This window comes from Pinus tabuliformis, chromosome 3_1 (genome assembly GCF_031772625.1).
Source record: "Pinus tabuliformis cultivar Carrire ecotype Pingquan chromosome 3_1, CPIR1, whole genome shotgun sequence".
NCBI lineage: Eukaryota > Viridiplantae > Streptophyta > Pinopsida > Pinales > Pinaceae > Pinus > Pinus tabuliformis.
The window spans coordinates 256488815-256560903 of NC_142301.1; the positions used below are offsets into that span (position 1 = coordinate 256488815).

At 35.5% G+C, this 72089-nt stretch overlaps 4 protein-coding genes and 1 pseudogene across 5 annotated transcripts; all 5 read left to right on the plus strand.

Moving 5' to 3' along the window:
• The first annotated feature begins 8717 nt into the window (after window positions 1-8717).
• Window positions 8718-9928, plus strand: LOC149186770 (putative LRR receptor-like serine/threonine-protein kinase At5g48740). The gene is made up of 2 exons (XM_089412686.1): window positions 8718-8991; window positions 9153-9928. Exons 1-2 carry the CDS (start codon window positions 8916-8918, stop codon window positions 9686-9688), a joined length of 612 nt encoding a protein of 203 aa, XP_089268812.1. The 5' UTR covers window positions 8718-8915; the 3' UTR covers window positions 9689-9928.
• Window positions 9774-11178, plus strand: LOC149186771 (putative leucine-rich repeat receptor-like protein kinase At2g19210). Its single transcript, XM_089409449.1, has 5 exons — window positions 9774-9796; window positions 10051-10529; window positions 10625-10751; window positions 10845-10908; window positions 11026-11178. Exons 1-5 carry the CDS (start codon window positions 9774-9776, stop codon window positions 11176-11178), a joined length of 846 nt encoding a protein of 281 aa, XP_089265575.1.
• On the plus strand, window positions 10944-12759 carry LOC149186772 (putative LRR receptor-like serine/threonine-protein kinase At5g48740). The gene is made up of 5 exons (XM_089411119.1): window positions 10944-11421; window positions 11525-11593; window positions 11752-11941; window positions 12043-12175; window positions 12334-12759. The coding sequence occupies exons 1-5, from the start codon at window positions 11388-11390 to the stop codon at window positions 12703-12705; spliced, it is 798 nt and encodes a 265-aa protein (XP_089267245.1). The 5' UTR covers window positions 10944-11387; the 3' UTR covers window positions 12706-12759.
• Window positions 12760-23550: 10791 nt separating this feature from the next.
• On the plus strand, window positions 23551-24241 carry LOC149186773 (putative leucine-rich repeat receptor-like protein kinase At2g19210). Its single transcript, XM_089409450.1, has 3 exons — window positions 23551-23857; window positions 23953-24079; window positions 24166-24241. Exons 1-3 carry the CDS (start codon window positions 23551-23553, stop codon window positions 24239-24241), a joined length of 510 nt encoding a protein of 169 aa, XP_089265576.1.
• Window positions 24242-25672: 1431 nt separating this feature from the next.
• LOC149186774 (putative LRR receptor-like serine/threonine-protein kinase At5g48740) lies at window positions 25673-33142 on the plus strand (annotated as a pseudogene). Its single transcript, XR_016256152.1, has 7 exons — window positions 25673-25860; window positions 25965-26173; window positions 26281-26407; window positions 26511-26579; window positions 26737-26929; window positions 32331-32463; window positions 32641-33142. The product of XR_016256152.1 is annotated as a putative LRR receptor-like serine/threonine-protein kinase At5g48740 (transcript).
• Window positions 33143-72089: the final 38947 nt, after the last annotated feature.

Consider the following 72089-nt stretch of genomic DNA (forward strand, 5'->3'; position numbering starts at 1 on the left):
CCTTTATGAGAGAATGCAATCTCATATCCTTAATCTCCATGGAAACTTCAATTTATTGTCATTCTTTTTCAAAACCTGTAATCATATAAAAATTATTAGTTTTTAAAACAATGGGATTTCTAGCATCATTTGATTCATTTTTCATCAAACCTTCCTCATGCTTCTTTGAAATTTCCATATAATTACAAAACTCTGAATGAGTCTCCTATTAGAACCATCTCCAATGAATGATCCTTGAATTGGCTCACAAAAGTGAACTCCTCCTTATATCATGAACCTTTACTTAGACTCAAATCCCCTCAACTTCTCATTCATTAACTAGGCATTCATCCTTTGCCTCAGTTTCACGTGCAAAAATTCCACTTAAATCTCTTCTACAAAGTCCACCTATACCTTTGGTTGTCTCCACATTCTTATAGTATTTCCATCCTCACATCTAGTTGTACTTTCATATAACTATTTCTCTATCAAATATATCATGATTTGATTCCTATGGGTTCCCTTTAATACTTTATTATGACCATTCGTAGTCATACTTTTCCTTTTTCTATGAGATTTCTCTTGTCACTGTGGTATGTAGTTAATCCTTTGTAACAAGCCTTCTCCATTACTTGTTACTCAATACCTCACTAAGCTTTCTCCTTAGCTCAACCTTTCAGTATTCTTAGGTTCTATCTGTCAGAAACTCCTTCTTCCAAGCACTCGTTTCTCTTCTAGTTTCTCCACTTATCTATATCACCTATTCGAGAACCTTTCCTTTTCTCTTTTTACAACTTTTAGCTAAAATAGGTCCTTTGCCATAGTCTCCAAGAATATCACTTGTTCGTTGTTGCAGTCCCCTTGTTGTAATAATTTCCACCACTACTAACTATAATTAACGAATCTGTTTCGCAAGTTGACTAAAAATTAAAATATCAAATTACCTCTTGTTTCAGCTCTTTCAAACTTGCATACTATAGATACAATTTCTCCAATCCTTTTGTTGATTATGCTATTGCATTCTTCCATTGTTCTTCCACATCCAAAGAACATGCTTTCCTCATAAATTAGATTTCCTTTCAAAGAAATCCAATGTTCTTTCCCCAAAACCGTAACCTGCAAATATTAATTTCTTATTCAAATCAAATTAATCATATAAAAACATTTCACCAATCAAATTTTACCAAACTTGAACTCATGCAAGTTTTGAAAGCTTTGTCTCTTCACTTCTTCCACCATAATTTTTCTCTCAATTTTTTTTATCTACAAATTAGCATTTAATGATGTCAATCAATAATAGAGATCTTCATTATCAGAATGCATTTGATCTGTATTGGTTCACCTCACCAAAGTTCTACCCAACTTCTCCTATTGGAACTGTTTTTTTTGATTGAAAATCTACTATTGCATATTTCATTGTCCTTTAACTATAAAAAAAAACAAGCTTCTACTCACAAAGTAGTAAAATCCTTCCATGTCCTCAAAAAACTTATGTTTTATTTATTGACCTTGTTTTTATAGCTTAATCCATGTAGTCATTGTTCCTCTATCACAATATAAATTGCAAAGTAAAACAAATTTACTTCGTCATATTCTACAAACCTAAGATGCTATAGGCTCTTAATATCCTCCAAGGAGTGTATCTCTACTCTTAATTCCTTTGCCAAAGAGCACGCCTACTTTAATACCACTTAATCCAGGGAAAATCCACTTTCCCTACATCTTCAACTTCTCTACTTTTGGGATGTCAATGCACTACTTACATCAAGGTGTCCATACACTTTTTCATCACTAAATCATGAATTTCCTCTAATCCTCACACAATATCTATGCCTTGGCATGATAGATCAATACACTAATCCATAATTAGTTTTAGATTTTACACAGATGTTGAAACTCTTATAATTCTAGATTTTTCATAGACTAGACTTCTTCCATTCATAGAGAGACAATTCGTGAACACATTATATATATATATATATATATATATATATATATATATATATGAAACTATATTTTATTAAATCAAATATGTACATATAAATACACTCAGGAAACTCTTGTTTCTCTTCATTCACCTCTATGGACCAAATCTACATTCATTGGCCATCATCTCTTTTCCTCACACTTTCTTTTTTATTTCCCATAGGCTTACAATAGATAGAATTTAGAAACATCATAGATTTTTCTAGATCCTAAAATCAGTTCATAAATCACCCATAAACCAATCCATATATAATATTTTTCTAAATCCTAAGATCGTTCAATCTATCCTTAGAAACACGCCATAAATATATTATTATTTCTATGATCATTAATGAAAATAAAACTATTTACAATAAGGAATTATAATTCCTTCTCCATGTCCAAACCCCCTTTGAAGCTTTATCTCCAAAAATATTTGATTGTTTTGGGAGCGAGAATGCTCATGCATCAAAAATAGAGGAAGCACAACTCAATAGTTTGAGGTTTTCCTTGAGTAGTTGACCCACACTATGAAGGCGTTTCTTGTGATGCATCTAGGTATTCACTAGAGAAAATGAAGAAATATATTAATCCATGAAGAAAAATCTAAACCACTAGCTGCAAGGGCACTAAAGGATGGTTTTGAAAGGTTTTTCATGTAGTCAATTCATGTTATGTTGTAAAGGGGCCAATTGTAACCCTAGTCACCAAATTCAAGTTATGATTAATTCATGGAGCTCAAGTCATGAAGGAGTTCAAACTGCAAACATGGAGCCACTCTTTTGGTGGTAACTAATATACTAATATTCTTTAGTTTGTGGAAACATGTATAACCCCCTTTTTTAATTTTGTGGAGTTGTACAATTTTATATTTCAAAATCAATCTAGTGGAGATCACAGTCTACAAATTTTTTTGTGAAGATATATATGTATGTATATAGTTTCTAAATTGACATAAATAAATATTTTGGAGGGAGCCTGTGTGTAGATATTAATGGCGAATATGATGAACGCTCAATTTGAGCTAGATACGTTTAATGGTAAAAATATTTTTGAATTATCGAAACTAAAAATGTAAGATTTTTTAGTACATTAATGATTACATAAGGAATTATATGGGAAGAGGAAGAAACTTGCAAATATTACTTATAAAGAATGGGAAGGATTTGATGCCAAAGCTCTTAGCACCATTTGGTTATGTCTTGCAAATGATGTCTTATTTAATATCATTGCAGAAGTAACAAGAAAAGGAATATGGACCATGATAGAAAGCATTTATATGATGAATTCCTTGAAAAATTGAGTGTAATTAAAGAGACAATTTTACAGTATAAAAATGAAGAAGGTGCAAAAATGGAAGATCGTTTGAATTTATCTAATAATATTGTGTTAGTTGAATAATATGGATGTTAATATTAATTACAAAGACAAGGTACTTATATTTTTGTTTTCATTTCCTAAATCATGGGATCATTTCATCACTTCCACTAGATTTAGTTCAACTAATAATCTTGAATATGATTATTTCATTTGGGTGTTGTTGTCTCAGGAGATGTATATGAAATCTATATTGAAACTTCCACACCATAAGCAATGATCACTATAGATTAGAGAAAAAGGAGAAAAGTGAAGATGTTCATCCAAATCAAATTCAAAAGGAAATAATAGTAAATTCAAATGTTGGTACTGTAGGAAGTTAAGGCATCTCAAGACTATTTTTAGAAGAGGTAATGATCCAAGGGAGATTTTAAAAAATAGGAAAATCCTGTTGAATGATTTCCATGTTTGATTGATGAAGTTTTATTTATTTTTCATGTCCCTCAATACCATGAAGAATCATTATCATATTATAATTCTTCTCATCACATGTCTCCACATAGAGTTGATTTTATTCATATCAAGTTGTTGATGACGAATTTTTTATTATGGGAAAGAATGTTTCTTGTATGACTATTGGGACTGGAAGCATCAAAATTAAAATGTTTGATGGTATCATAAGGACATTAAGAAAATTTAGACATGTGCCCAAATTAAAGAAGAATTTAATTTCTTTGAGGGCTTTGGATTATAGAGCTCACATGTTTACAGGTCAAGGTGCGACACTAAAGTTTCCCATGGGCACTGTGATGGTTATGAAGGAAACAATTATTCAATTCCTTTAGCAGTTGGTAGGAAGTACACAAATAAATGAACCATTGACGGTATAGAAGGAGGTGAATGAATCTACTCATTTGTGTCATAAACAACTTGGTCATATGAGTGAGAAATGGTTATAGGTATTAAAAAATTACAATTTATTTCTATATTTAAAATAATTGAATTTGAATTTCTATAATCATTGTATATTTGGAAAGTAGTCTAGACATAAGTTTAAAGTAGGTGGTAATATTAGTAAATATATTCTTGATTATATCCATTCATATGTTTTGGGGCCTCCCCTTATAGTTTTGTTTTGGAGGATCATCATATAATTTGTAACAACTATAAATGATTTCTCTAGAAAAGTGTAGGTCTATGTCATGAAAAGAAACGTTTATGTGTTTAATACATTTAAACAATTTAGTGTTATTGTATAAAATAAAACTATAAGTACAATCAAGTGCCTAGAAACAATATTGGAGGTTAGTCCATGTATTTATAATTTGAAAAATATTACAAAGAAGCTAGGATAAGAAACACAAAACCATTGTATATACTCCTTAACAAATTGGTGTTGTAAATCACGTGAATAAGACTCTTATAGAAATAGCAAGGAGTAGTCAATACTAACTGTTATCTTGTTAATCAATCACCATCAATCTTAATAGATTGCAATAATTCATCCTTATGATTATTAAAATTAAAAGATATTTGTTGTGAAACATATGCTCTTTCTCCTAAAAATTAGTGTTGTAAGTTAGACTCTATATTGAAGAAAGATTTCTTTGTTGGTTATGATGATGAAACTAAGGGATATGTATTGTGGGATTCTACTATCCACAAAAACCATAACTAGAAGAAATATAATATTTGATGAATCCCCTCTCATTGAATAAGTTGATGTAGAACTTGATTTGAAACTATTAGGAACATGTACCACTAAATCAACACATTCAAGTTGAGATTCAACCATCTACACAAAATAAGAATAAGCTTCTAAGGATAAATAATTTATGATGTTGAAGATCTTTAGGAATATGTGGAAATTCCCCAACCAACACCGAGAAGATCTACATGGGAGTGAAATCCTCCTAAAATGTATTTTGATTTGGTTTCATTTATTGTTTCGGTTACTGAAAATAGGGAACCTTCTTCTTATTATGAAGTAAAAAATAATATCAATAATGATAAATGGAAGATGGAAATGAAAGAAGAGATAGATTCCTTAGATAAAAGTAAAACATGGTACTTGACAGAACTTCCCGAAGACGGAAAAATTGTTGGGTATAAGTGGACTGTACAAGTTGAAGAAAGATGTTGATGGTAATGTTGAAAGGTACAAAGCCATACTTGTCACAATGGGGTACTTTTAGATATAATATGCTGATTTGCATGAGATTTCTTTACTAGTTGTTAAACATGTTTATTTTTGTATTGTATTGATGCTAGTTGCTTTACTTGATTTATAGCTAGAGAAACTAGATATTAAAATAATTTGTAACATCTATAGATGATTTCTTTAGAAAAGCATAGGTCTGTCATGAAAAGAAACATTTATGTGTTTAATACATTTAAACAATTTAGTGTTATGGTAGAAAAGAAAACTATAAGTACAATCAAGTGTTTAGAAACAATAATAGAGGTTAGTCCACGTATTTAGAATTTGAAAAATATTACAAAGAAGCTAGGATAAAAAACACAAAACCATTGTATGTACTCCTTAACAAACTAGTGTTGCAAAACACATGAATAAGACTCTTATAGAAATAGCAAGGAGTAGTCAATACTAGTTGTTATCTTGTGAATCAATCACCATCAATCTTAATAGATTGCAATAAGTTATCCTTATGATTATTAAAATTCAAAAAATAATTGTTGTGAAACTTAAGCTCTTTCTCCTAAAAATTAGTGTTGTAAGTTAGACTCTAGATTGAAGAAAGATGTCTTTGTTGGTTATGATGATGCAACTAAGGGATATATATTGTGGGATTCTACTATCCACAAAACTCATCATTAGAAGAAATATAATATTTGATGAATCCCCTCTCTTTAAAGTAGTTAATGCAGAACTTGATTTGAAACTATTAGGAAAATGTACCACTAAATCAACACATTCAAGTTGAGATTCAACCATCTACACAAAATAAGAATAAGCTTCTGAGGATAAATAATTTATGATGTTGAAGATCTTTAGGAATATGTGGAAATTCCCCAACCAACACCGAGAAGATCTACATGGGAGTGAAATCCTCCTAAAATGTATTTCTATTTGGTTTCATTTATTGTTTCGGTTACTAAGATAGGGAACCTTCTTATTATTATGAAGTAAAAAAAATATCAATAATGATAAATCGAAGATTGAAATGCAATAAGAGATAGATTCCTTAGAGAAAATTAAAACATGGTACTTGGCAGAACTTCCCGAAGACGGAAAAATTGTTGGGTATAAGTGGGTACAAGTTGAAGAAAGATGTTGATGGAAATGTTGAAAGGTACAAAGCCATATTTGTCACAATGGGGTACTTTTAGATAGAATATGTTGATTTGCATGAGATCCCTTCACTAGTTGTTAAACATGTTTATGTTTGTATTGTATTGATGCTAGTTGCTTTACTTGATTTATAGCTAGAGCAACTAGATATTAAACTAACATTTTTACACGAAGATTTAGATGAGGAGATATACATGGAACAAATAGAAGGATTTGTTAAACATCACAAAAAAAGACAATTTGCAAGCTCAAGAAGACATTGTATGGCTTAAAGTAGTCTCCTAGGCAATTATATAAGAAGTTTGATTCCTTTATGATGAGCTAGAATCATATTAGAAGTGAGTATGAGGACTATGTTAATTTGAAAAGTTTGAATGGTATATTCATTATCTTGGTGATTGGGACAAGAGGAGGTCTAATTCACGTTATATCTTTACTCTTGCAGGAGAATATATTAGTTGGATTTCAAATCTTCAAGAAAAAATTACCTTATCCACTACTAAGGTAAAATATATTTTTGTCTAACATGTTTGCAAAGAGCCAAGTTGGTTGAAGAGTCTTCTAGATGAGTTTAAAATAATAGAGAACAATGTCACCATATCCTGTGATAGTTAAAGTTTAATGATGTTGGTTTATGAAATTGGTGGGAGTTTGTATAAGGAATGTAAGAGATTTATATAGCTAGCATAGATCCATCTTAAATACAGATATAACATGAGCCGAGAGGGATCCAATTTCTTCAATTGCAATTTTTTATGAGCAGACATTATTTAAATGTTTTGTGTAGTTATTTAATTTTTTCAGATATTTTAAAATTTTTATTTTGGCCGACATGAGAAAAATTTCAATTTCGATGACGGATGGATAGGGTTACACATCATATTGAGCTGTAGAATGAGCCTCTGAGCTCAACTAGAGAGATTAAAGTGAGTTGTAAACCTAATTTTCTTTTTGATAAATAAAATACCTTACTTTACCTCATAAATATTTCCTTAATTCCTTGACACACTATAAAGATTTTGCAATATAAAATTCATATTTTGTTCATCATCTTTATTTAATCATTTTTATTTTATTATGGATGGTACATACCAAGAAAACAAAATCTAAAAAAAGGATAAAAATAAACTCATATGAAAATAAAAAGTTTATTATTGCTTTCCAAAAGACTCAACGCGTTGAATTTTGGGAGACTATCACAAATGATTCCATAACATTCTTTGTAATATTTTACACTAACACCCTTTAGAAATTTTGCACCGTGATTTTTAAATCACAAAGATGAAAGGTAAAAACCTTTCACTCCAAGTGTATTTATATATTTCCAAAACCAACTAGATTTGGAATATAATGAGTTAAAAAAAACCAATGAAATGGTAATGGAAATGTTATAGCGAATAGGGTAATAATTTCCTTGCTAAAATCAACCATGTGTTACAAGTTCCATAATATAATTGAATATAAAAACAAATAAATCAATAATATAAAAAATCCAAGATGAATTACCCGGCAAGCACATTGGAGATGCTTTTTCACTCATGGAGGAAGAGGGTCAAGCAAGAGGGCGGAGTAGGAGAGGATTCACACAAATTCTTTGGGAAGAAACGGAGTAGGTCCCCAACATTGAAAGAATAGGACAGAGGTGTCATTAGGATTACTATAATAGCTCATTATTAATTACTTTAATCTTTTGAATAGAAATTAAAATAAATATTTAAAAACATAAAAACATATCTAAATTAAATTAAAATTAAAATTAGTTAAATTTAAATTAAAATTAGTTAAGTTGGTATTTATATTAGAATAAAATTTTTAGAATTTTAATTTAATAATTAATAATTATTTTTATAAAATATTTTAATAACAATCATTAAATGTATCTTAAAAATAATTATACCATACTAAAATAAAGATAAATCTCTAAGATAAGATGATTAAAAAAAAACATTTTCATCAATATGTTAATTTTTTACCATATTTAATTAATTTTTATAATATTTATTATATCTACAATGATTTAAAATATTTAATACCCTATAAATTAACGGTACGCGTAAGCTTCTAAAGTAGAACAAACTCTGACAGGGAACCACAAGAATATTAGAATTTTAACATTAAATTAAAATAACATTTGAAACATTGAAAGTGTGTATTGAAAATTAGGGAAAGATGATCCCACCATCCGTATTTCCTCGTGAAACACAGTAATCATGTCTGCAAGAAAACAGAATAGATCCCGTCTACTGACTGAATAGTTGCATGTTTCTATTTGTATTTCAACTCCCAGAGAAGCATGGATCTAGTGTATGTCTGAATCCTTCCAAGCATAACGAGGGAAAAAATGGGCTACTGCATATGGGTCTTTTGGCTGCCTATGAGCCTCCTGTTATTGTTTGTCCATGTTATTGCTCAGCCAGGTATTGCTGAACATTAGAACATCTAATGCCCAATATTCTCTTCTTTCCCTTTTGTTTACTTTGATTCCTGTCACTGGAGCTCAAATCGCTTCTGCAGTGCTATTTTTATTCTTTTGCACAACAAAAATTATTTAGTTATTTATTTAAATTTTGGATACCAGGATTTCTTAGCATTGATTGCGGAGGTAAAGGGAATCACACTGCCGAAAACAACATCACATGGTCCAGTGACGCTGATTACATAGACGTAGGTGAGATAGCAGACATAGGGAATGCCTCTGAAGAAGCGGAGGGTTCCTACTTCCATACTCTCAGGTTTTTCCCAAAACCTCTGAAAAAGTCTTGCTATCACTTGCCTGTGACCCCAACTGTGCCTTACTTGTTAAGAACATGGTTTGCCATCGGTAATTACACTGGATTCAAACAATCGCCAAGCTTCGCAATCTCTATTGAGACTTTGGGTATGTTGTTTTCCGATAACATAACAGCCGATACAGTGTATGAAGAAATAATCTTTGTTAGTTCCGGCGATGTGGTGTATGTTTGCTTGATCAGAACCTTAGAGAGTGACGATCCCTTTATCACTGCTATTGAGTTGAGGGCCCTCAGAGAAGGCATGTATAGACAGGCAAAGCCAGGAACATTGTTGCTCTCATACTATAGAATTGATTTTGCTGGAACATCGACGGTTAGGTAAATATTTTAAGCTTTTTCATCCTTCCACTCCACTTCGTGGTATTACCAGCTATAAATTTATGTATTTTTTGACGTAGATGTTGAAAATGGTGAAATACCGTGTTCCAAGGTGCGTTAAGAGTTCATCTTTCAAAAAAAAAAATTGAAAGTATATCCCAGCTCAGCTGTCGCTTTTGGTTGGTTTTTGTGTTTTTCTTTCTACGTTTTCTTATGATAAAGTTAGGGAAACCTTTCGCAGCGATCATAAAAGACCCCAGAGTAACTTTGATGTGTCAAGGCCAATTTTGATGCAGTTGTCATGTTTTACAGTTATACTTTTTTTTAATGATTGAACTGAATATCTTTGTATGGTGAGCTAAGCAGGTATCCTGAAGACAACTTTGATCGCATCTGGTCATCAGAGTTTGGGTTCAATAGTCGTGATATAGGTGGTGCACGGAATGTAAGTTCGGAAGAGCCCATTTCAACAAGAAATACCGACAACCTTCCCCCAAGTGCTGTAATGCAAACTGCCTTTGTTTTAAACAGCTCAGTGATGCCGATTGGGGGTGGATGGCCGAATGGGAAGAAATCAGTACTGTTTCTGTATTTGGCAGAGATTGTAAAGCTAAATATGTCTGAATGGAGATCTTTCTACGTCATGATAAACGGGGAAAATAGGTCTGGAATCATTACTATGGTGGATATGTACTCTACCCTACAGCTAACATTTCTATCTAATGAAACAGATCACATCCGATTTCATCTCCAGCAAGCCAGTAACTCCACCAGTAGTCCTATAATCAACGCCTACGAGTCTTACATACTAGTTGGTACCCAACCCTCAACGTATTCACAAGATAGTAAGTGCGCCGACTAAACATTCCCGTACTGAAATGACTAAAGTCCCTCTAACCGATATATGTTTCAACGTCTAACAGTAGATATTAAATTGCAGTTGAACATCTTGACGCGATCAAAAGCAGGTTTGGCATAAAAGATTGGATTTCAGATCCTTGTTATTTGATCCCCTGGGAAGGAATTCGCTGTGATAACAGATCGTCGAGAATAAGAATATCGGAATTGTAAGTTTAATCCTTTCATCTGTACCCAGTTTATGACTTTTAGTTGCCTGCGAATTAGTAAGAGTGAGTTTATGATAATCATCCTGTTGTCAGAAATTTGGCTGGAAGGAATTTTACAGGAGCGGTACCTGCAGATATTGGACACTTGACCGCATTAGTTAACGTGTAAGCAGTATTATATTTTTTTAAAGTTGAAGGACTCGTCGTGACTGTAAAATACCCATACCCATTGCAATTGAAAAATGTCTTCATGTCCACTTTCGTAATTGCACAGAGTAGGACCTTTACTGAGGAAGAGATTATGGCATCGACACAGAACTTCAGTCGGAAGATTGGGCAAGGGGGGTTTGGATCGGTTTTCTTTGGTAAATTACCCGGAGGAAAAGAGATAGCGGTGAAAGTGCTCTCACTATTCTCCAGACAATGAATTGATGAGTACAAGAATGAGGTGATTCTGGGCTTCGTCAATATATGCATCTGTCTTGTTTTTTGGCTGCACTTATATGTAAAATTCGTGTATAAGCCATTTTACTTGATTGGCAGATTGATCTACTCTCCAGAATTCATCATAAGAACTTGGTGTCTTTACTGGGATACTGTAACGAATCGAGAGAGGTGATATTGATCTACGATCACATGTCTGGAGGGTCACTAAGGGACCGCCTTTATGGTAAATATTTCGCTTATTAATTTTGTTTCATTCAGTTTCCTCATGTATGTTGCAATACTATATATAGCAAAAGGCATATTTGAAATTAAAATTTAATTTGTAGGTCCTAGCGCTGCACTTTCAACACTAAATTGGAAAACAAGGCTCAAAATAGCTTTGGATGCAGCGCATGGTAACTCTTCTCCAAAGTACTTTCATAGGCTATATATTTTTGTGATCTAAAAACCCCTAGTCAAATATATTTTGATCCAAAAAATCGTTCATTTTCATGAACTATGTACTCTTGATCGGCATTTTTCTCATGTTATACACATGCTATCTTTTATGAAGGATTGGAGTACCTGCACGTAGGTTGCACCCCAAAGATAATTCACAGGGATATTAAGACCTCCAACATCCTTCTAGACATTTTTATGACCGGAAAACTAGCCGACTTTGGTCTGTCAAAGATGACAGCTGACGGGGAGGCTTCACATGTGACCACTATGGTGAAAGGAACGCCAGGATACCTCGATCCAGTGTATAATATCCCACACATAACTTGTACTTTGTTTGCAATATTAATCCTTTTAATGCAACATAACTTGTACTTTTTAATGTTTGTTTGGGATGTTTCTGCAGCTATTTTCGCACCCAAATGTTGACTGAGAAGAGTGATATATATAGTTTTGGAGTGGTGTTGTTAGAGATCATATGCAGCAGACCACCCATAATTGCAAGTCAATCTGAAGAGCGACTTAACCTCGTTCACTGGGTAAGAAATGGTATTATAATCTATCATTATAAACTGGAAACAGCAACCTATTGGCAAGATAATTGATGGCATTTTATGATATTCAGATACATTTCCGTACAGTTTTAATTTATGATAATCCAATGGAATTTATTTAATATATCTGGACGGATTTATAGGTGACACCGTATGTGTATGTGGAGTTGGATGAAAATCCCGGCAAATCAATAAGTGGGGAAATTGAAGAAATCGTAGACAAGGGAATGGGTGGAAACTACGACATTGAAGCAATTGCTGATTTTGCCAAACTAGCCCTTCGATGTGTTGATGCTAACCCATCTTTTAGGCCTACCGCCAGTGAAGTTGTTGCAGAGATAAAAGAGATTATCGCACATGAGAATAAGAATAATGCTCTCCCAATTTCAGAGGAAATTGGTATCGAACATGGAGATTTGCAGGCCGGTCCCGTTCCTTTACATGCAGAGTGTAGTAAACCCAATGATATGGTGTGGCGTGACAACAGCTGCAACATCAGTCAAGCAGGAAGATGAGTGGAAATGTATTATATCAATTCCATGATGTAGATGTAGATTTATATAAAGGAATCATGTATGTCATAATGAAAGCAATATGCTTCTTTATTAAAGTTGCTTTAACGAATTGACAATGGCCTTTAATTACTAATAATTGTGCACTTTATATTTCTACTATTGTGTTGAATAGATCTGTGGAATGAAATGGATTGTGGAAGATGCTCAACGTATAAGTCAATCATTTTAATTTCGTGCACTATGGATCTTTACTTTTATCATGAATAGATACGTGGAATGACTTGGTCCATGAATCATTTTCTAATTAGATATAGTTAAAAATAATTCATGAGGGTTAATATATTTTTTAATTTGTAAAAATTAATGATGAATTGGTCAAAAATATTATATTGGGTTAATTTTGAGTTTCAAAATTCATTCCAAAGTGTCTATAGGGATGGAATTGGATGGAGAATAAGTAGTCTCGAGATGATTTGATTTGTTTATTGAAAATGATTAAAAATTGGTTAAAGTTATTAATATTTTTGTTTAAAAATAATTAATATATTAAATTCATTAATTTTGATTAGTTGTTTTAGTGTGAAATTCTATTCTAGGTGATTGAAACTCAGTTTAAGTTGAGAAATAGATAGGATGAAAGTTGGGCAAAGTGCAATGGCTAGGATTTGTGTAGGCTTTTAGATCGTTGCATACATCATCGAGCTCTGGTTCATTTCTGTGGAATATGATGGCAGAGTCTTTGGAGAGTTTTGACAAAGCTTGGTGATTACAATCGTGGGATCTTTGCAGTCTAAATTTTCTCTAAAATCGCCATCGAGTTATGGATCTTACCTGTGGTTTTTTACGACAGGGTAAGCCATGATCTCTATCTACAACAGGATTTCACAGAATTGGAGGCATCATGTCACATATACACCCAACCACAGGTAAATGCATTCGAATTGGGTCCAAGGTTTTATGCCTAACGTCATGCACTTACTCTTCTTATTGAAGCTCAGGCACTGATTCGCTTTTGCTTATGGATAGCTGATGGATCAAATAGAAAAAGTTTGAAACAAATATGCCCTAGATCTACGTTGTGGGCCCTTATATGTTTAGATCAGAGCCATGATCTATTGTGTGTGTTATATTCTTTCCATGACTAGCTACACATGTTGTACGTTGCACCGGATATAACAGGGGACTCACAGGGGGGCAAAGGCCCCCCTGTATGGGGTGCGGGGCAACACCCCAGGATTTTTTTTGTATGCAGACCTAAGGATGGGGGGTGAACCCAAAGATTGTGGGTGGACCTCCCCATGGTTTTGTGCATGGGTTTTGCACATGATTTTAGGCATGATGATTTTCTTCCCATGATATTTTGTAGATCTGGTCAAGGGAACTGCAATATATATGAAACTAAGGGATATATATTGTGGGATTCTACTATCCACAAAAATCATTGCTAGAAGAAATATAATATTTGATGAATCCCCTCTCATTAAAGAAGTTAATATAGAACTTGATTTGAAACTATTAGGAACGTGTACCACTAAATCAACACATTCAACTTGAGATTCAACCATCTACACAAAATAAGAATAAACTTCTGAGGATAAATAATTTATGATGTTGAAGATCTTTAGGAATATGTGGAAATTCCCCAACCAACACCAAGAAGATCTACATGGGAGAGAAATCCTCCTAAAATGTATTTCTATTTAGTTTCATTTATTGTTTCGGTTACTAAAAATAGGAAACCTTCTTGTTATTATGAAGTAAAAAATAATATCAATAATGATAAATGGAAGATGGAAATGAAATAAGAGATAGATTCCTTAGAGAAAAGTAAAACATGGTACTTGGCAGAACTTCCTCAAGACGGAAAAATTATTGGGTATAAGTGGGTACAAGTTGAAGAAAGATGCTTATGGTAATGTTGAAAGGTACAAAGCCATATTTTTCACAATGGGGTATTTTTAGATAGAATATGTTGATTTGCATGAGATCTCTTCACTAGTTTTTAAACGTGTTTATGTTTGTATTGTATTGATGCTAGTTTCTTTACTTGATTTATAGCTAGAGAAACTAGATATTAAACTAACATTTTTACATGGAGATTTAGATGAGGAGATATACATGGAAAAAATAGAAGGAGTTGTTAAACATTAAAAAAAAGAAGATAATTTGCAAGCTCAAGAAGACATTGTATGGCTTAAACCAGTCTCCTAGGAAATTGTATAAGAAGTTTGATTCCTTCATGATGAGCTAGAATCATACTAGAAGTGAGTATGAGGATTATGTTAATTTAAAAAGTTTGAATGGTATATTCATTATCTTGGTGATTGGGACAAGAGGAGGTCTAATTGACATTATATCTTTACTCTTCCAGGAGAATATATTAGTTGGACTTCAAATCTTCAAGAAAAATTTATCTTATCCACTACTAAGGTAAAATATATTTTTGTCTAACATGTTTGCAAAGAGCCAAGTTGGTTGAAGAGTCTTCTAGATGAGTTTAAAATAATAGAGAACAATGTCACCATATCCTGTGATAGTTAAAGTATTATCCATTTGACTACAAATCTAAATTGTCATAGTAAGACTAAGCATATTTATATTAACCACCATTTTGTAAGATATCTTATTAATAGAGGTGAAGTAGATCTTCAAGAGGTCCACACTTAAAAAAAATGTATAACCATGTTTACAATTCGAGTGTTAGATATCATTTTTTAGGATTCAATTGTGTTAACCCCCAATACTTAATTAGTGTTGTTAGAAAAGCTACTATGGTGTTTGGTTTCTCTTGGCTTACAGAAGAGGTGATGGAAGGGCCTCAGAAAATACATAATATAAATTGTTGTCAAGGTGGAGATTGCTAGAATTTGTGACAACAACAATTAAAATAGACTATAAGAAATAAATTTTTTTGTAAGTATATATTTGGTGGTTTGTTTAATGATGCTGGTTTATGAAATTGCTGGGAGTTTGTATAACAAATGTAAGATATCTATATAACCAACATAGATCCATCTTAAATACAGGTCTAACATGAGCTGAGAGGGATCCAATTTCCTCAATTGCAATTTTTTATGAGAAAAAATGATTTAAATGTTTTGTATAGTTATTTAATTTTTTTCAGATATTTTAAAATTTTTATTTTCACCGACATCAGCAAAATTTCAACTTCTATGACAGACGGACACGGTTACACATCATACTGAGTTTTAGAATGAGCCTCGAAGCACAACTAGAGAGATTAAAGTGAGTTGTAAACCTAATTTTCTTTTTGATAGATAAAATACCTTACAATTTCGTTAATTCCTTGACACACTATAAAGATTTTGCAATGGAAAATTCATATTTTGTAGCTTATTCCTCATCTTTATTTAATCATTTTTATAAAGATTTTGCAATGGAAAATTCATATTTTGTAACTTATTCCTCATCTTTATTTAATCATTTTTATTTTATTATGGGTTGTACATACAAAGAAAACAAAATCTAAAGAAGGGATAAAAATAAACTCATATGAAAGTTAAAAGTTTATTATTGCTTTCGAAAAGACTCAACACGTTGAATCACGTTGAATTTTGGGAGACTATCACAAATGATTCCATAACATTCTTTGTAATATCTTACACTAACACCCTTTACAAATTTTGCACCATGATTTTTAAATCACAAAGATGAAAGGTAAAAACCTTTCACTCCAAGTGTATTTATATATTTACAAAACCAACTAGGTTTGGAATATAATGACTTAAAAAAACCAATGAAATGGTAATGGGAATGTTATAGCGAATAGGGTGGTAATTTCCTTGCTAAAATCAACCATATGTTACAAGTTCCATAATGTAATTGAATAAACACATTGGAGATGCTTTTTCACTCATGGAGGAAGAGGGTCAAGCAAGAGGGCGGAGTAGGAGAGGATTCACACAAATTCTTGGGAAGAAACGGAGTAGGTCCCCAACATTGAAAGAATAGGACAGAGGTGTCATTAGGATTACTATAAGCTATTATTACTTCGTAAAAATTGTATTGCACCATTATTCATTATTAATTACTTTAATCTTTTGAATAGAAATTAAAATAAATATTTAAATAGGTAAGAAATTATCAAAATCAAATTAAAATTAAAATTAGTTAAGTTGATATTTACATTGGAATAATTTTTTTTGAATTTTAATTTAATTATTAATAATTATTTTTATAAAATATTTAGAATATTTAAATAACTATCATTAAATGTATCTTAAAAATAATTATACCATATTAAAATAAAAATAAATCTTTAAAATTAAAAAAAAACAAAAAACAAAAAGCAAAAACAAACATTTTCATCTATATATTAATCTTTTACAATATTTAATTAATTTTTATTTAATTAATGATTTAGAATATTTAATATCCTATAAATTAACGGTACGCGTAACAGAACAAACTCTGAGGACCATTTGTTCACAGGGAACCACAAGAATATTAGAATTTTAACATTAAATTAAAATAACTTTTGAAACATTGAAAGTGTCTATTGAAAATTAGTGAAAGATGATCCCACCATCAGTATTTCCTCGTGAAACACAGTAATCATGTCTGCAAGAAAACAGAATAGATCCCATCTACTGACTGAATAGTTGCATGTTTCTATTTGTATTTCAACTCCCAGAGAAGCATGGATCTAGTGTATGTCTGAATCCTTCTAATCATAACGAGGGAAAAAATGGGCTACTGCATATGGGTCTTTTGGCTGCCTATGAGCCTCCTGTTATTGTTTGTCAACGTTATTGCTCAGCCAGGTATCGCTGAACATTTTAGAACATCTAATGCCCAATATTCTCTTCTTTCCCTTTTGTTTACTTTGATTCCTGTCACTGGAGCTCAAATCGCTTATTTACTTTGATTCCTGTCACTGGAGCTCAAATCGCTTATGCAATGCTATTTTTATTCTTTTGCTCAACAAAAATTATTTAGTTATTTATTTAAATTTTGGATACCAAGATTTCTTAGCATTGATTGCGGAGGTAAAGGGAATCACACTGCCGAAAACAACATCACATGGTCCAGTGACGCTGATTACATAGACGTTGGTGAGATAGCAGACATAGGGAACGCCTCTCAAGAAGCATATGGTTCATACTTGCATACTCTCAGGTTTTTCCCAAAACCTCTGAAAAAGTCTTGCTATCACTTGCCTGTGACCCCCAGTGTGCCTTACTTGTTAAGAACATGGTTTGCCATCGGTAATTACACTGGATTCAAACAATCGCCAAGCTTCCAACTCTCGATTGAGACTTTGGGTATGTTGTTTTCCGGTAACATAACACCCTCATATGATGATCCATGGTATGAAGAAGTAATCTTTGTTAGTTCCGACGATGTGGTGTATGTTTGCTTGATCAGAACCTCAGAGAGTGACGATCCCTTTATCACTTCTATTGAGTTGAGGGCCCTCAGAGAAGGCATGTATAGACAGGCAAAGCCAGGAAAATTGTTGCTCAAAGAGAGAAGAATAGATTTTGCTGGAATATCAACGGTTAGGTAAATATTTTAAGCCTTTTTATCCTTCCATTTCACTTCGTGGTATTACCAGCTATAAATTTATGTATTTTTTGACGTAGTTGTTGAAAATGGTGAAATACTGTGTTCCATGGTGCGTTAAGAGTTCATCTTTCAAAAATATAAATTGAAAGTATAAAGTTAGGGAAACATTTCGCACCGATCATAAAAGAGCTCAGAGCAACTTTGATGTGTCAAGGCCAATTTTGATGCAGTTGTCATGTTTTGCAGTTATACTTTTTTTAATGATTGAACTGAATATCTTTGTATGGTGAACTAAGCAGGTATCCTGAAGACAACTTTGATCGCATCTAGACGTCAGATTTCATGTTCGATAGTCATGATATAGGTGGTGCACGGAATGTAAGTTCGGAAGAGCCCATTTCAACAAAAAAAAAAAATACCCAAAACCTTCCCCCTGTTGGGAATAATGTTTAATTAGTTATGTAAATTGTTGACAAAGTAGGCAGCAGATTTTGTGTTGTCTGTAAAATTAAAGCAGCAGATTGTTAGGATGGTCAGTGCTGGAAGTTGCTGTAAATTCGTTGTAATGCCAGTAGATTGATTGAAGAGTTGATTGACAAATATTTTAGTAATAGTTTTACTATTTAAGAATGTAGTTTATAGTTGAATTTAATATATGATATTTGCACCATTTCTTAGCTCACACAGTCACTATGTTTTTTTTAATTGTTTTATCTTTTATATGTTTTTTTCTTCATAGCACTGTTTTTCTCATTTGGCTGGAAATAAGTCATTTCATATTCTACAAGTGGTATCAGAGTAGGTAAAATAATTTTGGGTTAAAGTTGTATTGTTGGAATTTCGCCAAAGTTAATCATGTCGAATTCTAACCAGATGCTAGTTCCAGAATTTGATGGTAACGATTATGATTATTGGTGCATTAAGATGCTAACCTTTTTGATTGGAAAAGATTTGTGGGAGATTGTTGAATCAGGATATGAAGAGCCAACTGATTGGAATGCTCTTAAAGCCAATGAAAGAACAGCAAGAAAGGAAGCAAGGAAGAAGAATGCTCAAGCTTTGTTTCACATTCAGATAGCTCTTGATAAGAGCTTATTTCCAAGAATATCTGGAGCAAAAACTGTCGAAGCTGCATGGGAGACTCTACAAGAAGCTTACCAAGGTAGTGATCAAGTTAAGGTGGTCAAGCTTCAGACATTGAGGCGAGATTTCGAGAATTCGAAGATGCAAGAAGCTGAAAGTATCAGTGACTATTGTGTGAGAGTCAAAGATGTGGTCAATAAAATGGCTACACTTGGAGAAGCTGTAAGTAATGAAGTTTTAATTAAAAAAGTATTGAGATCTTTAACACATAGATGGAATCATGTTGCAATAATCATGGAAGAAAGTAAGGATTTAACAAAACTACAGTTTGATGAATTGGTTGGATCTTTGATGTCTCATGAAGAAAGATTGAAGGAAAGTTTTGAAGCTGTAGAGAAAGCTTTTTCCTCTAAATTACAAATTACAAAGAATGAAGATGCAAGTAGCAGCAATACCAAAAGCCATCAAGGTCAAGGTAAATGGCAAAGCCAAAATTATTCAAGAGGTAGAGGAAGAGGTGGCTCAAGTGGAAGAGGTAGTTTCAGAGGAAGAAGTAGAGGTAGATTTGATAAGAGAAATGTTAAATGTTACCATTGTAACAGGTATGGTCACTTTGAAAGAGAATGCAGATTGAAAGAAGGTAAAAATGCTAAGTATGCTCAAGAAAATGGTGAGTATCCTCCAGATCACTTATTTTTATCTTATGCCAAAGGTGAAAATACTACTAAAGATGTTTGGTACCTAGATTCTGGATGCTCTAACCATATGACAGGGAATGAGAAGTTGTTTTCAGCAAAGGATGGAAGTTTCAAATCCAAGATCCAGCTTGGTGATGATAAATCATTGGAGGTTGCTGCCAAAGGAGCTATGGAGGTCCAAACAAAAGAAGGTACAAAGAGTATTCATGACATTTATTATACTCCAAAATTGAAGCATAATTTGTTGAGTGTTGGACAACTATGTGAGAAAAATTATAAAGTAGTCTTTGAAAATAAGACATGTACTATCTATGATAAGAATAAGGGAAATAGGGTGATCACGGTTGTGCCTATGACAAGAAATAGGATGTTTCCCTTGAGGTTTGATGAATATAACAACAATCTTGCTAATATGGCTTATGAGGATTCAAGTTGGTTATGACATCTCAGGTATGGGCATTTAAATTTTCACAGTTTGAAGTTTCTAACCTCACATGCATTAGTTTCTGGTTTGCCCAAGGTAGAAGAGCATAAGGAAGTTTGTGAAGGATGTGCTAAAGGAAAGCATGCAAGGGAAAGGTTTCCAAAGGGAAGTGCATGGAGGGCTCATTACCCACTTCAGCTTGTTCATTCAGACATATGTGGTCCTATGCAGACTAAGAGTTTGGGTAAGTCATCATATTTCATCACTTTTATTGATGATTACTCACGAAATTGTTGCGTATATTTTTTGAAGGCCAAAAGTGAAGCCCTGGATACATTCAAGAAGTTCAAAGCCCTTGTAGAAAATGACAGAGGGTGCAAGATCAAATGTTTGCGGACTGACCGTGGGGGAGAATTCTGCTCAAAATATTTCCAGAGTTATTGTGATATGAATGGCATCAGGAGGCAGCATACTACAACATACACACCCCAGCAGAATGGCATAGCAGAAAGAAAAAATCGTACTGTGGTTGAAATGGCAAGATGCATGCTACAAACTAAGGGATTGAGCAACACTTATTGGGGAGATGCAGTTGCTACAACAGTATACATCCTCAACCGTAGCCCCACCAGTGCATTGAAAAATATGACTCCTTATGAAGCTTGGTATGAAAAAAAGCCTAATGTTAATCATTTCAAAGTTTTTGGTTGTTTGGCTTATGTGCATGTACCTGATCAGAATAGAAAAAAGTTAGATGCAAAGAGTGAGTTACGTATTTTTATTGGGTATAGTGAGACAAGCAAGGCTTATAAATTGTATAATCCTCTAACTAACAAGCTTATTGTCTCAAGAGATGTAATTTTTTATGAAGGGGGAGTTTATGGTCATCAAAAAGGCCATGTTGAGAAGACAAAATCTGTTTTGAATGATGATATAATTGTTGATAATGATCATGAGCAGCCAACTAATGTTTCTGTAATTAGTGGCTTAACTCCACCAAGCAGCCCTTCATCAATTTCTTCAACATCAAGTTCAAGTCCAACTTCTTCTCCAAGTTCTACAAGGAAGGTAAGAAGATTGAGTGATATTTATGAGAGGAGTGCAAATCAAGCACATGAAGAAAGCCCAATAGGTGAGATAGTCAATTTTGCTTTATTAGCTAAGGCTGAATTTGAACCAACATGTTTTGAAGATGCATGTACTAATGAGGTTTGGATGCAAGCCATGCAAGAAGAGATGGATTCCATTCAAAGGAATGACACTTGGAAGTTGACAGAGCTTCCACATGACAAGAAAAAGATTGGCACCAAATGGGTCTATAAGACTAAATTTAACAGTGATGGGAGTGTTGAAAGACACAAAGCAAGATTAGTTGCTAAAGGATTCACACAGAAGTATGGAATTGATTATGAAGAGACATTTGCACCAGTAGCAAGGCAAGAGACCATTAGAATGTTGATTTCATTAGCAGCTCATAAAAAGTGGAGCATACATCATATGGATGTGAAAAGTGCCTTCTTGAATGGGTACTTAGAAGAGGAAGTATATGTGGAGCAGCCACAAGGTTTTGAAGTGGAAGGAAAGGAGAATAATGTCTACAAGTTGAAGAAGGCTTTGTATTGCCTTAAGCAAGCACCAAGAGCGTGGTATGCAAGGATTGATGGATACTTTCAGGAAAATGGCTTCGAGAGAAGTAAGAATGATCTTACTCTTTACTACAAACAAGAAGGTATTGATATTTTAATCATAAGTTTGTATGTTGATGATCTATTGTATATGGGTAGTAGTTCTAAGATGAGTGATAAATTCAAAGCTGTTATAATCAATGAATTTGAGATGAAAGATCTAGGCATCATGAAATATTTTCTAGGAATGGAGGTTTATCAAAGTAAGGATGAGATTTTCATTTGTCAGACAAAGTATGCACAAGATATGCTAAATAAATTTGATATGCTTGATTGTCATCCATCCCCTACTCCAAGTGCTCATGGAGAGGTGTTATGTAGAGATGATGGTGCTGATTTAGTTGATGAGAAAAGTTACAGAAGTATTGTGGGGAGCTTGATATTTCTAACCCACACAAGGCCTGATATTACATATTCAGTTTCACTTGTTTCAAGGTATATGACAAATCCATCTCAAATACATATGAAGGCAGCCAAGAGGATTTTAAGGTATGTGAAAGGCACTCTAAATTTTGGTATTCATTACTACTCTTCTGAAAAGTTCAATCTTGTTGGATTTAGTGATTCAGATTGGGGAGGTAGTCTTGATGACCGTAAGTCCACATCTGGAAATTGTTTCTCTTTTGGTTCTGGTTTGATTACATGAGCTAAAAAAAAACAAAGCATTGTTTCCCTCTCATCCACAGAAGCGGAATATGTTGCAGTTACTTCAGCAGGTACACAAGCTCTTTGGCTCAGAAAAATTTTGGAAGAAATTGGAGAAAAACAAGTTCAACCTACAGTGATTTATTGTGATAATGTAAGTGCCATCAAGTTAGCAAAGAATCCAGTTCATCACAGCAGGACAAAGCATTTTGACCTTAAATATCACTTCATTAGAGATTTGGTGCAGAAGAAGGAGATTGAATTGAAGCATATTAATACTCAGCATCAACTAGCAGATATATTCACTAAAGAAGTTGCAAAAGATCAGTTTTTGACATTACGAGATAAGATAGTAAATCCTCATTAATCGTTAAGGGGGAGTGTTGGGAATAATGCTTAATTAGTTATGTAAATTGCTGACAAAGTAGGCACCAGATTTTGTGTTGTCTGTAAAATTAAAGCAGCAGATTGTTAAGATGGTCAGTGCTGGAAGTTGCTGGAAATTCGCTGTAATGCCAGTAGATTGATTGAAGAGTTGATTGACAAATATTTTAGTAATAGTTTTACTATTTAAGAATGCAGTTTATAGTTGAATTTAATATATGATATTTGCACCATTTCTTAGCTCACACAGTCACTGTGTTTTTTTTAATTGTTTTATCTTTTATATGTTTTTTTCTTCATAGCACTGTTTTTCTCATTTGGCTGGAAATAAGTCATTTCATATTCTACACCCCCAAGTGCTGTAATGCAAACTGCCTTTGTTTTAAACAAGTCAGTGATGCGGATTGGGGGTGGACGGACGAATGGGAAGAAATCAGTACTGTATCTGTATTTGGCAGAGATTGTAAAGCTAAATATGTCTGAATGGATATCTTTCTACGTTATGATAAACGGGGAAAATAGGTCTGGAATCATTACTATGGTGGATATGTACTCTACCCTACAGCTAACATTTCTATCTAATGAAACAGATAGAATCTTACTTGACCTTCAGCAAGCCAGTAACTCCACCAGCAGTCCCATAATCAACGCCTACAAGAATTACATACTAGTTGGTACCCAACCCGCAACGTATTCACAAGATAGTAAGTGCGCTGACTAAACATGCCCGTACTGAAATGACTAAAATCCCTCTAACCGATATGTGTTTCAACGTCTAACAGTAGATATTAAATTGCAGTTGAACATCTTGACGCCGTCAAAAACAGGTTTGGCATAAAAGGTTGGATTTCAGATCCTTGCTATTTGATCCCCTGGGAAGGAATTCGCTGTGATAACAAATCTTCGACCATAAGAATATCAGAATTGTAAGTTTAATCCTTTCATTTGTACCCGGTTTATGACTTTTACTTGCTTGCGAAGAGTGAGTTTATGATAATCATCCTGTTGTCAGAAATTTGGCTGGAAGGAATTTAACAGGAGCGGTACCTGCAGATATTGGACAGTTGACCGCATTAGTTAACGTGTAACCAGTATTATGTTTTCTTAAAAGTTGAAGTACTCCTCTGACTGTAAAATACCCATACCCATTGCAATTGAAAAATGTCTCCATGTCCGCTTTCGTAATTGCACATACTTTATCTTTGAATATTATACTGATACCGCATTCATCTATTCGTTTTGAAGTTATTAGGTCACTTGCCAATAATCACCTGATTGGAGCTTTGCCAAACTTTTGTTTGTCCGTCCTTTAATATTAGTCAAATGCCTTTTAAAGAAACCAACTCTACGTCATCTCAGAAAGAAAATTGCAACAATTTAGATCGTGCACAACAACTTGAGTGGTAATGTTCCAGACTTCAACTTAAAAAGCTAAAAGAGCTGTACGTCTCTCTTACCTCTATTGCGAGTTCCCTTTCAAAATCATAATAAAATAATTAGCAATATCATTTGAGGCTTGTTAAAATGTCGTGTAATTTTTTTTGTAATATTGACTAAATATTGGTGGTTTGTATTTCGTTTTACATGTCAAAATGCTGTGTAATGTTGTCTTTAAAGTGAACCTTATTTACTTTGCTTTATAAAAAATTAATTGGGGAAGTCTTTTAAGTTGTTTAGGTATTATGATCGGTTAATATGAGATAGGTGAATTCCCCAAATTAACTTCTTAAAATATTGCAAACTCCATTCAGTGTCCCATACTCAAATCAGGGAGATGCTAGATGGAATTGCCGGAATACATACATTTGTACAATTTATATTAAATTTATTTATTTATATTATTAATTTTCTATAAAATATTATATTAAAATGGCCTGTGAATTATGGAAAAGCTGCAGTTTCTCTTTCAATACTATATTAGTTCTGGGCATTTATCCTTTCGTGCTTAAATTACCAGATCACTGGATAATAACGATCTCGTAGGATCTTGGCCAAACTTGTCCAATTTAACCGCATTGGAGAAATTGTAAGCATTTCTTCTTAACGCAAAGCCTCACTTTGTTCGATCTTTTCCCATAAGTTAGTTGGGTGGCTTAGGAAATAAATAATAACAAAGAAATCGCTATTTCACAAAGAAGAAATTTTGTTGGCTTGGTGTACAGACATCTTACAAACAACAACCTGAGTGGTAGTGTTCCAGAGTGGCTATCTGAACTCAAGAACCTTAAAGAATTGTAAGTCTCTCTCTCCTACTACTTTTGCAAATCCCCAGTTCAAATATAGTATATTATAACATTCCGCTCTATCTTTATATCACTATGGCGAACTGTTTATAGAAAATAATAATTTCAGCGGTGTAATTCCTTGGCAACTCCTCAACAAGGCTTTATTGAATGTCAAGTAATGAAATATCAAAATTTATTTATATTATTAGCCACGAATTCCCATTCTCATATGTTCATGTTGAGACGTTAACTTTTAATTTCATTCAAATCCTCTTTTTTTGTTTACTGCAGATATTCTGGAAACCAATACCTCTGTATTCGTATGCATAAGGGGAAATGCGTTCTGCATAATTCAGGAAAGGACAATCTGAGTGTTGTCCTTGGAATAATGATAAGCGGAGCTTTAGTGATGTCTTTAGCGTTGATGGTGGGTATGGCCGTGTATTGGAAGAAGTTCAGGACAAAACAACGTGCCAACGAAGGTCTAGAGATAAATTGAATTTTAATTAAAACATTTTAATATGGGTGGGCATCCTCTCCGTTAAATAAAATAACACCGCTTTTATGAAATATTTTCGGATTGCAGACCACCCGGTGATTACGGTGAGCAATACAACAAAGTGCAGGGCCTTTACTCCGGAAGAGATTATGGTAGCGACACAGAACTTTAGTCTGAAGATTGGACAAGGGGGTTTTGGATCAGTTTTCTTTGGTAAATTACCCCAAGGAAAAGAGATAGCGGTGAAAGTGCTCTCACTGTTCTCCAGACAATGAATTGATGAGTACCAGAATGAGGTGATTCTGGGCTTCTTCAATATCTGCATCTGTCTTGTTTTTTGGCTGCACTCATGTATAACGACAACAGTGAAATTCAGGTATAAGCCATTTTACTTGATTGGCAGATTGATCTTCTCTCCAGAATCCATCATAAGAACTTGGTGTCTTTACTCGGATACTGTAACGAATCAAGAGAGCTGATGCTGATCTACGATCACATGTCTGGAGGGTCCCTAAGGGACCGCCTTTATGGTAAATATTTCGCTTATTAATTTTGTTTCATTCAGTTTCCTCATGTAAGTTGCAACACTATATAGAGCAAAACGCATATTGGAATTTAAAATTTAATTTGCAGGTCCTAGCGCTGCATTTTCAACACTAAATTGGAAAACAAGGCTCAAAATAGCTTTGGATGCAGCACATGGTAACTCTTTCTAAAGTACTTTCATAAGCTATATATTTGTGTGATCTAAAAACTCCAAGCCAGATATATTTTGATCTAAAAATTCGTTCATTGTCATGAACCATGTACTCTTCATCGGCATTTTTTTCATGTTATACACATGCTATCTTTTATGAAGGATTGGAGTACCTGCACGTAGGTTGCACCCCAAAGATAATTCACAGGGATATTAAGACCTCCAACATCCTTTTAGACATCCATCTGAACGCAAAGGTAGCCGACTTTGGTCTCTCAAAGATGACAATTGACGATGGTGAGGCTTCACATGTGACCACTATGGTGAAAGGAACGCCAGGATACCTCGATCCAGAGTATAATATCCCACACATAACTTGTACTTTGTTTGCAATATTAATCATTTTAATGCAACATAACTTGTGTTGGAACTACTACACACCTACATGTAGACTCTTAGTTAGAGCATGTGACTGCATGCAAGATTCCTTTTGCATGTTGGAACTACTACACATCTACATGCGGACTTTTAGTTAGAGCATGGGATTGCATGCAAAATTCCTTTTGCATGATTTACTCCTTGATTTGCTCATTCTTTAACTCCGCAACTGACTAGTTATCTCCGGAACTTGTTGTAGGTGTTGAGTCTTCTCATTGATCACCACTATAGTCATTACCTTGGGATCTTCACCCAGTAATGCTATATCATGAGCATTGTAACATAATTTTCAATTGAATCATTCTTTTCTTCTTTCGATTTTCTTTTAGTGCTTTTGCTCTGCAAAGCTGTGTGTTCAACCTTTACTAGCTAGATTCATCTGTGCAGGTTTTCTAACACATTTACATGGTATCAGAGCCCACAGGTTGCTAGATAAAAGGCGCATCAGTACTTTATTTTGCAAGTATTACAGCTTGGAGATCGAAGATTGACAGAAAAATGGAGTTTCCCAAAGCATCGATCCTAACACCGTACAACTATCATGAATGGAAGGATCAAATGGCTCGATACCTTCGTCATAAAGGGTTGTACAGGATTACGATGGCTACAGAAGTGGAACCCACTTCAGCCATAGAGAAATCCAAGTACCTCAACCGTATGGATGAGGCCCACGGATCCATATGCATGTGCATCTCTCTAGAGTTGCAGTTTCATCTATCTGCCTGCAATACTCCCAATGAGATTTGGAAAAAGGTTGAAGAGCTCTACGGGAAACAGGATGAGATGAAAGGACATCTGCTCGAAGTGGAGCTGCTATCATTGGATCCACGGAACTATGACAGAATTCAAGATTTCTTCACCAAATATAATGATTTATTGCTGCAACTCAAGGGTTGTGGAATTAACAAATCCAAGGAGGAGAGTCGCCAAGTTCTCTCTATTATGTCAAAGCTCGGACCGGAATACTCCGTCTTTGTGTCTACATTTCATTCAGTAAGGCTCGCAACAGGTAAATCCTACACTATGCCTTCTCTCAAAGAATTTATGGAGTCTCTTATTTTTGAGCAAGATAAACTCATTGGCATGGGGAAAATCAAACCTCCAAAAGCACATGCACTTGCTGTGCATGATGGCAGCCACAATAAAAATCACAGATCTGATTCAAATCAGAAAAATCAGCAGCAGAAAGACAAAGGAAAAGCACATTCCCATCCAAAGAAGGAAGGGTACACCAAGCCCTTCAATGACTCCTCCGGCTCGAGAAATGAGAAAGGGAAGAAAGGAAACAGATGCACCTACTGTCAAAGAGGATTCCATCCAGAATCCTCTTGCATGAAGAAACAAATTGACCAAATGGCAGAAATCCTTCAGAAGCATAACCTTGGGGACCACATCCCTCAGGGCGCCAAGAAGAAAACTGAGGATCCGCCACACGGAAAAGGTAACAATTTTCATGCTTTAGTTGCAATTAATTCTTCTCCTGATGCATGGATTATAGATTCTGGTGCATCACATCATATGGCTGCTGCAAAGGAAGTATATTCCTCTTTGGATGCATGCAAAGGACCTCCCATCCTCATGGGAGATGACTCACCTATTGAGGTCACCGGAAAAGGTAGAGTGGAACTTTTACACGGAAGCTTTGAAGATGTGCTTCATGTTCCAAAACTTTCGGTAAACCTACTTTCAGTTTATCAGATCACTCATTCCGGCACCGGAAAGAGAGTGGAATTCACTCCAGATGCAGTGAACATATATGATCTACATAGCAATGACAAAATTGCAACTGGTGAGGTAAACAATGGAGCGAGACTGTATACATTTTCTGAATTTATTGAATCTGAATCCTCCTTATTGCTTACACATGCTGATGATAGTAGTAGGCTTTGGCACGAGAGGTTTGGTCACTTAAATTACAGGTATATGCAGCAGCTAAGCAAGAATGAGATGGTGGAAGGCTTGCCAAATATCAGTTTCTCCAAAGGAGTTTGTGAAGGGTGTGTTCTTGGCAAACATCCTAGAGAAAAGTTTGACACCGGCAAGACTCACAGAGCATCCTCTCCTCTAGATCTGATCCATAGTGATCTCATGGGGCCTTTTCCTCATCCTTCCATCAACAAAGCAAGGTATGTGCTTACATTTATTGATGACTTCTCACGGTATACTTGGGTGTATTTTCTCAGGAACAAATCTGAAGTTTTTGAGCACTTTGAAGATTTCAAAGCACTAGTTGAGACACAGTCAGAGAGAAAGATCAAAGCCCTCCGTACAGACAATGGGGGGGAATATGTTAACACAACACTTCAGAACCTTTGCCTTCAGTCCGGCATACAGTTGCAGTATGCAGTTCCATACACTCCGCAGCAGAACGGAGTTGCTGAGAGAAAGAATCGATCTCTCAAAGAGATGGCTTCCTGCATGTTGCATGCCAAGTCACTACCTCATAAGCTTTGGGCCGAAGCACTTAATTGTGCTAACTACATCCAGAACAGATCTCCTCATAGGTCTGTCAAGGACCAGACCCCCTTTGAGGCTTGGAGTGGCACTAAACCAAAGGTCACTCACCTCCGTGTTTTCGGCTCTCGAGCATGGGCCCGGATCCCCTCTGAAAAGAGGAAAGCTCTTGATCCACAGAGCATTGAGTGCATCTTTGTTGGATACCCTGATGGTGTGAAGGGATATCGACTGCTGATACCCTCTACGGACAAGGTCATCATTGAGCGAAGTGTCAAATTTGAGGAAAGTCTCTCGCATGCACCTCAAGCGCCGCATGCAGACACTTTTTATCTACCTCATGTCCGAGATGATGACTCAGTGCATTCAGATGCAGATACAGATCATGCAGATGCCGAGGAAGAGCATGCAGATGCAAAGACAGAGTCTTCAGATACAAATCTAGTGCATGCAAATGATGATCCACATCCAAGCCCAGATCGGGCTTCCAGCAGTGAATCATATTCCCCTGTTATAAATCAGAGAACAAGGAGCTTACGTGAGATATATGCACAAGACCAACCAGCTGCTAGAAATGGTCTTGTGGGGGATAATTCTGATCTGCAGAGGACTAGCTCAGAGTTTATTGAGCCTCCTCTTGTCCTCACTGCCACTGAACCATCGCCCTCCTGGCATTGTCATTTGGTTCAGTCTTCTGATCCACAGTCTTATGCTGAGGCTGCTGGGCATCCATCTTGGGAGTCCGCCATGGAGGAGGAGTATAACTCCCTCCTCGAGAACCAGACTTGGGATCTGGTCCCCCTTCCTTCAGGAAGGAAACTTGTCCGATGCAAATGGGTCTACAGGACCAAGAGTGCTGCAGATGGGCAAATCACCAGACGGAAAGCAAGGCTAGTAGCCAAAGGCTTCCAACAAGTGCATGGCATTGATTATGACGAGACCTTTGCTCCAGTAGCAAAGATGGATTCCATACGCCTTACACTTGCCATTGCGGCTGCCCAGCGGTGGGAAGTACATCAGATGGATGTGAAGAATGCCTTTCTTCACGGAGACCTATCTGAGGAGATCTACATGGAGCAGCCACATGGTTTCATTCAGGATTCATCTTAGGTCTACAGACTGAAGAAATCTCTCTACGGCCTTAAGCAAGCCCCGAGAGCTTGGTACGCGAAGATGGATTCTTTTCTCTTATCACAAAACTTTGAAAGATGTAAGTCTGATCCGAATGTTTACATGCTTAGGACACATGATTCTCTTCTTATCTTAGTTTTGTATGTAGATGATCTCCTAATCACTGGCAGCTCGGCTTCAGCCATTGCTACAGTCAAGAGGGCCTTGCATGATAGGTTCTTGATGACGGACATGGGTCCATTACACTTCTTTCTTGGTCTTGAGATCAGCCAGAATGCCACAGGCATCAAACTCTCTCAGGCTAAGTATGCACGGGATCTCCTCGAGAGATTTCGCATGACTGACTGCAAGCCAGCACCGACTCCTTTTCTGTCTGGGGTCCGCCTTGAGGATGGAGGTGACACTCCATTAGTTGACAACACTCTCTACCGACAGCTAGTGGGGAGCTTATTGTACCTCACCCACTCCAGACCAGATCTCTCATACGCAGTAGGGGCAGTTTCCAGATACATGCAGGAGCCGCATGAGCTACACTGGAATGCTGCCAAGCGCATCCTCCGATATGTGCAGGGCACCATCACCTTCGGGATTCACTATGCAGCAGGCGCTGCATTGAATCTCCTTGGCTTCACAGATTCCGATTGGGCGGGAGACATCATTGATCGCAAGTCCACCTCCGGATATTCACTCAGTCTAGGATCTGGCCCTATCTGTTGGTCGAGCAAGAAGCAGGCTGCGATTGCTCTCTCTTCAGCTGAGGCTGAGTACCGAGGAGTAGTCAACATCACCATTCAGGCTCTGTGGCTACAACACTTCCTCACTGAGTTGGGCGTCCAGTTCCACCAGCCCATTGTCATCTGGTGTGACAACCAGAGCACTCTCAAATTTTGCAGGGATCCAGTACAGCGGCAGCGGACGAAGCACATAGAGATCCATATGCACTACATCAGAGACTTAGTACATGATCGGGTCATTGATTTGCAGTTCTGTCCTTCAGCAGAACAGACTGCAGACATCTTCACCAAGACATTCGCTGAGCAGAAGTTTCGCTCTTTGCGTGATCGTCTTGGAGTGAAGGACACGATTGCTTAGCAATTGTATTTTTCTTCCTCTTCTCTTTTGATTACATTGTATTTTGAGGGGGGGTTTTTCCCACGAGGTTTTCCCTCTTTCCTCCATTTTAGTACAAGTTGCATTGTATTTTGGGTGACCTTTTGCCTTAGTTGCCAGGGCCCATTTTCTATTTTTCCCCATAGTGGTGTTCAGGGGGGGTGTTGGAACTACTACACACCTACATGTAGACTCTTAGTTAGAGCATGTGACTGCATGCAAGATTCCTTTTGCATGTTGGAACTACTACACATCTACATGCGGACTTTTAGTTAGAGCATGGGATTGCATGCAAAATTCCTTTTGCATGATTTACTCCTTGATTTGCTCATTCTTTAACTCCGCAACTGACTAGTTATCTCCGGAACTTGTTGTAGGTGTTGAGTCTTCTCATTGATCACCACTATAGTCATTACCTTGGGATCTTCACCCAGTAATGCTATATCATGAGCATTGTAACATAATTTTCAATTGAATCATTCTTTTCTTCTTTCGATTTTCTTTTAGTGCTTTTGCTCTGCAAAGCTGTGTGTTCAACCTTTACTAGCTAGATTCATCTGTGCAGGTTTTCTAACACATTTACAACTTGTACTTTTTAATGTTTGTTTGGGATGTTTCTGCAGCTATTTTCGCACCCAAATGTTGACTGAGAAGAGTGATATATATAGTTTTGGAGTAGTGTTGTTAGAAATCATATGCAGCAGACCACCCATAATTGCATGTCAATCTGAAGAGCGACTTAACCTTGTTCACTGGGTAAGAAATGTTATTATAATTTATCATTATAAACTGGAAACAGCAACCTATTGGCAAGATAATTGATGGCATTGCGCTGCACGTTCCAATAGTTTATGTATGCAGATACATTTTCGTACAGTTTTAATTTATGATAATCCAATGCAATTTATTTAATATATCTGGACGGATTTATAGGTGACACCGTATGTGTATGTGGAGTTGGATGAAAATCCCGGCAAATCAATAAGTGGGGAAATTGAAGAAATAGTAGACAAGAGAATGGGTGGAAACTACGACATTGAAGCAATGGCTGATTTTGCCAAACTAGCCCTTCGATGTGTTGATGCTAAGCCATCTTTTAGGCCTACCGCAAGTGAAGTTGTTGCAGAGATAAAAGAGATTATCGCACATGAGAATAAGAATAATGCTCTCCCAATTTCAGAGGAAATTGGTATCGAACATGGAGATTTGCAGGCCGGCCCCGTTCCTTTACATGCAGAGTGTAGTAAACCCAATGATATGGTGTGGCGTGACAACAGCTGCAACATCAGTCAAGAAGGAAGATGAGTGGAAATGTAGTATATCAATTCCACGATGTAGATGTTGATCTATATAAAGGAATCATGTGTGTGATAATGAAAGCAATATGCTTCTTTAATAAAGTTGCTTTAACGAATTGACAATGGCCTTTAATTACTAATAATTGTGCACTTTATATTTCTACTATTGTGTGAATAGATCTGTGGAATGAAATGGATCGTGGAAGATGCTCAACGGATAAATAATTCATTTTAATTTCGTGCACTATGGATCTTTACTTTTATCTTGAATAGATACGTGGAATGAATTGATCCATGGAGCAATTTTATATTAAGGTACACATGATTTTATTGAATCTCAAATAAAATTTCACATCGGCTTGTCGATAGCTTCTTCAGTCGATTCTTACCATCAGATACCCTATGCTCGTGCGTTTCGCCAAGCTATCATTTTATGTGAGCCATAGATTTCTAATAAAATAGCGCTTGTCAGTTCAACGGTCTTAACGCATACCGTGCACGTTTTATTTTTCATGTGGAATGAATTTATACAAACGATCGAATGAGAATGTGCAAACGCCTGACAAAAAGAATCATTTTTTTCTTTTTATGTTACCTGAAATAGATTATCTTAAATGTATTGGTCGACAATATTTCTTAAAAAAATACAAAATTAGTTTTTTAAAATATTAATAATTTAGAGATTGGAAAAATATTTCATTTTTATTAATAATTAATTTAGAGATGTGGAAAAATATTTCATTTTCATTCTCAACGGTAAGTTATATATTTTAATGTGTATATAAAATAATATGAATATAGATTAATCTTAAATCTATTAAGTATTTAGAAGGACCAAATTTCTTAATATGTAAATTTTTAGAGTCAAAAGAGATTTTATCAATGTGAAAGATTCATAGATCCAAAGTTAACATAAGGTTGGTTCAATTTCTGTTTTAAATAGGTTATACTCCACATGAATATCATGGGTCAATTCCATGGGTTCTCATAAACATGGTGTTGAAAAACCATCCCTAACTTGACCAAGTCAAATTTACATTAACTACCAACAAAAATAAAAATAATAATAACTTAGAAGTTTTATTTTTATTATTTTAGTTTGAAGTTATTTTTATTTTAACATACCATTATTTTTATTTTATTTTATTTTTGACCAAGTGAAATGTTTACATGGTGTTTGGTGCAACAATAATTTTATATCATATTCAAAATTAAATACTTAAAAAATATTATATTTAAAAATATAATTTGAGTGTGAGAAAATGTATAATTGATATATTTTATTTAATACAATATTTAAATAAATTATTTGAATATTTACGTTAATTAATCTATTTTAATGTATTTTTTTATAATGTAATATAAAGGTAAAGTGAAAATAAAATAATATTTATTTAATGTTAATCATGATAAAATATTTTAATGTTTAAAAAGAAGAATTAATAAAAAACAAAAGTAATTAGTTATTTAATAATAATAATAATTTTAAAATTATTTCTTAGAATATTTTAAAATATTCATAACTAAATTAGCGCTCGCGGCTTTGGAATGACGGTGAATGGGTGCACTGTTAGAGCACTCCTTGCGATAGGTCACTGGTTCAAATCCCAGTGGGTGCTTACCTACTCAACAAAAAAAATAAAAATTAAAATGTCATAACAAAACAAATAAAAATTAAAATGTCATAACAAAACAATGATGCGTATATCATTTAGGAGTTGTGTCTATGGAGGTGGAGGATTTAGGAGTTGTGTCTATGGAGGTGGAGGAATTGTCTGGACAGCGAAAAGTCGCTGGAATCAGGTAAAAAAAATTCAAAAAATCTTGTGGAAGCAATATTTGAATCATGTTTTTGATGGTGGAAATAGATTCAGCGCCATCAAAAACTTCTAAAGCACTTAAAATTATGAGGTTTGATAGTGTTTACTTAGATTTACAAAAATCTCTACTAAATTTTTTTAAAATATAACTGGAATTTCCATAACTTTCAGGACAAAAAAACATAATCGTTAGACCACTGCTATCACTTATTACATTGAAAGTAATCCATATTAATACAGTTATAATGAAGGTGATAAAAATACCTACTTAATCTAATTAACAGTAGTTATCTTCATTGGTATAGAAATACACTAACAATATAGATGCAACGACGATTTTAAATTAAATTAAATTTTTATATATTATTTTATTTTATAAATTAAAATTAATTAAATCTAACTAATATTTTTAATTATAGAGTTTAGGCTTCTGTGATCCATATCAAGTTTACAAAAGATTTTTCATGTAAACTTAATTAAATATAAAAATTAATTAAATTTTTATATACACTAACCTGTACTGACGATGAACCACACTGGTTGGTTCGAAACGCGTTGGCAAATGATATTTCATGTGATTTTCGCCAAAAAATCTTTTGTAAACTTAATATTTTTAAAATAATCAAAATTAAAAATCACTAAAATTCTAAATCATGGGATCCCATAATAGGAAAAAAATTAATTCTATCATTTATACAAACAACTAACCACAAATAGAACGTGAAATCCGCAATCAATTATTGCTGCCTTTTCCAATGATGATGGTCACGACGGATCTTTCCTTTTGGGACGATGCATGAAATTTGAAAACCACTAACGACAAGGAAGACATGGAATCGTACCCGATATTTTCTTCTTTCAACTGTTCCCACTGTATCACCATTACTTTTACACCCAAACCAAATGCATTCTTGTGTGGAAGACAATAATTTATTTTACAAGTGGATATCAATTAAACATAAAACATCCTTTCAAAGAATATCCATCAAATACATCTTTACATTTTTTGACTGCTAAATATAAAGCACTATGGGCATATTATGAAATAGGTTAAGTTAATGATTAGCTTATTATCTTTTTGTGTCTTATATACGGAATAAGAATAAAATGTAATTTAATACCTATGATTTAAAATGAATTATTCTATAATATATAATATATAGATATATAATTGTATAGTAATTTAATTATATAAATTAAATGATTTTTAAATATACATTTAAATATTTATTTTATTTTATAATACATGTTATAAAAAGTTTTAAAAATCATAAAAATAAATTAAATTATAATTTTGTTTTAAATTAATATTATTATTAATTATAAAATTAAAGATTATATCAATTAAACATATATACATTAAAAAAATATAAAACATGAATAACATAGCAAAATAACAATAAGCAATAAGAGATTCAATATCATAAATAAAACTTTAATGGAAATTGAATTTGATATGACATTTTCTTTAATTAGATTGAAAAGAAGTAACATTTAGCTAATTTTATGATAAATCTCAAAACTCTATCCTAATTACTTGATTTTAAATTATTGTGGATAATCCACTCGACAATTTGTCAGTATAGATCTACTAAAATATAATAGAAAATCTGAAATCTACACTTCGACAGTTTATTTCTTCTTAGATTTCTAGATTTGTTAATTATTGTCTAATTTCATATGCATGCAAATTATAATATGCAAAATATAGAGAACAATGAAATAAAACTCACAACCTCAATTGACACAAGATATAACCTGGGAAACCCTTTTGGGAAAAAACTCAGCTAGAAGTTGAGGTCACTTTGTTGTATTTCTTTGAATGGAAAAATGAATTCAACTACAAAAAGTAAGGTTTGTGGCTAGTCAATTCAACTACAAAAAGTAAGGTTTGTGGCTAGTCAATTCAACTACAAAAAGTAAGGTTTGTGGCTAGTCAAATGTTTTTTTTTTTTTTTTCTTTTTTTTTTTTTTTTTTTTTTTCAGAAAAGAAATTTCATAATTTCATATGGAGAAATTACATGTTGTAGATGCCCGAAGGCATATGTTGTAAGCGTGGTTGTCTATCCATTGTCAAAACTAGTATCTACAATGATAACCCATAGGGTATGTTGTGCTAGTTCAAAAACCACAATAAAAAGTTCAAAAATCACCCACACATGGGTGTAGTTTTGTCCATATTTACAATATCAAAATTGCAATAATGTTCAAAATCACGCTGTTGATGATTTAAGGACTCTTGTCTCTCTGTAATCTCCCATCTATATATGGCCTGTGAAATAGCGATAGATTCCAGCAAGTGTATGTTCGGCAATCAACCACTCTCCTAGAGGGCGATGCATCGCTTCTTTTGATAGCCTGTCAGCTATTTCATTTCTTTCCCTATAGATGTGAGAAACAGAAATCTGATCAAAGAATGTTTTGAAAAAAATAATTTCTTCCATAATAGTTCTCAAAGAGTAAGCAGAACAAATAGCTGTATTGTTAAACCAATCAATCACAATCTTTGAGTCCCAAAATATTTGAATGTTTCGGCATTGTTTTAGGATGGAAAAATATAATAGATGGTGAAGTGATATCAGTTCAGCATGATTATTAGTGTCCGGTCCCAGTCCCATACAAATCTGGAAATAGTGTGATTCAGATAGGTAGAAACATATGCCCCCCCCACAGCCATGCTGTTGGGTAGCACCATCAAAATAGGCCCAAGGTAATGATGTGTTTATCTGTTCCTGCCAGATGATCCTAGGCATCTTTTGTCTCTCATCACTAGGAAGTTCTTCAAAAGCAGCACAGATTTGTGGAGGGAGTAGGTTCCAGTTCACAAGTTTGTCTTCAAAATTTTTTGTGTTTCTCTTGAGCCAAATGTACCATGAAACAAGAAGAGGAAGGTTTCTTGTTTTCCCCTCAGCCGAAGTACCCCACCAGGTGTCCCATGCTGTTGTAATATCAGCACCCTGCCAATTCATATTCATATTTAGAGTTTGTAGGACTTGTGACCAAATACTCCTGGTGGTCGAACATGTAAGAAATAGGTGATAGGTCGATTCTTCTTCTTGGAGACATAGGACACACCCAGTAGGACCCAAAAAATCCCTCCTTTTAAGATACAATCCAGTGGGGATCTTATTTTCTAAAATGTTCCACATCAATAGTATGGTATGCAGTGGAGCGTTTAATTTCCATAAGGAAGCCCACCAGCTTCTTAAAACCTCTGGTTTTTTGTCTGCAATGATGATGTCATAGCCCTATTTAGAAGATTATTGTCCTGATTTTGTATGTGCCCAAATAAGTTGATCCTCTTCATTCTTTAATTTAACATGTGATTCTATGAGTGCTTGTATATAGCTATGCCATGTTCTACTCCATTCATTTGGTATGCTCCAGTTCTGTTTGGTCAACCAGGCTTGTGAATGAAATGTTGTGTTCTGTTGATCACCAATCTGCCCAATAAACTTTATTCCCCTGCTGTTTAAGAGATTTATTAGTTCAACTGGTAGCAAATGGGAATTTCCACTGCCTGACCATGGGTCAATTCCAATGCGGACTGAAGCTCCATTGCCTATTTTCCATAGTAAGCCTTCCTTGATAATGGAGATTGAATTGAGTATGGCCCTCAAGATCACTGAAATGCCTTTTCTATTCCAAGTAGGACTTCTAATCCAGTCTGTTATAGTAGACGGCCATATATATTTGTGTAGTATAACCTCAGCCCAAAGAATTTTTTGCTTTAGTAGTAACCAACCCTGTTTTGCGGCCAAGGCTTGGGAAAAGGCCGGAAGTAGTTTAAGACCCCAACCTCCCCACTTTTTTGTAGTGGCCATTTTGGTCCATTTAACCTAGGCAAAAGGTTTGCCCTCCTTTCTTCCATTCCAGAGAAATTTGCTATAGATTTGTTGAATTCTGTGAAGAATCCCTCTTGGAATCTAGGCCAGTGACATCCAATAAACCGGGGTGGCTTCGAGGACTTTTTTGATAAGAATAAGTCTGCCGACCCTTGAGAGGAATCTGTGACACTAGTACTTTATTATCTTCTCCACTTTTGTGATGAGCCAGGTCCAATTAACAATTTTGTATCCATCAGGTTTTAGTTTAAAACCCAAATATTTAAGTCCCTCCATTAGATCAGTAGATTGGAATGGAAATTTTTGTAAGGCTAATTGAGATTCCTGTTGAGTACATTCAGATAGAGAGATGGTGGATTTATCTCTATTAATCTCCATTCCCGTAGCTCTGCAGAATAGATTAAGTATCTCCTTTAATGCAGTGGTGTCCTAGACACTCCCATTCAGAAAAAGTAAGATGTCATCTACAAATAATAGATGTGTCAGATAGAATTGGTCCATGATTTTTAGTCCTCTGAGACCCCCTCTTCTTTTTATTGAATCAATTAGCCTGCTCAATCCTTCCATAACTAATAAGAATAGTAGTGGTGATAAAGGGCATCCCTGCCTTATCCCTCTATCTATATTAAAGGATGGAGTTGCAGATGCATTAATGAGAATGGAAAAAGAAATAGAGGAGATGCATCCCATGATCTAGTTGATGAGAGTAGGGGGAAGACCCAGGTGAGTAATAATCATCTTGATGTATAGCCAATTTACTTTATCGAATGCCTTCGACAGATCAATTTTGAGGGTGAGTCCCTTGAGGTTTTTGTGCTTGATGGAATGAAGGGCTTCCTGGGCTGAGCCAATAGCATCCTGAATATGTCTATGATGAAGGAAAGAAAATTGTTCCTATGAGATGTGGTTAGATAAAATGGGCTTTATGTGGTTGGCTATGATTTTGTATAAGCAATTGCAAAGGGAAATGGGGCAAAAATCATTAAATGAAACTGGTGAGTCAGTCTTAGGAATCAAGGCCAAGTAGGTGAAGTTGATGGGCGGATGGATGTGTCGAGTGATTCTGCTTTCTTCAATGACTGCAAGTAGATCCTGTCCCACCAGCTCCAGAAAAGTCGAGTAGAACTCAACCAGCCAGCCATCTGGGCCAAGACTCTTGTCCTTCTTGAACCATTTAAGTGTACCTTCCAGCTCCTCCATGGTGACCGGTTGTATTAAATCCTCCACTTCATTTGGTTCCACAAATCTAGGGAAATGGCCGGCCAAGTTAATGATGTCCTGGAGGGTGATGGCTGCTGGTGCTGTAAATTGACTTTTGAAGTGGGTATTCCCCAACTTGGCTAAATGTGGGTGAGTAGAGACCCATCCATCAAGCTCACAAGGAAATTGCCAAATAGTGTTGGTGGCTTTTCTACCATTTGCAATATTGTGGAAGAACTTTGTATTTCCATCTCCCGCTTGTAGCCAAATGGCTCTACTTTTCAACCTCCATTGTTCTTCCTTTTCAAGTAGAATCTTTGCCTTTTGGTTTTCCAAATTAATCAGATGTAGTTTAGTATCTTTAGATAAGAATCAAAGCCCCTGTTCATCCAGTAGATGAGCAATCTGTGATTCTATGTCTTTTAGATTCTATTCTTCTCTCAATTTCTTCCGCCTTGACCAATTCTCTCTCAAATTCCTGAGATTTTTAAGTCAAATATAGAAGTTAGCAGCCATTCTCTACTCTTTGAGTGGGGGCTGAATTCTCCAGAACTCAGTCACCAGATTGATGAAGTCTGGGTCTTTTAGGTATCTAGTAAAAAATTTGAAGGGGGCACGAGGCTTTTTAGATGGACCAGAGATTTGAAGAAATATGGGGAGGTGATCAGATGATCCTCCAGTACCAACCCATTGTCTATATAGGGGTAGGTTACGGAGGAGATCTTCATGGATCAAAAAACGATCTAATCTCCAACCCAAGGCAGCTTCACCCGTCCTCCTGTTATGCCATGTGGGCATTTTCTTGTTCATAGGAACATCTACAAGTTTGAAGGTATCCAGTAGAGTGCTCATCTGATCCGATATAGGGTCGACCTGTGAATGATGTCCCCAAGATTCCTCCATTCCCAAAGAAAAATTTAAGTCCCCCCAATAATGGTGGAGCTTGAGACAAGATTATGTGCCAACAAGTTGTGCCAAAATTCCATTCTGTTCTGATTCGGGGCATATATGTTAATCAATTTTAACTGGTACCCAAGCTCACTCACAAAAATATCCATTCCGATGAATCCCAAACCTCCCTAGGAGGAGATATGTTTGATTACTTTAGGTTTATAACCTATAGCAAGTCCACCGGATCTACCAATTGCATCCTTGCCCTGGAAAACCCATCCCAGTAGGATAGAGAGGAGGGTTCTGGTAATGAGGTCAGAGTTACCAAGGGTTCCTGTAAGAAGAGTATGTCACATTTGGAGTCATGTAACAGACGCTTTAGAGCCAATCTCTTTTTGGGGTTGGCTAATCCCCTGCAGTTGTAGGAGAGACAAATCATGGGGAGATAGGGGATGAGGGCTCAATGGCTCTAAGTGCCCTTTCAATGGTGTATTGATGGCCCCTCGCTACATTAGCCACTGCCGTCTTGATGGCCGATTTGATCTTAGATGGTCGCCCCCTGGTGGGTTTATATTTCTTGGTCTAACCAGGGGAGAGGCCCAAACCTAAATGGGGAGTCTTAGGTCGAGCTCTGGGTCGGAGGTTGTAGGGATGGGAGCCCGTCCCAGAAGGGGAGGAAGTATGTGATGGGGGAGTGGTAAATTCCTTGAGGGAGGTAGGTGTTGTTGAGAAAGTGGGGGGCGGAGGAATGATGGAGCAAGGGATGGAAGGGATAGAGCAATGTGCAGAGGAGGGGGGATGCAAAGATGTTTGCATAGAAGTAAACATAACATCTGAAAAAATCATAGAGGTTATGGGAAAAGAACCATTTGGAGCGAGTCCGAGGAGGTGAGGTCGGAGCTTTTCGCTGATTCTTTGCCTTTTGTGTAGCGCCCACCACAGCCTCAGGTGGTGCCTGTTCTTGATTCTGATCTCCCTTATTCAGCTCTTCAGAGTTCTGTTGGTTGGTCCCTCGAGAGTTCTCTGTTGTCACCAAAGAAAGCAGTGGGAAATGCTTGTATAGGTGACCCACTTTGTGGCACCTCCTACATCGAAATGGGACTCCTTCATAGTCCAGAAGTTGTTTGCATGAGAAGTGTCTCCTGTGAAGAGTGATTTTTTCCTCAAGCCCTTCCCTGGTGTCAAGGTGCACCAAAATCCTTGCCATTGTCATAATGCCAGTCTTTTCGTAGGATTGATCATGCTCAAGATATGTCCCCAGAGCATCTCCAATATGTTTGAAAATTGGAGGAGTCCAAAACTGTATGGGCAACCTAGGAAGTCTGACCCAAATAGGCCCTGCTGCCAGCTGTTCACGCTCCGGATCGAAAAGTGGATCCCATCTCTTCAACAGTACAAGAGCAAGCTCGATGTGCCAGTAGCGCGATAATATCCAGTCCATGTACTCCTCCCTATGAAAGTAGAGAGCAAACCATCCTCTGGCCAAAACCCTAATCATAGGAAGGTCTTTCAACAGAGAACCCCAGATTTCCATGGTCCATTGACGCAGCCGCTCCACTGAATAGTACCTACCTCATACAAAACCAACTAGAACTTTCCTTGCTGTGTCCAAAGCATCCACCATGTGAACGTCTTCCCCAAATGTTAGGTTTATGTCCAAATCCACCACTCTGAGACATCGGCCCTTTTTGGGTTTGTCCGTGCGCCGACCCATGGGGTGTTCATGGAGCAGGCTTCTGCATGGTTCCGAGGAGCTATGCTGGGCTAACGAAGTAGGTCGAGAATTTGGTATGGGAGAGCTGAAGCAGCTAGATCGAATCGGGGAATGGGGATTGAAGCTGCACGAGCCCAGTTGAAAGTAGGACTGTGCAGGTTGCGGGAGCCTGGAAGGGCCAACCGGTGCCAAGGAGATGGAGGGAGGGTTCATAGGCAAGGCCCTTTGCAGGGGGTATGGCAAGGGAGAGTCAAACGAGGGTGAAGCCTACAAACTGGTGCCAAGGAGATTCAGAGTGGCCGGAGAGAAGGGGGCCAATCCAAACCAGGTAAGTCTTCGACATTGACCGCAGTGGGTTGCCGTTTTTCGGAGGAGGGCAGGTGTTGCGGTGTCAAACCAACAACTGTCTTCCGATGCAGTTTATTTTTCCAGGGGCCCATGTCCAGGCCAGTCTGATGCGCCCAGATCTCCTGTTATGGCATGGGGTCCTCCTCGCAATCCACGAGGTCTTCTTCAACCATGTTAACCGACAAAATTACCTAACTGCTAAATGTCAAAGGGAAGGCAGGCTGCGGAGGACACGGGGTTGCGGAAACAACGGGAAATAAACCACAGAAACATAATAGCCCATCCACTGACCTTCTCGTTAGAGGTAAATAAACTGTAAAAAACGCCTAACCCGCTCTCAGACCCGCATGGTAGACCATTCTACCAAACCAAGAAACTCTTGCCGCTGGATGCAATCCGTAGTTCAATGCCTGGAACCTAGGGTTTCGCCATGTTAGGGTTCCTGGAGCTCCCCTGCCATCAGCTTACCAAAAAAAAATGTTCCTAATTTGGCCATTCGGATGTTATGCACAAGCCCCCTTTGTTTTCTCTTGTCGACCCAAAATGTTTTCTAATCCTATGTGGAAAAGAAAAATCCATTGAAAAAGTTCTACTTATGTTCGTCCACGCTTTTTCCTTTATAAACAACACTTAGTCGATTTTCCAATGTACGTAGAAACTACGTGCACATCTCTTTGTACCTTGTTTCTCCCCATTGTGCCCCTCTACACACCTTGATCCAGTTGGATACTAGTGGCCACTCGCCTATTCCACCTAGACCTCTAGTTGATTTCATCAGTCTCCTTGGTTATAACAACATTTACTATTTTAGCAGTTTTACGGGTCCTGAACTTCTTGACCTCTTTAGACCCCCTAAACGGCAATTTTTTTAGGTCTGCAATAGGCCTGTAGCCTTAGGCAGGATTTTGTCATTAATCTTGTAGTACCTAGAGATATTTTTCCAATAAGGTATCATACACGCCAAATGAAGATAATATGACCAAGTTACGACCCCAAAAATTGGGCTGCCCAACTAACCCAACGGGACCCACAAACTCTTTGTGTTCCATATCATGGGGTTACGGTTTTGGTTTTTTAGGGTTTCCCTTTGTTGTTCAATAATAAAAAGGCCCTTGAGCCTCATTATAACATAGTTCAGAGACATGTAGTTGTCGCATCTCTTCTTAAATATAAAGTTATCATCGCCCGAGCTAGTTTATTTTGATTTTGTATGTAAGCATATTTAGTTTTTTGATATTAATGAAATGAAGTTTTATTTCTATTGCATTTCTATGTTTATGGTTAAATTTGTATTCTGTTGCATTTTAGTATAAGTCCAGATTAGTGGTATCAGAGCGGTTTGTTCTTCCTTTGTTTTTCTTTGCATGTCCCCAACGAGACCAGGGTATAAGGAGTTAGGGCTCGAACTGGTTGAAATTTTGCAAAACCAACCTCGCAAACCCTGACGACCTCCCATGGTGGAAGAAAAGAAAGATGAGGTAGCAGGATATCCCTTCAAAATATTGCTTAAAGAATCCCTCGAGCAACAAAAGAACGTGATGATGGACAACTTTGCCTAGATCCTTTGTCGACTACCCACCGACGACGCATATTCATCCAAAGGCCACTCTGGAGGCACCACTTTATTTAAGTTACAAGTCAACTTTCAAATTACCATATTTGAAGACCAGATATATGCAGATGTCATAGATAAATGGTTAAATCCGCTAGAACAATATTTTTCGGTTCATGATTTTTCCAATCGAGAAAAGATTACTTTTGCACTCCTCAAAGTCACCCCCCACATGATGGGAAAAATATCTTGAGAAGAGGGATGAGAGGTAACCCTCACTATTTGTGTGTTTGTGCCTAGCAATGAAGAAGTCAATGCTACACAATTGAAGATCCAAAGAAAGAGAAATCAGTGCAATTATATTAAGAATGTGTCGAGATTTGAAGATCCAAAGACAAAGAAATTGGTGCACTGATATTAAAAATGTGTCGAGATGCCTTAAGAGATAGTTCAATTGGTCGAGTCCCCATAGTTAAGGTAACTTTACTATTGAGAAGGCACAGGTTCAATTCTTTTGACACTTTTCAGATCAGGCTTCGTAATTGAGCATTAGGAAATTTTCCGACATAGAAGGTCAAGGCTGTGTAAAATTCTTGAGAAAATCATGTGAAATAATTGCCTCAGTACATAGGAAGGGAAATCGGGGTGGACACATGAAGAAATTATGGATAAGCTCTTGGTTGTTTGGTATGAATTCAATTACAGAATACACGAATGAAAAATAGTGTGAAAAGGGGATTCAGGATTCAAAGCTTGCCGTATGGAGTGCAGTCAAGAGATGAAGAAAGCATTGGGAAATTTTCCAATATAGAAGGTCAAGGATGTGTACAATTCTTAGAAAGCATTGGGAAATTTTCTGATATAGAAGGTCAAGGCTATGTAAAATTCTTGATAAGATCATGTGAAATAATTGCCACATTACATAGGGTGGGAAATTGGGGTGGACACATGAGGAAATTAGGGATAAGTTCTTGGTTGTGTGGTACTTATTCAATAAAAGGAGATATGGATAATCAATTCCGCCTAATCCGCATGTTGCTATGCTAAACAATGGATAGAAAATCGACCTCAAATCATGTAAAAATGCATCTTCCCATCGTTGGAATTATGTTGACTGACCATGAAAGCAAAAGAGCACAACGATTTCTTAACCATAGTGCGTCGAGTGAATCTAAATACAGTGGATCAGTCCCTTGGGAGATAGACACTTATGACTCTGGAGAGCTTGGCCAAGGAAGACCGTGCTGAGACTTTTGGGTGACCGTTGGATCGACTGCTTCAAAAATGTCTCCGAAATTCTCGCACTCCCACCTTTGGATATGTTTTCACACCATCCGACAGTCTACACTAATGGTTCCTCTTTTTTTACTCTGACCATGTTAAAAGTCAGGAGAGTTGAATGACAACTTTGTCACCCAAATTCAAGTTTCAACTGCCTTATGTGGACTATGTCCATTTTTTTTTGTTCTTGCTTATTGCAAGAGTAATAAGGACACTGCAAAAATAGGAGAGAAATTCATGTTGTTAATTTTAATTTTAGTTTTACAAAATTCACTAATATTAATTTTTAAATTTTTTTTTTTGAATATTTTAAAGAATTAATTTGATTTTGTATTTATTTTTATGTTTATTTTATTATGGTGAATTAATTATTTATTGGAGTAGTTTAGGGAAGACCTAAAATGTGTTAAGACTCGATTAAAGTTGAGAAATCCTATTATTTAAACCTTATTACAAAGGGCTAAATCCTTACGAGATTTGAAATTAAATAGAAAAAATAACATCTCATCATGTCAACCATTCAATAATTTTAATATATATATATATATATATATCTATATATATATATATATATATATATATATATACATCAAATTTATAAATCTTCTTAAAAATACTTTAAATATTTCTGAAAATATATCAAATGTATTTATCTGAATAACATAGACATGATAACTCATAAAACATGATGATAAATTTTTAATATAAGAATGACAATAAAAGTAAATACAAGTAGAAACATTAAAAAAAAAAAATCTTAGAAAAAAATACAGTAACACAAATATCAAAATTAAAAAAAAAAAATGATTTTATTTAAAAATAAATAAATTTATGATAACATCCATCAAAATTTAGCCCTTGGTAAAACTTACTTTTATGATTTCATAAATATGAAGTTCTATAAAATGATAATTGTGGTAAATTTGGTTTTCATGTAAGTAGTTTGTTGCTAGTTGGTTTAAACAACTTTATTCGTTGTGGTATGAAAAATATTGAATTGTTAAATGGATTGTTACGAGGTCATTTGCTAATTAGATATGGTTAAAAAGAATTCATGATGGTTAATATATTTTTAATTTGTAAAAATTAATGATGAATCAGTCAAAAATATTATATTCGGTTAATTTTTAGTTTTAAATTGTATTCCCTAGTGTTTGTAGGGATGGAATTGGATGGAGAATAAGTAGTCTCAAGATTATTTGATTGGGTGATTAAATATGGTTAAAATTTTGTTTAAAAAAAAAATTAATATGTTAAAATCATTAGTTGTTTTAGTGTGAAATTTTATTTTAGGTGATTGAAATTTAATTTAAGTTGAAAAATAGATAAGAAGGAAGTTGGGTGGATTGCAATGGCTAGGATTTGTGTAGGCTTTTAGATCATTGCATACATCGTCAAGCTTTGGCTCATTTATGTGGACTATGATAACAAAGTCTTTGGAGAGTTTTGACAAAGCTTGGTGATTACAATAGTGGGATCTTTGCACACTAAATTTTCTCTAAAATCGCCATTGACTTATGGATCTTACTTGTGGTTTTTTATGGCAGGGTAAACCATGACCTCTATCTACAACAAGATTTCACAGAATTGGTGGCATCATGTCAATTCGACACCCAACCACAGGTAAATGCATGTGAATTGGGTCCAACATTTTATGCCTAACATCATGCACTTACTCTTCTTATTGAAGCTTAGGTACTGACGCGCTCTTGTTTGTGGATAGCTAATGGATCAGATAGAAAAAGTTTGAAACATCTATGCCCTAGATCTACGTTGTGGGCCCTTATATGTATAGATCAGATCCATGATCTGTTGTCTGTGTGTTATATTATTTCCATGACTAACTACACACGTTGTACATTGCATCAGACATAATGGGGGGCTCACAGGGGGCGACATCCCCCCTATACGGGGTGTGGGGCAGCGCCTCGAGATTTTTATCTTTTTTTTACGTAGACCCAAGGATTGGGGGCGAACCCAAAAATGGTGGGTGGACCTACACATGGCTTTGTGCATGGGTTTTGCACATGATTTTCTTCCCACGATATTTTGTAGATCTAGTCAAGGGAACTACGGTTATGTTCTAAGCCAAGGTTATGTATTGGGGTTTATTAATTCTTCGACATGTATATATATGTATTGTAACATTGAAAGGAATATAATGAAAATTCAATCTAGTAGTCCTGGTTTTGGGATCTAAGGGAAAATATCTATGTATATTTGTTTTTTGTTCTCGCCATTGTTTATTTTTCTGTTTGAAGAATTTGTTTGCAGATAATTTTTATACAGGGCTAAAACCTACATTTGGTATCAGATCTATTTCGGCCTCAAGGTTGTGTGTTTGCTGCTGAACGAATTTTATCGCGCCTGTGGTAGACCTTGTTATAGTGGGAGAGCTACGAGATCTATTCTTGTGGTGAAAGAAGATGGCGAACAGTGGAAATATAAAGATCTATAAATTCAATGGACAAAGTTTTGAGTTGTGGAAGCTCAAGATGGAGGATCTATTGGTGGATAAAGATCATTGCATCAGGGTAGATAAGGGTACTAAATGAATGACAATGTCAACAAAAAACTAGACAAATTTGGGTTGACACAATATTGTTGTGTATCTCAGATTCAATATTGTTAAATGTATTAGGGGAAGTTACAGGGAAGGCTTTGTGGGAAAATTTAGGGAGTTTGTACCAATCTAAGTCTCTGGTGAACAAATTGTACTTGTGAGAAAAGCTGTATAACTTGAGGATAAAGGACGAAGACTTAGTAATAGAGCATTTGAACACCTTTAATATTGTTGTAAGCGAGTTGTTATATATTGACATAAAAATTTTAGACAAATATAAGTGCATTAGTTTGTTGTGTTCCCTACCAAATTCATGGCATAGTCTAGTTGTTGTAATAGGTAACAATACAACTACCTTTAAGTTTGATAAAACATTCTCATCCTTGTTGTCAGAGGAGATGATACGGAAAAAAATGGAGAGCCATAATGGATATGCCTTTTCTGTACGAGGACGAACCCATAACAAAAACAAAAATAAGTCCTCGAGTGGGAGATCTAAATCTAGGGGGAGATATAAATGTCTAGGAAAACCTGTAAAGGTGTGCTGGAAATGCAAAAAGGAAGCGCACTACAAAAAGGACTATAGATCTAAAACTCCTGAGAAAGGAAAGGGATATGATGATGCTCCTTCTGTAGAGGTGAAAACCACCTCAGATGAAGGTGCGGATGTGTACTTGGCTTCTTCTTCAAGTACACATATACATCACGAGGCATGGTTGATTGACTCAGGTGCTTCCTTTCACTTCACTCCCCATTGGGAGTAGTTCTACAGGTACAAGAAATATGATGGTGGTGATGTATTCTCAGGGGATGAAAAGAAGGGAAAAAGCATCGGACATGGAAAAGCCAAGCTGAAGTTGTAAGGTGGAAAGATTAAAACACTTCGTGGTGTTCTACATATTCTTGCATTTGCTAGAAATATGATTTTTGTAAGAAAGATGGATGATGCATGTGTAAAAAAAGTGTTCGAGAAAGATACCTACAATATGGTTTAGGGAGCACTCGTTTTGATCTGGGGAGTTTAGATTGGATCTCTGTACAATCTTTTGGATAGTATTGTTATTAATGGGTGCAACAATTTTGTGGTTCCTGAGTGGAGCAGAAAATATAGTGGTCTCTGGAGAAAAGAACATGTTATGGCATCAAAGGCTTGGACATATTAGAGTGAAGGGCCTTCGAATACTGCATGGTAATGGTTTTATAGAAGGTATGTCTAATTACTCTCTGGATTTTGATTTCAGTGAACATTGTGTATATGGGAAGCAGAATCGGGTGAGTTTTCCCTAAGCTGATAAGAGGGTGAAAAGGATATTATAGCTTGTGCACAGTGATGTGTATGGACCTTTGTCAGTTCCATCACTGTGTAAGTATGTGTACCATGTCCCATTTATGGATGAATTCTTGAAGAATACATGGTTATATTTCCTCATGAATAAACCTAAAGTCTTTGATAGGTTTAATTAATTTAAGGCTTTGGTGGAAAATCAGACAGAGAAGAAGATTAAGGTGTTTAGGATAGATAATGGTGTAGAGTTTTGCAAGAAGGAATTTGGAGAGTTATGTAAGAAGTGTGGTATAGCATGATAGAAGACTACTCCATACACACCTCAACAAAATGGTGTTGTAGAAAGAATGAACATGATGTTGATGGAAAAGGTAAGAAGCATGCTCAGTGGTGCTGGATTAGGGTAGGAATTTTTGGCGGAGGTAGTGGATACTGCATCTTACCTATTTAAAAAATCACCTTCATCGGTGTTGGAGGATAAGACTCCACATGAGGTATGGACTGGTAAGAAACCATCTCTTTCACATTTGAGGGTATTTGGCTGTGATGCATATGTACATGTTCCAAAGGAGAAAATAACCAAGTCGGATAGTAAATCTGAAAGGTGCATCTTTATTGGTTCTAAGGATGGTTTAATAGGTTATAAGCTTTGGAACCCAGAAACAAGGAAGGTTGTATACAACTAAGATGTGGTGTTTAGAGAGGTAAAATATGTCATTAAACATGAAGTCCTACCAAAGGAACCTGTTAAGGTAGAGTTTGAACTAAAGGAGGAAGTATCAGACTCTACATTAGAATAAAAATCAAAAGAGGAAGAGCCACATACACCAGTTTTGAGAAAATCAGTTCGAGAGAGAACGAAACTAGAGAGGTATATTCCATATGCTTTCTATTCAAATTTTTCTTTATCTATTACTGATAATGATCCCAAAACTATCAGGGAGGTAGTGGATTAATAGGATATAAAACTCTAGAAATACGCCATGGTTGATGAAATGGCATCTATGGAAAAAATGAGGCTTGGGATCTTGTGGAGTTGTCAACTGGAAGGAAACCCATTTGCATCAAATGGATGTTTAAGAAGAAGATGAATGGAGAAGGTAAGGTGGATAAATACACATATCAGTTTAATATTATGGTTTAATATAAAGGTTTATAATGTTGGGTTTTTAATATTGAATTTATGATATTGAGTTTAATATTAGAGTTTTTATATATTAAGGTTTATAATACTCGGTTTATAATATTAAAGTTTAATATTACAGTTTAATGTATAAGATTTATGATATTGAGTTTACTATAATATTTACTATTGTGTTTTATACATGTCATTATATATATATATATATATATATATATATATATATATATATTTATTTATTTTATTAATACTAATATACATTTAAGTTTATAATTATAGTATATAATTATACTTTATTTCAATTCAATATCTATTATATATATAATTAATATTATTAATATACTCTATTTATATATTGATAGTTATATTATATTATTAATAAATATATAGATCATTCACAATAAGATAATGATGATAGATAAATAACTATTTTTAATAATAACCATATGCCCTTATTATATTATATTTTAATTTGATATATATATATATATAGAGAGAGAGAGAGAGAGGTTATCTTTAATAATCACTTTTACACCGAGGGTTTAATAATGATCTAACATTGATTGGACCATGGTTGTGAGCTCTACAACCCCTGCTTTCAATCAAAACATAGTTGTGGTTGCTCCACACACGAGTAAGGGCTCGAGGACAGATTTGTCTTTGCTCAAATGACATATCTATACCATGCAATCCCATATTTGTGAATTTTTCCCTCAGATTTAAGTAGAAAACCTTAAATCTCTAGCTCTTCTTATGGGCTAAGCATGCTCTGCACAAATGATGCATATTTTTCTTGAGATCTAGCAATTTTATCAGTCTTCATAAACCCAATTTCTGAATGTTCCTTTGGTTTGCAAGTCTCAAACACAAACCTAGTTGCCTCTCTAGCATTAAGAATTCAAGAGAAAGTGTAAATCCCTCATGAATGCTTCTAACATATTCACGAAGGCCGCCAACTTTAGGAGAAAAAATCCCTCAGGGATCATGACATTACCAAGGACACTTGGATTTACATTGTTTCTAGAATTGTAGGTGGACCCAAAGGCGGGGTTCATCTTCCTCGGCCTTGTCAATATCTTTTAAGGAAATTTTGAATCCTAGGTTTTCCTTGCCAAACCCCAAAGATCTTCCTATTCATACATTTGTCGTGGATCAGAAGGTAGGAAATCCTTCTCTTGGAGGTTAATAATATTACATGCAGCTTCATTGCCAATGATTATGAGAAGGAAGGGATCATGAGATGCTTTAATGGATTGTGGCCTTCATCATTAGCTCTACAGGAGCGGATTTATTAAAACTTTTAGAGGGTTGTAGATTTTTTTTTGTTCTAAAGGTTTTCTTGTTGCGGTCTTTGAGAAGATGGAGGACAAGCAAAATGTTTCAGATCAGGGTCCTTGGTTTTAGAATCGGTTTGGCCTTTTCCTTTCAACCATGTTTCCAAAAACTTAAACCTCTTTTTATGCCATCTTTGGCAACCCAGGTATGGGTTCAACATCCTAATTTACCCACCCATATGGCTCACCCAACTATCTTGGAGGATATAGGCAATTCAATTAGGCATTTCATCAAAATCGACGCTAAGTAGATTGCAAAAGGAATCATGAATTTTGTTCGTATATGTGTGGAAGTGAACCTTAGTGAAGGTTTTCCAGCAAAAATCTTCCTCAAATGGAGAGGCAAGGTTTATGAACAACGAATGGATTATGAGAACACAACTTTTTGGTATAGAAATTGTCAACAACCTAGCCAACTTTAGGATCACTATCCTTATTTGTGCAATTATTCTTTGCATCCAGAATCAAGAAGAAGAATCGTGGATGGCAAGATCAGAAGGCACCCAAAGCTTCTAAGTCTTAATGTAGCTCATAGGCTAGAGAAACCTTAAAACCAGAATGCACCTAATGCAGTAACAACTCATTTAGACTCCGTGTAGGCCCATGATGTGTCATTCGATCAAGTAGGAGAGAAAGATCACAAATTTTCCAATTTATTACATGGTGTATCAAGTATTTTAGGACCACAAATGAGTGGGCACAAACACACCCACTAATATGACCATTCCAATAGTGATAAAGAGCTAAAAAATATGTTGGATCATGAGGCATCAAGGACATCTCAAGGAAAGGAAGTTGTTGTCCAATCTCCACATGATCCTTGGGGCATGAGGCATCAAGGACATCTAAGGAAATGAAATTTTTGTCCAATCTCTATAGGATCCTAGCAAACCCTCAGATTTGTTAGATGTCCAAAAAAGGAAAGGAATAAAGGAAAATTTATTGTATAATTCTGGAACTTGTTGTGCTATTCAACAAACACCCCCCCCCCATTTTTCTATTTTTAAAATTTCTTATGAAATTTATTTTATTTAAAATGGGGACCCTTAATAAAATTAAAAATATTTTCTTTTTCTTGAATAAAACATTTTTTATATAACCCCCTTTCATACCAAGAATCACCCCTTTTTGGGCCAAAATCGCAAAATCCATGAAAAGAATAGCCCCCGAGACCAAAACTATACTTAGGCTTTAAAAAACCTTAAGTATTAAACAATACGAGTTATTTAATTTGAATCATAGTTTTCAAATTCCTAAATCTTAAAACCTAACCCCGCTTCGATCGCCAATTGCGATAAAATGAAAAGCCCGACTTGTCTTGAAAAAATAAATGGTTGAGATGTAATCTACACGGATCAATGACAAAGAAGATTTCAGACCCCCTGTGCTCAATTTTAAGTTTCTCAAGGCAGGGGGGTTCGAAAAGTGGTTTTTTCCATCCAACTCTATATCTATGTGTCACTTCTTCATTCTTTCAGACTCCCCTCTTCACAAACTACTTAACACTTCGAACCCCCTTCGAAAAAAACTGCTAAGCCTCCCCTTTTCATCAACGTCTATTTTGTGTTTTTTGCAATAAAATCGTAAGGTCCGTCTCTCTTATCAAAAACCTCACTTCGTATTCCTCTCCGTGATGGTTATGTTCGGGATTTTTTACACTCTACATTTTTCCTGATTTCCTACAAAACATGATTTGTTTCGAATAAAACTCACTTGTCAGCCTCATTTATTTTTAGCTTATCAGTTTATTTTTTTTCGGTTTTAAGGGAACACAACAAAAGAGGACAGTGTTACAAATATGTGACTATTCAATTCAGAGAAAGAAGGCCGATTTGACAGAACAGAGCAATCAAAGATTTGTATGAAATTATGTTTTTTAGATGAGTGATTGAAAGGAATTGTTCAACTCTGTTAACACTTGAAGCAAAATAACTTGTTTTCAGTAGCGACTATTTAAACATGTTATTGGCATTAAAATAGGCACTGTAAATCTAGAGAGAAAGCTAAGGGAACTTGTACTATTGTACTCTCGAGGTATAACTTAATAGGAAGACTGGGAAGCCTCCTCTTCTTTGTAATTCACGAATTCTTGGAGGAACTATTATATAGAGGATTTAGAGTTGTAGGTTAGAGGAGAAAACTCACATCTGAGGGATTATTGAGGATTTTTCTTTTGCACTATGAGTTATGTTTTGATTGGTAGAGTTTGTACTATTGCATCTTTAGTTTTAAAAGTAGAAGTTCAAGCATTGTAAAAGATTGTTGGAGACCAAAGCCAAAGAAATGCATTCAATAAATTGGTATTTATAATACTATTGTTTTAAATACTAGTTTCATTTTATAATGGCAATAATTTGTCATTTTATTCATATTTGTGCACTATTGTCGGTATGAGTAATTTTCCTCAATCATATGTTATTATTTATCTTTGCTCTTATGTGTTGAATTTTGATTTCTGAGTAACTATTTACTCATAAATCTGTCTTTTAATACTGATTTAACAAATAATGATATGCTATGAACTATTTCATCGTATTCTTGTTTAACTATTCAAATTATTGATTTAACAATCAATATCATTTTGTGAATTACTTCCTAAATGTTATTGGTTGATTATATCAGTTAAGAGGTCTCTCAATAGAATGTGTTTTTGGTATTCATAATGTCAGTTAATTAAACTACTTTTGAAACTTGATATTCATTATAAGCTAGACATATTTAAATCCGAATCATTTAAATATATTTCTCTCAGTTGGGTTAGATCTTTATCTGCCTAATTGAGATAGGATTACGATTTAGTTCCTTTTTCTTACATTTTAGAATTAGTTTGCATTTAGATTAATTCTACATTCCTAGAAGTCCTCTTTTGAGGTAAAATTTTAGATTGGTTTGTTTGTTCCACAAAAACAACTTAAGGATCATTCTTTTTGCCTGATCATCTCGAAGAATTGATCTGATGGCCTTAGCTATTAACAATTAAAGACATTTAAAGCTGATAGGGGTTGGGAGAAGGTAATTGGACCTAACTAAACTAGTTGGAACCACTATCCCAAACAGAAAATGAGTTGTTTTAAGGTTTGGACCGGGTGGTTATCCCTAAAGTTGTTGCAACGATTTCAGAGGCCTCAACACAACCTAAATCTGGGAAAAGAGAAACTTCAATGCAATTTAATGTTCTATGTAATGCAATTTAGTGTTCTTCTAGTATGTATATGAATATGTTGTTGACTTACAAACAAAAAAACCACTTTTACAACATACACTTAATAATTATTAATATGATTGACATAAGTTTATAAGCATTCATCAACCACATTTACTAGTGTGATTGTGCTGATTAAAAATCATGTTATATGTACTAGTTGAAAAGACATTTAGAGTACAAATTTTCACATTGTCCTTGTTATTAACGTATTATAAATTCATTCAACTTAAAAAAACAATAGAGGAAAGAAAATGATCCCGCGTGCCAGTGATTTACTATCCAACTTGGTTATTTTCCCCTTTGGAACATGTACATATGCATCACAACCAAATACCCTCATATGTGAAAGAGAGGGTTTGTTACCAGTCCATACCTCATATGGAGTCTTATCCTCCAACACTAATGAAGGTGATATGTTAAATAATTAACATGCAATATCCACTACCTCTACCCAAAATTCCTGCCCTGATCCATCGCCACTAAGCATGCTTCTTACCTTTTCCATCAATGTCATGTTCATTCTTTCTACAACACCATTTTGCTAAGGTGTGTATGGAGTAGTATTGTATCATGCTATATCACACTTCTTACATAACTCTTCAAATTCCTTCTTGCAAAGATCTCCACCATTATCTATCCTCAACACCTTAATCTTTTTCTTTGTCTACTTTTCCACCAGAGCCTTAAATTATTTAAACCTATCAAAGACTTTAGATTTATTACTGAAGAAATATAACCAGGTATTCCTGAAGAAGTCATCTATAAATGAGACATAATACACATACTTACCCAATGATGGAACCGACCTAGGTCCATACACATCATTGTGCACAAGCTCCAATATCATCTTTGCCCTCTTAGCACCCGAAGGAAAACTCACTTGATTCTACTTCCCATATACACAATGTTTACAGAAATCAAAATCAATAGAGTAATTAGACATGCCTTCTGTCATACCATTACCATGCAATATTCGAAGGCCCTTCTCTCTAATATGTTCAAGCCTTTGATGCCATAACATGGTCTTTTCTCTAGAGACCACTATATTTTCTACTCCACTTTCAAGAACCATATAATTGTTGCACCCATCAATAATAATACTACCCAAAAGCTTGTATAGAGTTCCAATCTGAACTCCTCGCATCAATACCAGTGCTCCCCGAACCATCTTGTAGGTATCTTTCTCGAACACTGTTTTTACACCTACATCATCCATCTTGCTTACAAAAATCAAATTTCTAGCCAATGCAAGAATATGTAGAATACTAGGAACTGTTTTAATCCTTCCACCTTGCAACTTCAGCTTGACTTTTCCATGTTCGATGATTTTCTCCTTCCTTTCATCCCCTAAGAATACATCACTGTGATCATATTTATCGTACTTGGAGAAGCACTCCCAATGCGGAGTGAAGTGAAAGGATGCATATGAGTCAATCAAACATGCCTCATGATCTGCATGTGTACTTGAAGAAGAATCCAAGTACACATCCCCATATTCATCTGAGGTTATTTTCACCTCTGCAAAAGGAGCATCACCAAATCCCTTTCCTTTCTTAGGAACTTTATATCTACAATCATTTTTGTAGTGCCCTTCCTTTCCACATTTCCAGCACACCTTTAGAATTTTTCCTAGAGATTTATATCTCCCAGTCAAGGACTTATTTTTGTTTTTGTTCTGGGACCGTCCTCATACAGAGAAGGCATCTCCATTCTCTGTCTCCTTATTTTTCCATCTCATCTCCTCTGATAGTAAGGATGAGATTATTTCATCAAACTTAAAGGTACTTATATTGCTACCTATAGCAACAACCAGACTATCCCACGAATTTGGTAGGGAACACAGAAAAAAATGCACTTATCTTTATCTGAATTTTTTATATCAACAGATAACAACTGGCTTACCATAGTATTAAAGGCGTTCAAATGCTCTGTTACCGAGTCTCCATGCTTCATCCTCAAGTTATACAACTTTTTCAGTAGGAACAGTTTGTTCATGAGAGACTTAGATTAGTAGAAAGTCCCTAAATTTTCCCACAAAGCCTTCATCGTAGCTTCCCCTAATACATTCAATAATATTGAATGTGAGATACACAACCATATTGTGTCCATCAAACTTCGCCTAGTCTTCTGTTGACATTGTCATTGGTTTAGTACCCAGATCTTTTGCGATCCACTGATCTTTATCCACCAATAAATCCTCCATCTTGAGCTTCCACATCTGAAAAAAAATTCCATTGAATTTCTTGATCTGTATATTTCCACTGTTCGCCATATTCTTTCACCACAAGAATCAATCACACAGCTCTCCCACTATAACAGGATCTACCACAGGCCCTAGCAAAACCTCACAACAACAAAGGTGTCCCCTTGAAGCCTAAAAAACTCTTATACCAAACGTAGGTTTTGACCCTGTACAAAAATAACCTATAAACGACTTCTTCAAATAGAAAAATAAATAATGGCGAGAACAAAAAATAAATATACACAGAGATTTTCCCCTGGATCCCAAAACTAAGACTACTAGATTGATTTTTCATTACATTCCTTTCAATGTTACAATACATACATATACATGTCGAAGCATTCATGAACCCCAATCCATAACCCTGGATTAGAACATAATCGTAGATCCCATGACCGGATCTACAAAATACCATGGGAAAAAACCCATCATGCCCAAAACCATGTGAAAAACCCATGCACAAAACCATGGGTAGGTCTGCCCACCATATTTGGGTTCGCCCCCCATCGTTGGGTCCACATAAAAAACATAATCATAGGGCACTGCCTCGGACCCCGTATAGGGGGGCTGCTGCCGCCCTGTGACCCCCCCACCCGCTATGCCCAGTGCAGTGTACAATGCGTGTAGCTAGTAATGGAAAGAATATAACACACACCCAACCGATCATGGCTTTGATCTAAACAAATTAGGGTCCACAATCTAGATCTAGTGCACATTTGTTTCAAACTCTTTCTATCCGATCCATCAGTTATTCACTGACAAGAGCGAATCAATACCCAAGATTCAATAAGAAGAGTAAGTGCATGACACTAGGCATAAAACCATGGATCCAATTCGCAGGCATTTACCTATGGTTGGGGGTGGGGTGTAGATCTGATAGGATGCCACTAGTTTTATGAAAACCTATTGTAGATAGATATCGTGGATTACCCTGCCGTAAAAAATGAAATGTAAGATCCAAAGCTCGATGGCAATTTTAGAGAAAATTTAGCTTGCAAAAATCCCCCCATTGTAAATCACCAAGCTTTTTTGAAACTCTCCAGAGAGTCCGCCATCATAATCCATGGAAATGAGCCAAAGCTCGACAATGTATGCAGGGATCTGAAAGCCTACACAAATCCTAGCCATTGCAATCTGCCCAAGTTCTGTCGTATCTATTTTTCAGCTTGAACTGAGTTTCAACCACCCTAGAATAGAATTTCACACCGAGATAACTAATCAAAATTAATGGTTTTAACATATTTCTTAAAGATTTTTTCTTTTAAAACAAAAATATTAATGGCTTTGACTAATTTTTAACAATATTCAATGACAAAATCAAATCATGTGGAGACGAATGATTCTCCCATCCAATCCCATCCCTACAAGCACTTAGGAATGAAATTTGAAATTGAAGATTGACTCAGTATAATAGTTTTTACAATAGTTTTGATAGATTCATTATTATTTTTTACAAATTAAAAAAAAATATTTACAACCATGAATTTTTTTAACCATATTTAATTAACAAATGACCTTCATCCCTACAAGCACTTAAGAATGGAAATTGAAATTGAAAGTTGAATCAATATAATAATTTTAACAAATTCATTATTAATTTTTACAAATTTAAAAGAAATTTATTAATCACCATAATATTTTTTAATACAAATTAAAAAAATTATTAACCGCCATAATTTTTTTTTAACTATATTTAATTAACAAATGACCCCGTGCCAAACAATTTAACAATCCAATATTTTTCATATATCTAAACCAAATGTAACACAATTATCATTTTATAGAATTTCATATTTATGAAATCACAGAAATAAGTTTAATGGACTTCATTGCTAATATACCAAGAGCTAAATTTTGATGGATATTATTATAAATTTATTTATTTTTTAACAATCCAATATTTTTCATATATCTAAACCAAATGTAACACAATTATCATTTTATAGAATTTCATATTTATGAAATCGCAGGAGTAAGTTTAATGGATTTCATTGCTAATATACCGAGAGCTAAATTTGGATGGATATTATTATTAATTTATTTATTTTTAAATAAAATTATTTTTTATTTAATTTTGGTATTTGTATTATTGTATTTTTTTTGTTTTCTAACTTTTTTACTCATATTTACTTTTATTATCGATCTTATTTTAAAAATTTATAATCATGTTTTATGAATTATATGTTGAATATACTTAGATAGAAAAAAGACATTTATATATTTTTTCCAAATATTTGAAGTAACTTTTTATTATAATTCTTTTCTTCAAAAATTAGTATCACATTTTACTAATTGATATTATTTAAATAAAAAGAAGATTTATAAATTTAATGTATTTTTGAAAATATTTAGATATTTATAGATTAAAAAAATGTAACACTATTAAATAACTGACACAATGAAATCTATTTAATTTCAAATCTCATAGAAATTTAGCTCCTTGTGATAAGAGACTCACTCCTAATAAAGTCTTAACCGATTTTAGGCTTTCCCTAAATTACTAATTCACCACAATAAAATAAAAATAAAAATAAATATACAAAATCAAGTTTATTCTGTAAAATATGTAAAATATTTAATAGATTATAAAAAAATATAAAATAAAATTGATTTTGAGGAATTTTATAAAATTAAAATCAACCTTAGACAGAGTGAAGTCAATTGACGTTTAATTCCCATTAATTTAAAATTTAGATGATAGCAATTTTTTAAATCGGTCGGAATCAAAACATTGCCTACACATCCACAGGTGGGAGTGCGAGAATTTAGGAGAGATCTCTGAGGCGGTCGATCCAACTCGCGTCCAAAAGTCTCGACGCGGTCTTTCTTGGTGTCCTAAGGGACCGATCCACTGTATCTAGATTGACTGGACGCACCGTGGTTAAGAAATCATTGTGATGTTTTGTTTTCATGTTCAGTCAGCGTAATTCCAACGATGGGAGAATGGGTTTTTACATGAATTGAGGTCGATTTTCTCTCCATTGTTTAGCACAGCAACATGCGGATTAAGCGGATGAAGAAACCCAAGCCGTTGTTAAAATTTGATTAAAAAATTTCACACTATCATAATAGATTTAAAAAAAACACTCAATTTTCTAATACTTTTATTGAATTCGTACCACATAACCAACAATTTCACAACACGAACCAACACATCACCGTATCTCCTTTTATTGGATTCGTACCACACAGCCAGCAATTTCACAACAGGAACCAACACATCACCTTTTTCGGTATCTCCTTTTATTGGATTCGTACCACACAGCCAGCAATTTCACAACAGAAACCAACACATCACCTTTTTCGGTATCTCCTTTTATTGAATTCGTACCACACAGCCAACAATTTCAGAAGACGAACCAACACATCACCTTTTCCGTATCTCCTTTTATTGAATTCGTTCCACACAGCCAACAATTTCTCAATAATTTCTGCATGTCTCAAACCCGATTTCCCTTCCTACAATTATTCACACGGTCTGCCTTGACCTTGCATATTGGATAATTTCCCAATGCTTTCTTCCTCTCTTGGCGGCACTCCATATGGCAACTTTTGAATCCTGACTTCCCTTTTCACACTGTTTTTCATTAGTGTATTCTATAAATGCAAGAATCGCTACATTTTTAACAATTTACGAGCATTTTTAACATCCATATGGCATTTTTATAAACTACTCAATTTCTTTTATTGTTGACGAACACCCATCAACACATTCTTTTTTTTTTCTTTCCATTTCTCCTTTTTAATAAATCTCCTTTGTACCGGGCCTAATACAGCTTCTATAGGGACTAACCCCCATTTTTAAAAAAATCTCTCCCGTTTCTCATTTCTTTTATCTTTATTATTTTTTCCATGTATTCTATGGATATTTGAAGATCCATAGAATATTTGTACCATATATATTTATTAGAAGAAATCACTTCTTGAACATCTATAAAATATTTACACTATGTATATTCATTAAAAGAAATCACTTTTTATCAGCTCATTTCTTTTATTGTTGACGAACACCCATCGACACATTTCTTTTTTTTCTTTCCATTTCTCCTTTTAATAAATCTCTCGCATCTCTCATTTCTTTTATCTTTATTATTCAACACATTCTTTTTTTTCTTTCCGTTTCTCCTTTTAATAAATCTCTCGCGTCTCTCATTTCTTTTATCTCTATTATTTTTTCCCATGTGTTCTACGGATATTTGAAGATCCATAGAACATCTATAAAATATTTGCACTATGTATATTCATTAGAAGAAATCACTTTTTATCATTTTTTTTATCTTTATTATTTATTTGCACTATGTATATTCATTAGAAGAAATCACTTTTTATCAGCTCAATCACGAAGCCCAACCCCTTGAAAGTGTCAAAAGAATTGAACCTGTGACCTCTCAATAGTAACTACGGGTACTCGACCAATTAAACTATCCCTCAAGGCATCTCAACACATTCTTAAGATCACTACACCACTACATCCATAGAATATTTGTACCATGTACATCCACTGGAAGAAATCACTTCTTGCTGGCTCAATCACAAAGTCTGACCCCGAAAGTTTCGAAAGAATTGAACCTGTGACCTCGCAGTAGTAAGGATACTTTAGCTATGGGAACTTGACCAATTGAACTCTCCCTCAAGGCATCTCGACACATTCTTAATATCATTGCACCGATTTCTCTTTCTTTGGATCTTCAATTATTTGGCATCAACTTCTTCATGGTTAGGCACAAACAGACAAATCACCCATTCATTTGATACCTAACGTCGCATATGGATGTCATCACACCGGGCATGTTTCTAGTATAGGACCACATGAATGCTATGGTATTCAGAGACAAATGACTAGAATAATCATCACACAAAGTGAGTCTCTACTACAACATAGTTAAAAATAATGGAGTAATGGTTATATGGTTGTAACACATCTCCTTAGTTTAGGATTTGTTCCTAGAATTTAGGAGGTTGTTTACAACTGCCTAATTTTCAGTGATGTATTTAATATTGTAATATTCATTTGATGTAAACGAGATTGAACGAGAGAGAGAGTCTCCTCTTTGTTTGAGTGCAGTCTCCAGGTGTTGTACACACTTGTGAGCTGCAACTCCTTCATTTAATTCAAAGTTTGATTTTTATCTTGGTATCAGAGTTAGGGTAGAGATAGCCTCAATTTTGTTTTAGGGATGTATCATTAGTTACATATTTGTAGTGGTAGGAGAGCATGTAAATGTATTTGTGTGATCAGGTGGAACTACAGTAACACCTGGAGCGAAAGGCATCAGATGACTGATCATCTCTGAGCCGAAGAAAGGGTTGGAGCACAATTTTTCAGAAGAAGTAGTAGTTGGCGCGGATTTTCTGCGGACAGTCGCGCCAATAAAGAACAGAACAAGCGGCTGGAGCGGATTTGACGGAGATAAGCACGCCAGCGTGCCAGAAAGGTACATTGGCGCGAATTTTTAGTTGATAATCGCGCCAGAAAACTTGCCTCACACAGATTTTTTCCTAGTGCGGAATTTTAGTTGCGGAGAAGCACCTTTGACTAGAAACAAGCGCCAACCTCTTTCTCTTTGAGAAATCTGCAATCTTTTGCAGATCAGTCTTGCCCGGTGGTGGCACGTGGAGATTTCTGCTCGGTGGCAGCAGATTTGATTTGCCCGGTGGTGGCGAATTGAGGTTCCTTGATCCGCTCAGAGGTAGCAGATCGAACCTGCCCCGTGGTGGCGAATTAGGGTTCCGTGATCCGCTCGGTGGTAGCAGATCGGACCTGCCTAGTGGTGGTGAATCAGAGCTCTGTGATCTGTTCGGTGGAAGCAGATCGGTTTTTGCCCGGTGGTGGCGCAGTGTAGCTCCTCGATCTATTCGGTGGAAGCAGATTGCCTTTGCCCGGTGATGGCGTGTTGGAGCTTGTTTGTTGATCTGTTCTGTGGTAGCAGATCAGTTTTGCCCGGTGGTGGCACAGTGAAGTCCTAGATCTGTTCGGTGGTAGCAGATCGAACTTGCCTAGTGGTGGCACAGTGAAGTTCCTGATCTGTTCGGTGGTAGCATATCGGACTTGCCCGATGGTGGCCGATTGGAGTGTTCAGTTGGGCGAAAATGAACAACAGTTTAGAATCATACCTCCACGAGTCTAGCAAGTTCGATGGAACGAATTTCACCAACTGGAAGTTTAAAATGCAAACTTTGCTGGAGAGTGCGAATGCATGGTCGATCGTCTTGGGAAATGAGCAGAGATATGGAAAAGCGACCCAAGAACAGGACTAGGATAAGAGAGAAACGAAAGTAAAAGTCATACTGAAGATGTTCGTTAAAGATAATATTATCCCCCATATCAGAGATTGTAAGTCGGCAGCGGATATATGGAGAGCGATCAATAACTTGTACAAGACACAGAATACAAATCGTGTTCTGGCACTCAAGGGAAAACTGTTTGCATTAAAGATGGACGAGAATGAGTCCGTTGCTGGATTCATGGCCAGAGTCAAAGATCTGAGTGACAAATTGGGAGCCATTGGAGAGAGGGGATCAGACTCAGATCTGGTCACACTCACATTGAACAGAATGACTGATGAATATCAGACATTCATCTTAGGGCTGTCAGCGAGGGAGAAAGCCCCTTCATTTGATGAGCTGACAATGATTCTGCTCCAGGAGGATGAGCGACGACAGAATCTGAAAACTCAGAGCAATGACCTTGCTCTGATGGCGAAGAGGCGACAGTACAGAGGAAAGCAGCACCAGCACCAGCACCAACACCAACACCAGCAACCGCAACAGTAGCAGAAAGGAGCCAACTCTTTTCAAAATAGATCATTCAGAGGTATGACTGATAATTATGTTAAGAGATGCTTTTACTGTGGAAAACTTGGTCATCAGATTAAAGAATGTTATAAGAGACAAGCGGATGAAAGAAGAAGCAAAAAGAGGAAACATCAGGGGTGTTTTGCTGGAGAAGAGGAGGACCACATCCATGATCTTTGACTATTCACAGTTGATTGTGCTCTTTCAACATCAAAGGGAGATGAGGACAACATATTGTATGTCGACTCTGGCACATCCTTGCATATGACCGGTAAGAAGGGCTGTTTTGAATTTCTTGAAGAATCTGCATGTGGATAAAATTTTTATCTAGGAGATGACATTGGGTATGAGATCAAAGGTTATGGAGATATTCCTGTGAAGCTACCTAGTGGCGACATTAAACATCTTAAAAATGTATTATATGTTCCAGGAATTAAGAAAAACTTGATCTCTGTCTCAATGATTACAGACCGGGACATGCAGGTGCAATTCTTTAAGAATGGTTGTGTCATTAAGGATAACCAGATGGAAACAGTTGCAACAGGAGTGCGCATGGGGAATTTGTACAGATTGGATGCAAAGAGTATGCCACGACAAGCAATGGTTGCAACTGAATCAACAGTCGAAAATCTCTGGCATCAGAGATTTTGACATTTCAATTTGCAAGACCTCATCTTACTTCGGAAGAAAGGTATGGTCGATGGACTCCCTATTTTTCATAATGTCAAGCTGGAATGTGATGGATGTGCATTAGGGAAAATGTATAGAGAAGAGTTCTCTTTTCATGTCAACATAAAGGAAAGAGACATCCTAGAACTAGTGCATATAGATATTTGTGGACCTATGCAAACTAGGTCCTTAGGAGGTGCATATTACTTTCTGTTGTTTACAGATGATTGCACTAGGTTTTCATGGGTGTATTTTTTAAGTAAGAAGAGTCAACCCTTTCGGTACTTTAAAGAGTTTAGATCTATGATAGAGAACCAAACAGGAAAGAAGATAAAGATTCTCCGCTCGGACCAAGGGGGAAAATACAGGTTAGGAGAGTTCATGAACTTCTGCAAGGAACGTGGGATTATGTAGCAATTCACAGTGCCACACACTCCACAGCAGAATGGAGTAGCAGAATGCAAGAAGAGAACCCTCGTGGAGTGCGCCAGAAGTATGCTTCAAGGTAAGGGTCTATCAAATGGTCTTTGGGAAAAAGCTACTAACAATGTTTATTTAAAGAATAGGAGTCCTACTAAATGTCTAGGCTTCAAAACCCCCTTTGAAGCATTGTTTGGACACAAACCAACAGTTAGTCATTTCAAAATATTTGGATCTAAAGCTTATGCTCATATACCGAAAGAAGATAGGAAAAAGTTAGACCCCAAGGCCTTGAAATGTATATTTGTTGGATATGGCACTGAGTATAAGGCATACAAGTTATATAATCCTGTGACTCATAAAGTTTTTGAAAGCAGAGATGTCATTTTTCATGAACAGGCTGAAGATGGAAAGGAAGACTCTAACAGTGATAGCCACATTCCATTGCTGATAGAAATGAACAGTGAAGAAGATGAAGAGCAGGAGCAGGAGCAGAAACAGGAAGAAGTAGCAGCAGATAGTGTAATAAGTGATGATGCAGGCCCAAAAAGTGTTGAAACAGATAGAGTTGAGGTAAGTCCTCTACCTAGAAGATTAGGTAGGAAGACTAGACTACCTGCAAGATTGAAAGACTATGCTTTAATGTCTAAAATTTTAAACATTGTAGAACCTTCAAACTATGAAGAAGCAAGTAAATTAGATGAATGGAGGGCTGTAATGCATGAGCAAATGGAATCAATGTATAGAAACCATATACTTGGGATTTAGTTGAGTTTCGAGAAGTAAAAACCCCTATAGGATGTAAGTGGCTGTATAAACCTAAGATAAATGTAGATGGGAGTGTAGAAAAATTCAAAGCTAGACTGGTAGCAAAGGGTTATTCACAGCAAGAAGGAATAGATTTCGATGACACCTTTGCCCCTGTAGCTAAACTAAATACAATTAGAATGCTAATTTCTTTAGCAACAAAACATAAATGGAAGTTACACCAGTTAGATGTTAAATCTGCATTTCTGAATGGAGAGTTAAAGGAAGAAATATATTTAGTACAACCTCCTGGTTTTGTGAAAAAGGGGCAGGAGCATTTAGTGTGTAAATTTCATAAGGCACTTTATGGTCTGAAACAAGCACCCAGGTCTTGGTACGAGAAAATTGATTCATTTTTATACAACATGGTTTTCATAGGAGCCTCAACGATCCAAACCTGTATACCAAGATAAATAAACAGAGGTAAATCATTTTGATTTCTTTGTATGTGGATGACATGATCATAACAGGAAATGCAAATAATTTGATCAAAGAAATCAAGCAGCAAATGTCACAGGTATTTGAAATGAAAGACCTTGGAGATCTTCATTATTTCCTAGGATTGGAGGTGTGGAAAGAATCTGGTCAAACTTTTCTAACTCGAGGAAAGTATGCCAGAACCCTGTTGGAAAGATTCAGAATGGAACATTGCAAAACAACAACAACACCATTGCAGCAGAATCTCAAGTCAAGCAGTGACGATGGCACAAAACAGGTGGATGCCACTTTGTATAGATAGCTAGTGGGAAGTTTGATATATCTCACGACAAGTAGACCTGATCTGGCATATTCATTTAGTGTGCTGATCCAGTTTATGTCCAAACCACTTGAAAGTCATTGGATTGCAGCAAAATGTGTGTTGAGGTACCTTAGTGGTACTTGTAATTATGGTATTTTATAGATTGACATTTCTGATGTTACTCTAGCAGGTTATTCAGATTCTGATTGGGCAGGTGACCTGGATGATCATAGATCCATCACAGGTTATGCATTTAGTATTGGATCCAGGGTTATTTCGTGGAGTAGAAAAAAACAAAGTATTGTAGCATTATCATCATGTGAAGCTGAGTACCAGGTGTTGTGTGCAGCTACATGCAAAGCCATCTGGTTGAGAATATTGCTCAACGATGTAGGCGAAGGACAAAAAGAAGCAACTAGCATCAAAACTGACAACCAGAGCACAATAAAGCTTGCATACAATCCAGTTTCCATAAAAATACCAAACACATTGACACTCAGTTTCATTTTGTGCGAGAAAAGATACAGTCTAAAGAAATATGTGTGGATTATTGTAACACTTGTGATAATTTAGCTGATATTTTTACTAAGCCTCTAGGGCGAGTAAAGTTTGAGTTATTTAGAGGGATGTTAGGTGTGCAGAATAACCCTTTCTCCATTAAGGGGGGATTTAAAAATAATGGAGAAATGGTTATATGGTTGTAATGCATCTCCTTAGTTTAGGATTTGTTCCTAGAATTTAGGAGGTTGTTTACAACTACCTAATTTTCAGTGATGTATTTAATATTGTAATATTCATTTGATGTAAACGAGAGTGAACGAGAGAGAGAGTCTCCTCTTTGTTTGAGTGCAGTCTCCAGGTGTTGTACACACCTGTGAGCTACAACTCCTTCATTTAATTCAAATTTTGATTTTTATCTGGGATCACATAAATGCTAGAGTATTCGGACACAACATAATAGTAACAAAAAAAGAAAAAAGAAATGGGTTTTGTGTATTCAATCTAATTCCCTTCTCCGCTACACATTGATGGCCAAAAAACAAAATATTACATTTACAGGAGTGTGATCATATGCAAAGGTATGGAGGAATCTCAAACATTTTAAGATAAATACACAATTTTCACAGAGAATATTTATCGGGAATTTTTTAATGTTTAATGAATAAGAAAATAATAATAATAATAATCTATTTTTAAGTTGAGATGAATATACTCTATTCCCTATGGATTTGAACCTATTTCCTCATCCTCATAGGTTCTTAACCATTAGCCCCTCTCAAACTATAGCCAAATTTGTGTATGAGACCTCCAATGTACATACTTTACCCCACTCGAGACTTGAACATGTGACCTATTAGTAGGAAACACATACTCTCGAATCTTAACCATTAGGCCCATTAATAGTTTTCACATGAGACCAAAAGAATCATTACCTGAATTTTGTTTCATCAACCAACATTATGCCATTTGAAGATAAACATAGTCTCTTGGTTAATGAATTACAATGGTAAATAATTTCCTTATGTTGATTCTTGTCCAAGCCTACTCATCAAGTCACCCCTAGGCCCACCAAACTTCTACACTTTCTTATCTCTAGGAAAAATTTTGGTGAGGATATCATTAGGATTCTCAGTTGTATGAGTATGTGTAAATTCCTTTCCTCGAACACCTATCAAATCCAGTGGTACCTAAGGTTGATTTGCCTAATCTTTGAATGATATGTTGGATTTTTTGCCCAAGTGAATGACACTATGACTATCACAGTACAATGCACGCTTTTTCTACTTTATTCTTGTGCCTCTTGGGAATTGTTGTATCCACAACATCTCTTTGTAAGATTCCACTAATGTACTCTACTTATGTCATGGATAGAGCTACTACTTTATGCAACCTAGATACCTAAGACACCTATGCACCTACAAATGTGTATATATAACCAATGATGGACTTTATAATGTCCACATCTCCAACCATATTTGCATTTTCAACACCTTCAAGCACAATATCATTATTACCAAAACATAAACATTGATGATTGGTCCCTTTGAGATGCCTTAAGACCCACTTTACCAATTCCTAATGTCGTTTGCCCAGATTGGCAAGGAACTTGCTCATTACTCTTATTAAATGTTCAATGTCCAATTGTATATATACCATGGCATGCATCAAGATACTGATTGTCGAGGCATAAGTTATCTTACTCATTTCTTCAGGCTCCTCTTTGCCATCATAAGGGCACCAAATCAACACTGAGTTTGAAGTAGGATGTTGGGGGTGTATTGATTGGCTTGGAATCCTTCATATTGAACCTATCTAACACCTTCTCAATATATTTTTTCTTATGATAGCCACAAAATTTTGTTCATTCTATCACATATGATCCTCATGTTGTGTATTTTTTGTGCTACACCCAAATCCTTCATTGCAGATTAACTGTTGAAATATTTCTTCAACCTATTGATTGCGTTCTAGTCATGTCCAATGGTTAGTGTTCCATCCACATATAACAATAATATGTTATACTTTTCTTGTTCATACCTCTTGATGTAGACAAAATGATTAGCCTTTAGCCTTTTAAAACCATGCACGAACATAAATTAATAAAATTTCTTGTAATGTTGTTGGGGTGCCTATTTTAGCCCATAAAGGCTCTTCTTCAACCTGCAAATCAAGTTCATTTTTGTCTTTTTCCTTGAATCATTTTAGCTGCTTCATATAAATCTTCTTTAATTCTCCATGAAGGAAGGTTGTCTACACATGTAATTGCTGACATTCGAGATCTAACAAAAGCCAAGAATAACTCATATGGATGGTATTTTAACAATATGTTAAAATATTTCAACAAGTTCAATATGTTATGTAACCAAATCACAAAACAAAAGAAAATATAGATCAACAACTTGAAAAGAAGCTTCTTCGAGGGGGCAAACTCCTTTTACATCACATAAATGAGCAATTCTTTATGATACAAATGACAAGACCTCCTTTGTATATATATGAGCCTAAAGGGCCACAATATAATTAGTGCATACTTGACAATAATAATGTAAGGGAAAAATAATAACAATAGCTGGCTTCTATGTGGCACAACAATAAGAATATGGGGGCTACATGTGACACAACAACAACAATATGGGGTCTACACTAGTATTAGAGGGACGTAACATGCCCCTCTCATTCCAGAAAGTATTTTGCTCAACGCTTGAGTAGTTATGGGTGTTTTTGTATAAAATATTCATCCTCCCATGTGGAATCTTCCATGGGTAAGTTCTTCCACTTAATGAGATATTTTGAAATTGATCAATTCCATAATTTCCATATTCTTGTTTCCATAATTGCTTTAGGCTATAATATGATTTTTCCTTCCTCATCAAGTTTTGGCAATATAATTTGAATTTGAAGCTTGTCACCTATAACCTTCTTCAAACATGAAACACGGAAAACCGGGTTTATTTGTGAAGATGCAGGTAACTCCAATTTGTATGCCATAGTAACAATCTTTTACAACACCTTATAAGGTCCATAATACTTGGGCGATAATTTATTATCCTTCTTAGCTTGCTTGAGTGACATTTATTTGAATGGTTGTAGTCATAAAACTACCCAATTTCCCACATCAAAACTTCTTTTGCTGCGATGTTGATCTATTTATTGCTTCATTCAATTCTATGTTGGATTCAAATTATCCTTTAAGATTTAGAGAACTTGTTGTTGATTCTTGATGTGATCTTCCAATACTTGAACCTTAGCATTGTCTCTTAGATAAGAGGTGATGGATGGTGGATGATACTATGGCCTCTGAAAGCGGTTTCTAAAGTGGAATCCTTATTTCTGTCTATCCTTGCCTCATGTGATAGAAGTGATCTCATCAACTCATCAACTGTTAGTGATGTCAAATCCTTGGCTTCTTCTATGGCTGCTACCACAACATCAAATTTGGTAGACAAAGATCTAAGGACATTCTCAACCACTATTTGATATTTAATTTCCTCACCATATATTTTTAACTGATTTATGACATTCATGACCTGATTCATGAAATAATCGATGTCCTATCTCTCCTTCATCTGCAGACTTTCAAAATCTCTCTTAGTATTCTACAACTTAATAATATTGACTTTATCCATACCTTTATGGCTTGTCGCCAAGGTATTCCATGCTTCCTTTGCTGAAGACGTGATCATAATTTTTTGGAACATCACTCGGTCCACTCCTTGTTGGATAAGGTGCAACATTTATGCATTATTATTTTTGGCTTTCTTCTATAGATGCCTCTTTTCATTAGTGAGAGCTCGTTTTTTTGCTTCATCCTTAGGTTCTGAAAACCCAAACTGGACATAATCCCAAACAACATGATCCTGCAATATGGTCACCATCTTAATAGCCCACACATCCTAATCTATCCTTGTAAACGGTGGAAACTAAGATTGGAAATTTTAGAAAGCCATCTTTCTTCAAAAATTTCTCTTCAAAAAACCCTTTTTAAAAAAACCTTTAAAATTTCTCCTTTCCAATACTTTGCAAAGCCTTTATAAATGTCTTTTATTACTTTTTTATATAAAAACACTTGTATACTCTTTATAAATAACTCATATAAAAAAACTTGTATACTCTTTATAAATAACTCACACTATATAAAGTCCCTAAACACCATATGAAAATATTTACGGAGTTCCCTTTAAAAAACCGTTTAAATCTTTTAAATAAATCTTTAACAAAATTTCATGAGTCAACTCTCACCACATGACTCCCTTAAAAAAAATTTCGTGCCCTTTTTGAAAAAATATTCTTGACTTGGTTAACATTACCTTCACTGCTTGAGGGTTGCGTGCTAACGTCGTTCACGTCAATGAAGTCCCACGTTAATCCTCTAACTCTATTAATGTAAAAGTAAATCTGTATGTTTACAAAATAGCGTAAGGCTGCGACCTATAACGCAACACTTTGCTATTCCCACGAGCGTTATAATGCACTGAATACCATTATAAGGTGCATTATAGAATAACCAGAGGAACATAAATTATTTTTCTCTTCTTTCTCAGGGATTACTGCTGATCCAATTTCCTTGGCTCTTTGTAGCCTCACTTTGATATCAATTTGTTGGAAATGCAAAGGAGGGAAAACACAAATTAACACACAAAACACATGAGCCACAACTCTTTTATTGATCACACAAAAACTTGATTATTACAATGAACCAAGTGAGCGATATTTGTATGTTTCCAACTAGTGA

Excerpts from the sequence above, each read along its gene's own strand:
- LOC149186770 (XM_089412686.1), top strand. The coding sequence starts at position 8,916 with ATGGGCTACTGCATATGGGTCTTTTGGCTGCCTATGAGCCTCCTGTTA. Across the intron at positions 8,992-9,152 it reads CCATGTTATTGCTCAGCCAG|GATTTCTTAGCATTGATTGC; the intron begins GTATTGCTGAAC and ends TTTGGATACCAG.
- LOC149186771 (XM_089409449.1), top strand. The coding sequence starts at position 9,774 with ATGGTGAAATACCGTGTTCCAAG. Across the intron at positions 9,797-10,050 it reads GTGAAATACCGTGTTCCAAG|GTATCCTGAAGACAACTTTG; the intron begins GTGCGTTAAGAG and ends TGAGCTAAGCAG. Across the intron at positions 10,909-11,025 it reads TTGGACACTTGACCGCATTA|AGTAGGACCTTTACTGAGGA; the intron begins GTTAACGTGTAA and ends GTAATTGCACAG.
- LOC149186772 (XM_089411119.1), top strand. The coding sequence starts at position 11,388 with ATGTCTGGAGGGTCACTAAGGGACCGCCTTTATG. Across the intron at positions 11,594-11,751 it reads AGCTTTGGATGCAGCGCATG|GATTGGAGTACCTGCACGTA; the intron begins GTAACTCTTCTC and ends TCTTTTATGAAG. Across the intron at positions 11,942-12,042 it reads CCAGGATACCTCGATCCAGT|CTATTTTCGCACCCAAATGT; the intron begins GTATAATATCCC and ends ATGTTTCTGCAG.
- LOC149186773 (XM_089409450.1), top strand. The coding sequence starts at position 23,551 with ATGCGGATTGGGGGTGGACGGACGAATGGGAAGAAATCAGTACTGTAT. Across the intron at positions 23,858-23,952 it reads CGCAACGTATTCACAAGATA|TTGAACATCTTGACGCCGTC; the intron begins GTAAGTGCGCTG and ends ATTAAATTGCAG. Across the intron at positions 24,080-24,165 it reads ACCATAAGAATATCAGAATT|AAATTTGGCTGGAAGGAATT; the intron begins GTAAGTTTAATC and ends TCCTGTTGTCAG.